Raw genomic sequence first — 72,089 nt, 5'->3', positions numbered from 1 at the left:
CACAAATTATGTTTCCATAGTCCCAACAACACACTTGGAGTATTTGATTTTTTTGCATACTTACGCTTATATTCTTTAATTCTAATTCAACTCCATAATTATACAACCAAATAGGAAATAATTAAATTGACAATGTATTGTATGGTTCTTGCTAAAAGTGTGTTCGATATAATTCCTATGCTAAAAAATAATCATCTTTCGAATCCCTTATCTTGCTTGAGACCCGTTAATATTGCATGCCCCCTTGTTCTACATGTTAAATAATCCGCATTTAACACCATAGAACTATACAATTTTACAGCACAGAAGGAAGACACGTGGCCCATTGCACCTGTGCTGGCTCTTTTCTAGAGCAAACCAAAGCTAATCCTCATAGCTGGAACATCTTCTGCTTCAAATATTTATTTCCTTATAAAATGCAATAGTTTTGCCTCAACCAACCATCTTTGCAAAGATGTCTTGCTCCAACAACCATCTATGTAACTAACATTTTCCTAACCTCTCTCCTCATTGACAATTTCAAATTGTCACTGTATCTGTTCACTGAATTTACAAAGAAGGGAAATTTCCTTCCTTTTTGAAAGACATTATTTTAAAGCCTGTTAATTTTTTATTATTCGGTCATGGGATGTAAGCGCTGCTGACATTTATTGCCCATCTCCAATCACACTCGAAAAGAGGGTAGTGCTATGATCCCTGTGGAGATTAACAAACCAAGGTAATTGGTTGGGTAAGTAACAGCTGTTGGTCAATTTAAGTAGCTTAAAAAAATAAGGGGAAAGTTGTTTTTTTTTTTAAAAGACCTCAAGTGATAAAGTGAGTACTACTGGTGTGTTTTTTTTTAAATTAGTGTAATTTAGATTGTAGTGGGTAGTGTTTGGAGTAGAACAAGGCCCCCAGTGTAATTCGTATTTTTTTTTTAAGGCAGTAACTAATTAATTTAAAGGTTAGTCATGGCAGGAGAGCTCGCACCCATGATCTGCTCCTCCTGCGCTATGTGGGAAATCAGGGACGTTTCCAGTGTCCCTGACGACCATGTGTGCAGGAATTGTATCCAGCTGCAGCTACTGGCTACCCGCATTATGGAGCAGGAGCTGCAGATGGATTCATTGTGGAGCATCCGCGATGCTGAGGACGTCGTGGATAGCACGTTTAGCATGGTGGTCACATCGCAGGTAATGGCTGCACAGGCAGAAAAGGGATGGGTGACCACCAGGCGGAGTAGCAGCCACAGGTAGGTAGTGCAGGAGTCCCCTGTGGCCATCCCCCTCTCAAACGGATATAGCGCTTTGGATACTGTTGTGGCGGGGGGGGAATGGCCTGCCAGGCGAAAGCAGCAACAGCCAAGTTCATTGCTCTGCTGCACAGCAGGGAAGGAAAAGGAGTGAAAGAGCTATAGTGATAGGGGATTCTATTGTAAGGGGTACAGATAGGCATTTCTGTGGACGCAAACGCGACTCCAGGATGGTATGTTGCCTCCCTGCTGCTAGGGTCAAGAATTTCTCAGAGCGGCTGCAGGAGATTCTGAAAGGGGAGGGTGAACAGTCAGAGGTCGTGGTACACATTGGTACCAACGACATAGGTAAAAAGAATTGAGGGAGCGAGGTAGCAGATTAAAAAACAGGACTTCAAAGGTTGTAATCTCTGGATTATTCCCAGTGCCACGTGTTAGTGAGTATAGGAATAGGAGGATACAGCAGATAAATGCGTGGCTGAAGAGATGGTGCAGGAGGGAGGGCTTTAGTTTCCTGGATCACTAGGTCTGTATCTGGCAAAGCTGGGACCTGTACACGTTGGACGGGTTGCATGCTGAACCGGAACAGGACCAACATCCTTGCTGGGAGGTTTGCGAGTGCTGTTGTGGGCGGTTTAAACTAATTTGGCAGAGTGGAGGCATAGGAGGGGGTGATGCTCAGCCAAATATAGAAGAGAAACTGAGTCAATCTGGAAGGCAGAGCAAATATAGACCTGTTAAGGCACAAGGGAAAAATGCAAGGCTGGATTGCATCTATTTTAATGCAAGGAGTCTTACTAGTAAGACAGTTGAATTGAGGGCGTTGATTAGCGAATGGTGCCTCCGGAGAATACTTGGCATCAGGTGGCAGGACCATATCTCCAACACAGAAGTCCTCGAGGCGGCCAACATCCCCAGCTTATACACACTACTGAGTCAGCGGCGCTTGAGATGGCTTGGCCATGTGAGCCGCATGGAAGATGGAAAGATCCCCAAAGACACATTGTACAGCGAGCTCGCCACTGGTATCAGACCCACCGGCCGTCCATGTCTCCGCTTTAAAGACGTCTGCAAACGCGACATGAAGTCCTATGACATTGATCACAAGTCGTGGGAGTCAGTTGCCAGCGTTCGCCAGAGTTGGCGGGCAGCCATAAAGGCAGGGCTAAAGTGTGGCGAGTCGAAGAGACTTAGCAGTTGGCAGGAAAAAAGACAGAGGCGCAAGGGGAGAGCCAACTGTGTAACAGCCCCGACAAACAAATTTTTCTGCAGCACCTGTGGAAGAGCCTGTCACTGTAGAATTGGCCTTTATAGCCACTCCAGGCGCTGCTCCACACACCACTGACCACCTCCAGGCGCTTACCCATTGTCTCTCGAGATAAGGAGGCCAAAGAAGATTAGCGAATGGGATTATGATATTGTTGCTATCACAGAGATATGGTTGAGGGAGGGGCAGGACTGGCAGCTCAATATTCCACAGTATAGAATCTTCAGGCGTGACAGGGGAGGGGATAAAAGAGGAGGTGGCATTGCACTGTTGATCAAGGAGTCAATTACTGCAGTAAGGAGGGATGATATCTTAGAAGGTTCCTCAAATGAGGCCATATGGGTAGAACTTAAAAACAAAAAGGGGGCAATCACTTGGCTGGGAGTGTACTACAGGCCTCCAAACAGTCAGGGAGAGATAGATATGTAGGCAAATCTCAGAGAGGTGTAAAAATAATAGGGTTATTAATAGTAGGGGATTTCAATTTACCCAATATCAACTGGGATAGTCTCAGTGTAAAAGGCTTAAAGGGGGCGGAATTCTTAAAATGCATACAGGAGAGCTTTTTGAGCCAGTATGTAGAAAGTCCCACAAGAGAAGGGGCAGTACTGGACCTAATCCTAGGGAATGAAGCTGGACAAGTGGTAGAAGTGTCAGTGGGGAAACAATTCGGGGATAGTGACCATAACTCTAAGATTTAAGGTTGTTATGGAAAAGGACAAAGACAGGCCGGAAACAAAGGTACTGAATTGGGGGAAGGTTGATTTCAATATGATAAAACAGGATCTGGCCAGAGTGGACTGGGAGCAGCTACTTGTAGGAAAGTCTACATCAGACCAGTGGGAGTCATTCAAAGAGGAAATAGTGAGGGTTCAAAGCCAACACGTACCCGTGAAGGGTCGGCCCAACAAGTCCAGAAAACCCTGGATGTCAAGGGATAAAGAGGATTGGATCAGGAAAAAAAGGAGGCTTATGGCAGATTCGGAGCACTGAAAACAGCGGAGGCACTAGAGGAGTATAGAAAGTGTAGGGAGGTACTAAAAAAAGTAATTAGGAGAGCCAAGAGGGGACGTGAAAAAACACTGGCTGGCAAGATAAAGGAAAATCCCAAGGGGTTTTATCAGTGTATTAAGGGCACGAGGATAACCAAGGAAAGAGTGAGGCCCATTAGGGACCAAGGTGGCAATCTGTAGGTGGAGCCACAGGACAGAGGTGAGGTTTTAAATGATTACTTTTCATCTGTGTTCACTATGGAGAAGGACGATGTAGGTGTAGAGATCAGGGAGGGGGATTATGATATACTTGAACATATTAGCATTGAAAGGGAGGAAGTATTACCTGTTTTAACGGGCTTAAAAGTGGATAAATCCCCAGGCCCAGATGAGATATATCCCAGGCTGTTATGTGAGGCAAGGGAGGAGATAGCAGGGGCTCTGACACAAATTTTCGAATCCTCATTGGCCACAGGAGAGGTACCAGAGAATTGGAGGACAGCGAATGTGGTACCATCATTCAAGAAGGGTAGCAGGGATAAACCAGGTAATTACAGGCCGGTGAGTCTAACATCAGTGGTTGGGAAAATATTGGAAAAAATTCAGAGGGACAGGATTAATCTCCACTTGGAGAGGCAGCGATTAATCAGGGATAGTCAGCATGGCTTTGTCAGGGGGAGATCGTGTCTAACTAACTTGATTGAAATTTTCAAGGCAGTGACTAGATGTGTAGATGAGGGTAAAGCAGTTGATGTAGTCTACATGGACTTCAGTAAGGTTTTTGATAAGATCCCGCATGGGAGATTGGTTAAGAAGGTAAAATCCCATGGGTCCAAGGCAATTTGGGAAAGTGGATCCAAAATTGGCTTAGTGGCAGGAGGCAGAGGGTGATGGTAGAGGGTTGTTTTTGCGAGTGGAAGCCTGTGACCAGTGGTATACCGCAAAGATCGGTGCTCGGACCCTTGCTGTTTGTAGTGTACATTAATGATTTAGAGGTGAATATAGGAGGTATGATCAGTAAGTTTGCAGATGACACGAAAATTGGTGGTGTCGTAAATAGTGAGGAGGAAAGCCTTAGATTACAGGACGATATAGATGGGCTGGTAAGATGGGCGGAGCTGTGGCAAATGGAATTTAATCCTGAGAAGTGTGAGGTGATGCATTTTGGGAGGACTAACAAGGGAATATACAATGGATGGTAGGACCCTAGGAAGTACAGAGGGTCAGAGAAATCTTGGTGTACATGTCCATAGATCACTGAAGGCAGCAGCACAGGTAGATAAGGTGGTTAGTAAGGCATATGGGATACTTGCCTTTATCAGCCGAGGCATAGAATATAAGAGCAGGGAGGTTATGATGGAGCTGTATAAAACGCTAGTTAGGCCACAGCTGGAGTACTGTGTACAGTTCTGGGCACCACACTACAGGAAGGATGTGATTGAACTTCAGAGGGTGCAGAGGAAATTCACCAGGATGTTGCCTGGGCTGGAACATTTCAGCTATGAAAAGAGACTGAAAAGGCTTAGGTTGTTTTACTTCGAGCAGAGAAGGCTGAGGAGGGACATGATTGAGGTATACAAAATGATGAGAGGCATTGATAGAGAAAAAGTTTCTTCCTATCTAACCTAAGTGGAGGTCAATAACCGGGGGGGCATAGATTTAAGGTAAGGGGCAGGAGGTTTAGAGGGGATTTGAGGAAAAATTTTTTCACCCAGAGGGTGGTTGGAATCTGGAACGCACTGCCTGAAAAGGTGGTAGAGGCAGGAACCCTCACAACATTTAAGAAGTATTTAGACGAGCACTTGAAACGCCATAGCATACAAGGCTATGGGCCAAGTGCTGGAAAATGGGATTAGAATAGTTAGATGCTTGATGGCCAGCACGGACACGATGGGCCGAAGGCCCTGTTTCTGTGCTGTATAACTCTGTGACTCAAAATAACTGAATTTACCGAATGGCCCCAAGTAAAAAAAAACAAATGGCCAAGATTTCACTTTTATAACTTTGACTTTATCAAACCAAAATCGAAATAAATTAAACATGAAATAACAGACAAATCACAGTTAATATATATAGTTTACATATTACATGTTAATTAACAGATGTAACAAAGACAGATCTCATGGATTTACTGGGCAGCCCACTCAGCAAATATGGTACCAAACAGTCACAAGGCTCTTCAAGACTCTCAACTTCTTTAGATAGATTTCCAGTTCCGATCTTCCAAGATGCAGTCACCGATTTTCATCCAACAGCAGTTCCCCAGCAATACTGAACTCCACAGGTATGGTCTCCACCAAAAACGGCACACAATCCCAAACCTCCTCAGCTCTGCTCATGACAGTCTTGACATGGATCCACCAGTATTTCTTTAAGTCACCAAAAGCAGCTGCCGCAATTCATAATTGTCAATGGCAAGCTCCCAGAATCATCTCCCAATCTTTGCAGCTTGTCTGAAAAAACACTCTGCCACAGTCCCTGCAGCCTGCTTGAACTCAGCAATCCTATAATCTGAGCTTGGATAGCACGAGTCACATGCCTCTGGTCAAATGAATCTGTGTCTTATCTGGTTCCAACCAGTTCTGTCTCCCCAGAACTTTGTTAAGTTAGGAACTGTCCCCCCAAAAAAAGCTTTGAAACCAGAGTCAGTGCATCAAATAGAATTCAACAAGTCATCTGTTCAGACAACAGTCTGCACACGCTCCTCCACTGGTCTCACAAACCACGACTCCATCACAGTAGTGAGCCGCACTTACCTGGGAGGCTGGAGAGGCATCAGACTTGCAAGGGAACACACCGGAGAGGGAGAGTATATATCCAGCCCGAGGTTTGGGGCCTACACTTACCTGGGAGACCGGAGAGGCAGGCTGCCGCTATGGTTGTGGCTGGAAGTCAGTGCGCGCTGGGTTTGAAGAAAGAGTGAAAAAAAACTAACAGCGACATCACAGGGTTTCTCTGTAAATAGCTGGAAAATTAGAAAAACGCAAAATTTTCTTTTTCTTAAATAACCCTTAAGTAGCTACTTTACAAGTGGTAAGATTTATTCGTATTACTAAAGTTTAAATTAGTAACGTAAGAGGCAGAAAGAGTAGAGGCATTAATTTAACATTACTTTAAAAATAAATAAATAATTTCATTAATTAAATAATAAATCGAATAGTTCATTAAAATACAATAAAGATGACAGGGCAGGTGATGTGTTGCAGCTGCAGTATGTGGGAGCAGGTGGACTGCAGTGCAATCCACGGCAACCACATCTGCATTAAGTGTCTCAAAGTCAGTGAGCTGAAGGCCGAGCTACAGACACTGTTATGCATCGAGGAGGGTGGGGGGGGGGGGTGGGGGGATGTTATCTGGACACTTTGGCAGTCACAGAAGGCAGTCACACCCTCAGGATAGTGTCTTCTGATTTGGTTAGTGGTCAGGGACAGGAAGGTGTGACTGCAAGTGAGACAGGAAAGAGGATCGAGAAGGAAGAAGAGGAGCCTCAGTTTTTGCAATTGTCCATCAGGTTTGAGGTTCTTTCAGCTTGTAAGGTGAGGGTGAGGGCTGAAGTGTGGATGAGCAAACTGACCATGGTACCATAGTTCAGAAAGCCATTCAAACGGAGGGGTTGGGGGTGGGGTGGTTAATAGGCATGTAGTGGTAGTAGGAGATAGTATAGTCAGGGAGATAGACACTGTTCTCTGTGGCCAAAAGAGAGAGTCCAGAAGACTGTGTTGCCTGCCCAATGCCAGGGTTCAGGACATCGGCTCTGGGCTGGAGAGGGACTTCAGTGGGAGGGGAATGATCCAGTTGTTGTGGTCCACGAGGGTACTAACGACACAGATAAGACGAGGAAAGAGATTCTGCATAGGGAGTACGAGCAGCTAGGGGCTAAATTAAAAAGAAGAACCTCAAAGGTAATAATCTCTGGATTATTACCTGAGCCACGAGCAAATTGGTGAAGGGTAAATAAGATGAGAGTTAAATACGTGGCTCAAAGATTGCTGTGAGAGAAATGAGTTTTGATTCATTGGGCACTGGCACCAGTACTGGGGAAAGTGGGAGCTGCACCATTGGGATGGTCTTAACCTGAACCATGCTGGGACCAGTATTCTGGCAGTCGTATAACTAGGACGGTAGAGAGGGTTTTAAACTAAATAGTGGGGGCGAGGGATCAAGTGAGGGAAGATGTGATAATTTAAAGAGAGAGGAGAAGGCAAATTGATAATCTGAATGTGGGAGCAAGGGGCAGAGTTACAAACCTAAGAGTGTGTCAGCAGGTAAGGCTAGAGATTGTGAAAATAATAAAAAGGCAGAATTAAATGAATGAATGAATGCAGCATTCGCAACAAGGTAGATGAATTGATAGCACAAATAGAAGCAAACAGGTAAGATCGAATTGCCACTACTGCGACAAGGCTGCAGGGTGGCCATGGCTGGGAACTGAATGCTCAAGGGTGTTCGACATTTAGGAAGGATAGGCAAAAAGGAAAAGAAGGTGGGGTAGTGCTGTTAATAAAGGATGAGATTAGTATGTTAGTGAAAGATGATCTTAGATTGAAGGATCAAGATGTAGAGTCAGTTTGAGTAGAGCTAATAAACAGCAAGGGGTAGCAAACATTGGTAGGAGTTGTTTCTAGGCCACCAGTCGTGGTCATGTACGTCACAGTATAAATCAGGAAATTAGAGGTGCATGTCACAAGGGCAATATAGTAATCATGGGGGACTCCAAGCTTGGCCAACTGGACAGGAAGGCCACTTGACTGTGTTCGGGGAGCCCGTCCACGGCGGCGATCAGGAGGAAGAGCGGCCACATGGTCCCGGCAGCGGCTCCCGCTCACTCGGCGACTCCGTGCTGTTTCCACACAAACTTTCCCCATAACTCCGGCTCGGCTCCCGGATCCCGATCCCGATCCCAGTAGTAATACACCATTGTAAAAGGGACAATGGTGGGAGCTGATGCAATGTTTTATTACCTGCACCCCCTCCCCCCGCCCCACTCCCATCTCACCCCCCTCGCACCCCCTTCCCCCTAACTCCCTCGCACCCCCTTTCCCCCACCCCTGCTCGCACCCCCTTCCCCCCAGCCCCCTCGCAACCCCTTCCCAGCTCCCCCCTTGCACCATCTTCCCCTCGCACCCCCTTCCCTTGCACCCCTTTCCCCTACCCCCTGCAGCCCCCCTCCCAGCTCCCCCTGCACCCCCTTCCCCCTACCTCCTCCCACCGGCATCCACCTACCCCTGTGTAGGGGCCCCAACAACCCCACTGCCTTGTGGGCGTCTCGGGAGAGACCAAGGCTAAGGGAGTAAACCGTAACAGAAAATCCAGAGGGGAACCCCAAAGGCGGTCATGTGTCACCTTTGGCATGTTTACGGCAGTTCCTGCAGCCATACTGTTGCCAAACGTCGTGCTCTGCACTCCTTTGGACCCCACCAGGAAGGCCGAGAGGGGGGTTCTGACACTTGGGCAACTCACAACTTCCATACATACACCCAGGCATGAGCCATGGAGAGGTCACTCCATAGTCGCCTCACAGCAACTAAATCAACACGGAAGGCAGCAGTTACGGGTTAAAACTCCAGCTCAATTGGCGTAGGGATTGGGCGCCACGGGTTGCTTTTGTCGGTGGGAGAGGTCATCGCATCTCACTGGACAGCTACTGCCCGCCTCAAACCGGGCAGCCCCCGGTCAGTAAGGTTCTGTCCCGCCACAGTCCACCTGCTTCAATGGGGGCTTGGAGCTCAGGGTCATAGCCCGACAAGTGGACTGTAACACCGCACCAAACAGCATGACCAAAAAAGGAAAGAAGGTACCAGCCCTTCGCTTTGCAAGCTGGAACGTCAGAACTATGTGTCCTGGCCTATCGGAAGACCTTACACAAATCAGCAATTCTCGGAAGACCGCTATCATCAACAACGAGCTCAGTAGACTCAATATGGACATTGCAGCACTTCAGGAGACACGCCTCCCTGCGAGCAGATCTCTAAGAGAGTAAGACTACACCTTCTTCTGGCAGGGTAGGGATCCTGAAGAACCAAGACAGCACGGAGTGGGCTTCGCCATCAGAAACTCTTTGCTCAGCATGATAGAGCCACCCTCAAATGGCTCGGAACGCAGATTGTCCATCCGACTGTTCACCGCCTCTGGTCTAGTACACCTACTCAGCATCTATGCTCCAACACTCTGCTCCCCACTTGAAGCTAAAGACCAGTTCTACGAGGAACTCCATAATATCATTAGTAGCATCCCCAACACCGAACACCTATTCCTGCTGGGGGACTTTAATGCCAGGATTGGGGCCAACCATGACTCATGACCCTCCTGCCTTGGTGTTTTGGCGTTGGAAGGATGAATGAGAATGGGCAGAGACTGCTTGAGTTGTGTACCTATCATAACCTCTGCATCACCAACTCATTCTTTCACACTAAACCCTGTCACCAGGTTTCTTGGAGGGACCCAAGATCACGTCATTGGCACCAACTGGACCTCATCGTCACAAGGCGAGCCTCTTTAAACAGCGTTCAAATCACACGCAGCTTCCACAGTGTGGACTGCGACACCGACCACTCCCTGGTGTATAGCAAGGTTAGCCTCAAACCAAAGAAGCTGCATCACTCCAAGCAGAAGGGCTGCCCGCGCATCAACACTAACAGAATTTCTCATCCACAGCTGTTACGTAAGTTTCTAAATTCAATTGAAAAAGCCCTCCAAAACACTCCTACAGGGGATGCAGGGACCAAGTGGGCCCACATCAGAGACGCCATCTATGACTCAGCAATGACCACCTATGGCAATCGTGTGAAGCGGAATGCAGACTGGTTTCAATCTCACTTTGAAGAGCTGGAACCTGTCATAGCCGCTAAGTGCATCGCACTGCTGAACTACAAGAAAGCCCCCCAGCAAGTTAACATCCATAGCACTTAAAGCTGCCAGAAGCGCAGCACAAAGAACAGCCAGGCCTTGCGCAAATGACTACTGGCAACACCTATGCAGTCATATTCAGCTGGCCTCTGACACAGGAAATATCAGAGGAATGTATGATGGCATTAAGAGAGCTTTTGGGCCAACCATCAAGAAGATTGTCCCCCTCAAATCTAAATCAGGGGACACAATCACTGACCAACGCAAGCAAATGGACCGCTGGGTGGAACACTACCTACAACTGTACTCCAGGGAGAATGTTGTCACTGAGACTGCCCTCAATGCAGCCCTGTCTCTGCCAGTCATGGATGAGCTGGACGTACAGCCAACAAAATCGGAACTCAGTGGTGCCATTGATTCTCTAGCCAGCGAAAAAGCCCCTGGGAAGGACGGCATTACCCCTGAAATCAAGAATACCAAGCCTGCTATACTTTCAGCACTGCATGAACTGCTTTGCCTGTGCTGGGACGAGGGTGCAGTACCACAGGACATGCGCGATGCCAATATCATCACCCTCTATAAGAACAAGGGTGACCGTGGTGACTGCAACAACTACCGTGGAATCTCCCTGCTCAGCATAGTGAGGAAAATCTTCGCTCGTGTCGCCATTAAACAGGCTCCAGAAGCTGGCTGAGCGTGTCTATCCTGAGGCACAGTGTGGCTTTCGAGCAGAGAGATCCACCATTGACATGCTGTTCTCCCTTCGCCAGCGACAGGAGAAATGTCGTGAACAACAGATGCCCCTCTACGTTGCTTTCATTGATCTCACCAAAGCCTTTGACCTCGTCAGCAGACGTGGTCTCTTCAGACTACTAGAAAAGATTGGATGCCCACCAAAGCTACTAAGTATCATCACCTCATTCCATGACAATATGAAAAGGCATAATTCAGCATAGCGGCGCCTCATCAGACCCCTTTCCAATCCTGCGTGGCGTGAAACAGGGCTGTGTTCTCGCACCTACACTGTTTGGGATCTTCTTCTGCCTGCTGCTCTCACATGCGTTCAAGTCTTCAGAAGAAGGAATTTTCCTCCACACATGATCAGGTGGCAGGTTGTTCAACCTTGCCCGTCTAAAAGCGAAGACCAAAGTACGGAAAGTCCTCATCAGGGAACTCCTCTTTGCTGATGATGCTGCAGTAACATCTCACACTGAAGAGTGTCTGCAGAGACTCATCCACAGGTTTGCGGCTGCCTGCAATGAATTTGGCCTAACTATCAGCCTCAAGAAAACGAACATCATGGGACAGGACGTCAGAAATTCCCCATCCATCAATATCGGCGACCATGCTCTGGAAGTGGTTCAAGAGTTCACCTACCCAGGCTCAACTATCACCAGTAACCTGTTTCTCGATGCAGAATTAAACAAGCGCATGGGAAAGGCTTCCTCTGCTCTGTCCCGACTGGCCAAGAGAGTGTGGGAAAATGGCACACTGACACAGAACACAAAAGTCCAAGTGTATCAAGCCTGTGTCCTCAGTACCTTGCTCTACGGCAGCGAGGCCTGGACAACGTACGTCAGCCAAGAGCGATGTCTCAATTCATTCCATCTTCGCTGCCTCCGGAGAATCCTTGGCATCAGGTGACAGGACCGTATCTCCAACACAGAAGTCCTCGAGGCAGCCAACATCCCCAGCATATACACACTACTGAGTCAGCGGTGCCTGAGATGGCTTGGCCATGTGAGCCACATGGAAGATGGCAGGATCCCCAAGGACACATTGTACAGCGAGCTCGACACTGGTACCAGACCCACCGGCCGTCCATGTCTCCGCTTTAAAGACTTCTGCAAACGCGACATGAAGTCCTGTGACATTGATCACAAGTCGTGGGAGTCAGTTGCCAACGATCGCCAGAGCTGGCAGGCAACCATAAAGGTGGGGCTAAAGCGTGGCGAGTCGAAGAGACTTGGCAGTTGGCAGGAAAAAAGACAGAAGCGCAAGGAGAGAGCCAACTGTGTAACAGCCCCGACAACCAATTTTATCTGCAGCACCTGTGGAAGAGTCTGTCACTCTGGAATTGGCCTTTATAGCCACTCCAGGCGCTGCTTCACAAACCACTGACCACCTCCAGGCGCTTACCCATTGTCTCCCGAGACAAGGAGGCCAAAGAGTGGGGGGACTTCAATCTACATATATAGACTGGGTAAACCTAATTAGCGTTAATGCTGGAGGGACAAATTCCTGGTATGTATACAAGATACTTTTCTAGAACAGTATGTTGAAGAACCAACTAGAAAATGGGCTATTTTAGATCTAGTATTGTGCAATGAGAAAGGGCTAATTAATAACCTTGTTGTAAAGGAGCTTCTAAGAAAAAGTGACCATACTATGACAGAATTTTACTTTAGGTTTGAAAGTGATGTATTTCAATCTGAAACTAGGGTATTTGTGTCTGTCTTCACAGAGGAAGATAGAAAGGGCTGGAATTTATATTCCTGCCGCCGTAATTGGTGGCGGACGAAAACAATGGTGGTTCGCCTGCGCGGACCGCGTGTCATCCAGCCGGCGCGCTGTTCAACGCGGCAGCTCATTTAAATGGCTGGGGCGGACCGCTCGCCCCGATGACATGGAGGTGGCGGGCTGTCTGTCGCCGGCAATGACGTCAGCAGCCTTTGAGCAGGCACTGACGCCATTTTAAAGGGCTTTATTTCATTCAACTTAAATATTTAAAAGAGGTTACAAAAAATGTTTTAAACATTTAATTTGCCCCTCTCCCACACCCCCCCCAATAATCATGCAATTAATTTCTTGCCCTCTCCCCACCCCCCAAAACACATCCCTGATCCACCTGATCTTCCCCTCCCCCAAAGTACATAAACTTTAAATTCTAACCCTTCCCACCATCCCCTAAACCCAATGATATTAGTTTGACCCCGCTTCCCCTCACCTCCCGCACTGACAAACTTACCTGCCTCCCCCTCACCACCAATATCCCGCCTCGGTTCCCCGGATGGGGATCAAAAGGCGCGGGAGTATCAGCCACCAGCACCAATATCGCAGCAGGACGGAAGGCGGGGGTGCAGGTCTGATTAATTCATTAATTTTAGTGGATTTAAATATGTTAATGGTTATCCCGTCGCCAAGTGGCGGGGGGGCGTGTCTGCCACGAGGTCTCACCGCCGCCGGCAATATCGGGCTGGGCCTTCCGGGAGGCATTTTCTGGCCCCCGCCCCCTGCCACGCCCCCAACGTCAGGGGGGTCTGTAAACTTCAGCCCAAAAAAACTCCCAGAAATACTAAAGAACCAAGGGACTAGTGAGAATGAGGAACTGAGAGAAATTTGAATGAGTAAGAAGAAAGTAGTACTGGAGAAATTAATGGGACTGAAAGTTGATAAATCCCCTGGACCTGATGATCTACATCCCAGAGTGTTGAAAGAGGTGGCTGCAGAGATAGTGGATGCGTTGGTGATCATTTTCCAAAATTCTATAGATTCTAGAATGGTTCCTGAAGATCGGAAGGGAGAAAATGTTACCCCACTATTTAAGAAAGGAGGGAGAGAGAAAACGGGGCACTACAGACCTGTCAGTCTGACATCAGTAGTAGGGAAAATGTTAGAATCTATTATAAAGGATATTATAACTGGGCTTTTAGAAAATAATGGTAGGATTGGGCAGAGTCAACATGGATTTATGAAAGGGAAATCATGTTTGACAAACCTGTTAGAGTTTTTTCAGGATGTAACTAGCAGAATAGATAAGTGGGAAACCAGTGGAAGTGGTATATTTGGATTTTCAGAAGGCTTTCGATAAGGTCCCAAACAGGAGGCTCGTAAGCAAAATTAGAGCAAATGGGATTGGGGGAAATATACTGGCATGGATTGAGGATTGGTTGACGGACAGAAAACAGAAAGTAGGAATTAAAGGGTCATTCTCAGGTTGACAGGCTGTGACTAGTTGGGTGCTGCAAGGATCAGTGCTTGGGCCCCAGTTATTCACAATCTATAGCAATAATTTGGATGTGGGGAACAAATGTAATATTTCCAAGTTTGCTGATGACACAAAACTTGGTGAATGCGAATTGTGAGGAGGATGCAAAGAGGCTTCAGGAGGACTTAGACAGGCTAAATGAGCGGGGAAGAACATGGCAGATGGAATATAATGTGGCAAAATGTAAAGTTATCGACTTTGGTAGGAAAAACAGAAATGCAGAGTATTTCTTAAATGGTAGAGATTGGGAAGTGTTGATGTCCAAAGGGACTTGGGTGTCCTTGTTCATCAGTCACTGAAAGCTAACACGCAGGTGCAGCAAGCAACTGCGAAGGTAAATGGTACGTTGGCCTTTATTGCAAGAGGATTTGAGTACAGGAGTAAAGAAATATTGCTGAAATCGTATAGAGCCTTGGTGCGACTGCAGTTTTGGTCTCCTTACCTAAGGTAGGATATTCTTGCCATAGAGTGAGTGCAACGAAAGTGCGCCAGACTAATTCCTGGGATGGCAGGAATGTCTTATGAGCAGAGATTGAGGAGATTGGGTTTATATTCTCTAGAGTTTAGAAGAATGAGAGGTGATCTCATTGAAACATACAAAATTCGTACAGGACTCGACAAGGTTGATACAGGAAGGATGTTTCCCCTGGCTGGGGAGGGTCTAGAACCAGGTGACACAGTCTCAGACAGGCCAATTAGGACTGAGATGAGGAAGAATTTCATCACCCTCAGAGGGTGGTGAATCTGTGGAATTCTCTATCCCAGAGGGCTGTAGAGGCTCAGTCATTTAGTATATTCAAGACAGAGATCGATAGATTTTTAGATATTCAAGATATCAAGGGATATATGGATAATGCAGGAAAATAGCTTTGGGGTAGAAGATCAGCCATGACCTAGTTGAATGGCAGAGCAGACTCAAGGAGCTGAATGGCCAACTCCTGTTCCTTTTTCCTATGTTCCCATGTCCCCGTTGGCCAAAAGGTCAAGAACCAGAGGACACCGATTTAAGGTGATTGGTAGAAGAAACAACAGCGATGCGAGGAAAAACTTTTTTTTATGCAGCGCTTGATTAGGATCTGGAATTCTCTGCCTAAGAGTGTGGTGGAGGTAGATTCAATCAAGGCCTTCAAAAGAGAATTGGCTCATTATCTGAAGCGAAAAAATTTGTAGGGCTGCGGGTAAAGGCAGGGGAGTGTGACTAGGTGAGTTGTTCTTGTAGAGAGTCGGCAGGGACACAACAGGCCATTCTATGATTCCATCTCCCTTTGTGCTTGGTATGGCTCCAACCAGTAGAGTGCTTTCCCCTGATTCCCACTGACTTCAGATTTACTAGATGCCACGCACACATGCTACCTTGATCTTAAGGACAACCACTCTCACCTCACCTCTGGAGTTCAAATCTTTTGTCCACATTTGGACAAACATACCATTTGCCTTCCCAATTGCTTGCTGCACCTGCATGTTAGCTTTCAGTGAAACATGAACAAGGACACCCAGGCTGTAATCAGGTCTGGAGCCAAGTAGTCCTGGTGGAACCCAAACTGAGCATCGGTGAGCAGGTTATTTGTGAGTAAGTGTCACTTGATAGCACGGTCGACGACACCTTCTATCACTTTGCTGATAATTGAGAGAAGGCTGATGGGGTGGAAGTTGGCCGGATTAGATTAATCTGGCATTTTGAGGAAAGGACATACTCAGCAATTTTCAACATTTTCAGTTAGATGCCAGGGTTGTAGCTGATCTGGAACAAACTGGCTAGAAATGTGGCTAGTTCTGGAGCACTCGAGCCAGAATGTTGCCTTGGCTCATAGCCTTTGCACTCAGCCATTTCTTGATATTATATGGACTGAATAGAATTGGCTGAAGACTAGATCATCTATCTGGCACTTGTGGCTGAAGAGAGTTGCAAGCACTTGAGCCTTACCATTTTTTACTCGTGTGCTACATGTCACCATCATTGAGAAGGGAGATATTCATGAAGCCTCCTCCTCCCGCTAATTGTTTAATTGTCCACCAGCATTAATGACTGGATGTGGCAGAACTGCCAAGCAATCTGTTGGTTGTGGGACTGCTTAGCTTCTGCTCTTTAGCATGCATGTAGTTCTGTGTTACAGCTTCTCCAGGTTGGCACCACATTACAGACGTGGCTGCAGGCATGCTCTACTAGACTCCTATTCGAACCAGGATTGGTTCTCTGTCTCGATAGTAATGGTCAAGTGAGGGATATGCTAGGCCAAGAGGATACAGGTTGATTTTGGAATACAATTCTGCTGCTGCTGATTGCCCACAGTGCATCATGGATGCCCAGTTTTAAGCTGCTATATTGGTTCTGAATCTTTCCCATTTAGCATAGTGGTGTTGCGACATGATGGAGGGAGTCTTTTTTTTAATTCTTTCATGGGATGTAAGCGTCACTGACAAGGCCAACATTTATTGCCCATCCCTCGATGCCCTCGAGAAGATGGTGGTGAGCCGCCTTCTTCAACCGCTGCAGTCCATCTGGTATACCCATAGTTCTGTTACAGAGGGAGTTCCAGGTTTGTGACACACTGACAGTGAAGAAATGGTGATATAGTTCTAAGTCAGGATGTTGTGTGGCTTGGAGGGGAACTTGCAGGTGGTGGTGTTCTCGTGTCTGTTGCTATTGTTATTCTAGGTGGTACAGGTGGCGGGTCTGGAAGGGGCTGTTGAAGGAGGCTTGATGGGTCGGTGCAGTGCATCTTTTATGTGGTACACACTGCTGCCACTGTGCATCGGTGGTGGAGGGAGTGAATGTTGAAGGTGGTGGAAAGGGTGCCAATCAAGAGGGCTGCTTTGTCCTGGATGGTGTCGAGCTTCTTTAGTGTTATTGGAGCTGCATTCATCCAGGCAAGTGGAGAGTATTCCATCACGCTCCTGATTTGTGCCTTCTCCATAGTGGACATTAAGGAATATGCCAGGTCATGAGGTTACAAATTGTGGTTGAATACAATTCTGCTGCTGATGACACACAGCGCCTCATGAATGCCCAGTTTTGACCTGTTAGATTCAGAACAGATCTATCTCATTTAGCACAGTGATAGTGCTACACAACACGATGGAGGGTATACGGAGTGTGAAGACAGAACTCCATCTTCACAAGGACTGTGCGGATGTCACTCCTACTTGTACTGTCCAGGTAGATTGATAATGACAAGTTTTTTCCCTCTTGTTGGTTCCCTCACCACCTACCGCAGACCCAGTCTAGCAGCTATGTTCTTTAGGAATTGGCCAGCTTGGTCAGACATTAAAGTCCCCCACCCAGAGTACATTCTGTGCCCTTGCTTCTTCCAAGTGGTGTTCAACATGAAGGAGTTCTGATTCATCGGCTGAGGGAGGGCAGTAGGTGGTAATCGGTAGGAGGTTTCCTTGCCTATGTTTGACCTGATGCCATGAGCCTTCATGGGGTCCGGAGTCTCTGTTGAAGTCTCCCACTGTCACATCCTTGCTTGATTAGTCTGTTTGACAGCTCTCCAAATTTTGGCATAAGTCACTAGATGTTATTGAGGAGCACTTTACAGGGTCAACTGAGCTGGGTGTGCCTTTGTCATGGACGGTGCCAGTTCATCTGGTTTTATTCTTACTATACTTTTCTGTACTGGTTTAATACAATTGAATGTCTTGCTAGGTCATTTCAGAGGGCAGTTAAAAGTCAACTGCATTGCTCTGGGTCTGGAGGCACATAAAAGCCAGACCACTTAAGGTCAGCACATATCCTTCCCAAAAGGGCAATAGTGAACCAGATGAGCTTGTGCAATACTCCAGTAGTTTCATGGTCACCTTTACTGATAATGAGTAAATATTTTTATTCCCGGTTTATTTAATTAACTGCATTTAAATTCCCAAGTTGTCTTGTGATGTAAACTCGCATCTTCAGATCATTAGCCCAGACTTCTAGATTACTATACTACCATATACATAGCAAAATAGCTCCTCTATTATTTAACTCCAACAAAATAAATCCTGTCTTTGACCCCTCAAGGGCATTCACTCTTCCTAGCTCTGTAGTATTTTCTTAATCAAATCTGCTACCCGGCCACTATTTTTTCCTTCCCTGTCTTTCCTGAATACCTTGTAGCCAGGAATATTAAGCATCCAATCCTCTGTTATTACCATGACATAATAGTTCCATGTGGTTAATTGCACCTGCAGCTCACCAACCTTATCAACCACACTTTGGGCATTTACACACATGTACTTCAAATCCAATTTCATTGAGCTGTAAAGCACATTGGATATCCTGAAGTTATGCACTTTTTTCCTTTCTGTTATTGTGGAATAAGGGACTAAAATGATTCCTTATTCATTTTTAGGCTTAAACTGCAAAGGCCAGTATTTTTTAAATTTAAAAAAAGATTGGCCATATAAGAGTATCAATTCAGTTCCTAGTTTCAACCAACATTCAAACTCTATGAACCCTAAACATTGTTGTCTTTGGTTTCATAGCTTACAAAGTATCTTTTGCCAGGTCAGCTATGCATGGGTATTAACTAACAAAGGGGAGGTCACAAGGTACAATATCCTGTTCTTATGACAAGCGAGTAAGTCCAACACACTAGATTTAGCTTGTGTCAGGAGATTAAGAGAAAAAGGTGTTACTGTTTTATTGAAATTAGAGTTAGTAACTAATCATTGTTATCATTAAAAGTAACAGAATTACATTTCTTGGTCTTGTAGCATCTCCCATATAAACAGATTAAAAGTTCCAACATTATGTATTTAATCAACCTATGGGAGTCAATCATTTTGGGCGAGAAATTGGTTAACAACTGTGGGCATGAAACACATGGTGCAACTGCAAAGCATAACTAAAGAGATTGGCCTGAGGATATTCCTAAAATAGTCCTCAGGTCTCACAGAGTCATAGATTCATACAGCATAGAAACAGGCCCTTCGGCCCACCACGTTCATGCCGCTCATAATGCCTATCTATACTAATCCCACCTGCCTGCATTAATTCCATATTCCTCTATGCCTTGCTCATTCAAGTACCTGTCCAAATGCCTCTTAAATGTTGCTACTGTTCCTGCCTCCACCACCTCCTCTGGCAGCTCATTCCAGATAGCCACTATTCTTTGTGTGAAAAATTTACCCCTTTGATCCCTTTTAAACCTCCTCCCTCTCACCTTAAATCTATGCCCTCTAGTTTTAGTCACCCCCACCATGGGAAACAGACTCTGGCTATCTACCCTATCTTTGCCTCTCATAATTTTATATACCTCTATCATGTCCCCTCTCAGCCTCCTTCGCTCCAGGGAAAACAGACCCAGCCTATCTCATCTCTCTTTATAACTCAAGCCCTGCAAACCAGGCAAAATCCTTGTGAATCTTTTCTGCACCCTCTCTAGCTTAATCACATCTTTCCTGTAGTGCGGCGACCAGAACTGCACACACTACTCCAAATGCAGCCTAACCAACGTTATGTACAACTGTAACATGACGTCCCAACTCTTGTACTCAATGCCTCGGCCGATGAAGGCAAGCATGCCATACGCCTTCTTCACCACCCTGTCTACCTGTGTTGCCACTTTCAGGGAACTATGTACTTGCACCCCAACAACACTCCCCAGGGCCCTGCCATTCACTGTATATGTCCTGCCCTGGTTTAACTTCCCAAAATGCATCACTTCGTACTTGTCTGCATTAAATTCCATTTGCCACTCCCTTGCCCACTTTCCCAGTTGATCTAGATCCTGTTGTAACCTTAGACAACCTTCTTCACTGTCCACTATACCACCAATTTTGGTGTCATCTGCAAACTTACTGATCATGCCCCCTACATTCACATCCAACTCATTAATATATATGACAAACAACAGAGGGCCCAGCAACGATCCCTGCGGCACACCACTGATCACTGGCCTCCAATCTGGAAAAAAAATCATGAAATTGATAAACTGCAGCTGCTAATCAGGTATCCTAATACAGTTCATCAGTTTGTCCAGAGTGATATCAGCCAGCACAGGCACCAGCAATGTATCTCAAGTAAGCCCTCTGGTGACAGAGATTGGGAGCTGGGGAGGGAAGGATTGAGGAGGAGAACAGGAGGAAGTTGAGCATGGGCCAGCAGCTATCACAGTATTGGCATGAAACCAGGAGGAACGCTCCTGTTCTTCCTAGCGCCACATTCAGATCAGTGAAAATAAGTTTACTCATCTTGTCTTCAGCGGCCTCCAGCAGTCTCTTCAAGAGCTGCAGTTTAGGCTGATGCAGAGCAAGTGAAATCTCTGCCTAATTTTTGAACAGTTTCAGAGCAGACTCTTTAACCATATATTAGGTCACTGATTAGCACATTCAAGGAGTCTAATGCCTGTTTAAGACAGCATCCAGGGTTGCCAGATATTGGTCGAGCCAATATGGTGTTGGACATATTGAAGGTACCCTTGGAAGCAGGACATAAATAGCACTGCAAAATTAGTCTTTTTGACCCATTAATGGGATCCAACTCTTCCATTCTGTGTCTTATAAAAGAATGGGGTTTCATACTTAAAAAGTGAAAGGACGAGCAGAAAGTTGAAGCCTGTGAAATTACACTGCTGAGATACCATCCACTAAAATGCAAAGCAACCCATAACTAGCTATCATAACCAGAAATGACATCAGTGTACAAAGTAACTTTTTAAGTGCACAGTTACAAAATACATGATATTTAGCAAAAGAAAGATGTCCATGCAATAATGCCTCAAGCCTTCAGAACTGTGCTCTGTAATCTACTATTATTCACAACTGTCAGCCATCGAACAACATTTTAACATTATACAGCTGTTAAAAGTTATCTTTTATGTTCAGCAACAAATCTGATCTGAATTTAATAGGCTGGACCTTGCCGGAAAAATAGCATGTTAACAATGCACACTTTTAAAAATGTGCACATCTGTCAGCAAGTTCAGGGATAAAGAGATATGCTGTGAGGTGTGAACCTCCAGAACTTGGTCAATTTATAAAGCTCTGTGGTTTGCTTTGCATAAATGGCATCTCGCCCTTAGCCACACCATTGTTTTTAAGAACCTACTGGATTTGCTCATTAATTGCCCTCTAAACTTGCTGCAGAAAGTTAACATTAGTTTCGTTGCAATGTTGTGATAATTATTAACGTAATGCCAATCAAATTTTCTGCCCCAAATGCAAAATATTTAAAGTGTTCACTTTCATTCCTGCATGTAGTAAATTGTTAAGAGATTTTAAAAGCGTCAATTTTTTTAAAAATTCTTACTTTTCCTTTATTTTCTTCTCCCTCTCCTTTCTACCTGGTCCAGATAGCTTGCATCCCAGGTTGCTAAAAGTGGGAGTGGAGATTGCGGAAGGGCTTGCCATAATCTTCCAATCTTCCCTGATGGCCTCCTAGCAGGCTGGAGGCGGGCCCTCCTGATCGGACACCCTGTGCCACAGGAGGACACCCAGCCCCCCCATTCACTGGAGCACCTCCACCTCCCCCCACCACCCACCACCTCAACTGATCCGTCCCTGCCTCACTGGGACCCAGCCGATTGCCCCCAGCAGGGCCCCACACATTAACCTTATTTCCAGGGCTTCCCCCATTGCTGCACCTCTCGCTTGGTGCACTCCCGGTGGCGCTGCTAGGACTGAAGAGCTGCCGGCCCGCTGATTGGTCAGAAGCTCTTGGAGGAGGAACTTCCTGCCTCAGTGGTGGGGGGGGCGGGGTGGAGGTCCCATCCAAGTTCAAGTAAGAGCCGAGGCCACGTAAAATTACGGTGTGACTTCCAGGCCTGGCGGAGGCGGGCTTGCCCCTGACTTTTTGGCCGGTGGCAGGTCCTTTTCCCCAAAGTAAAATTCTGGCCAATGACTCTCTCAATCTTTCTTAACTGCTTTTTATTTTTCTTTCTGTACCTAATTTGACTCTAATTCACCATCCTTCTCCATTGTGCCCCTGTTTCTTTCTCAATCCTTAATTCTCATTTGTCAAGGAAACCATCTGGTTAGTCCCACCATTAACTAAGGTCCCAGGTGCCCCTTTGCCCTCACCACACTGTTATGAGCTCATACTTTCAGCAAGTTACAGCGCAAAAGTGCACAAGCTGGAGCATGCAGGAAAATGTCTAACTAATGGAGTACGCTGCAAGACGCAAGCTGAAAGATCTGGCTCATTATTATTTCTACTGTGATCCCGTAAAAATGGACATCAGTGAGTCATATTCTTCGCTCGACTTTGATATATCTGAACTAATTGATAAAGAAATTTCCCTTGTATATTTCCAACGTCACATCAGCTTACAATCCCCATACAACTGCTTTCTTTCTACTCAAATCCACCAAAATTTCAATCAATCTGCTCAAATTCAGCAAAATTTAATAAAATAACTAATGTTGTTCAAAATTAATTTAATATGTGTGCTATTCCAATTACAGTTGATTGATTTTTTTTAAAGAATGTTTTATATTCAGATATAACAATGGAAGACATTTGAATTTTTATTTGTTCTTTCATGGGATGTGGGCATCACTGGCAAGGCCAGCATTTGTTGCCGATCCCCAATTGCACTAGAACAGAGTGGCTTGCTAGGCCATTTCAGAGGGCAGTTAAGAGTCAGCGGGCTTCCAGCCTTACATTTTGTTTAAGTATTTAAAGGAATAGGAATTTTAGATTTAATTTAAAAACTTAAAGAAATGTTTCTATCACCTCTCCCAACACCTCCCCCCCAATATTCATTCAGTTTATACCTTGTCCTCTCACTCCCTAAAATAATTACCTTGTGTACCTGACCTTCCCCTCCCTCAGAGTTCATAAACTTTCAACTTCAACACCTTCCCACCATCCTCTCCACCAATCCGAATATTTTGACCCTGCTCACACCGACCCCCCGCAGTGAAATACTTACCTGCTTCTCTCTCTCTACCAGTGTCCTGCATCGGATTTCCGATCCTCTCACCATTTAAAAAATACTCTGGCTTTGTTTTTTCTACCAAAGTGGATCACTTCACATTTATTCACATTATATTCCATCTCCCATGTTCTTGCCCATTCACTTCGCCTGTCCAGGTTCCCTTGAAGTCTCCTTGCATCCTCCTCACAATCTGCATTCCCACCTAGTTTTGTGTCATCAGCTAACTTGGAAATATTACATTCAATCCCCACATCCAAATCATTTATATAGATTGTGAACAGCTGTGGCCAAGCACTGATCCTTGCGGTACCCCACCAGTAACAGCCTGCCATCCTGAGAATGACCCATTTATTCTTACTATCTCTTTTCTGTCTGTTAACCAATTCTCAATCCATACCAATATATTACTGCCATGTGCTCAAATTTTGTTTACTAACCTCCTGTGTGAGACCTTATCAAAAGCCTTCTGAAAATCCAAATACACTAAATAAGCCATGAAAGTAGGATAGTTGGTATAAATTTAAATTCAAAATGCAAATTCAGAAACATTTATTTATTCAAATATTGACAGATATTAGGAATAATCTATTAGGTGGGTGATGGAGACTAAAACAGCAACTCTAAATGCCTGATGAACAAGACCTAAACTACATTTCTCCAAAGTATGTTCTGGTGCAAAATGTAAACAGATCAAAAAATGTTAGTTCAGTTCACTGCTTTATTTTCTTATACACAGCCTTTGAAACTGTTATGCCGATTAAAACCCCAAGTTTAATAATGACTGGTAAATTCTAGTTTTTACAAATATTCTAATGAGTATAAAATCATGAGGTTTGGTTGCAGACAATTTTACTCATTTCCTGTTCTAAAGGAGATAAATTTTTATGGTCCCAGATTATTGAAAGAAATATCTACCAGTTGCATCACAACAAAACAGTAACATTGCAAGATCCGCAGGGTTTATCTAGGAAATCTAGCCACCTACTTTAATTAGTTGAAGTACTGCTATGCAAATTATACACAGATGGAATCGAATCAACGGGCGGTAATTTTATCAATTTCCCCAAAATAATATAATTCCAAAAAGAATTTCAGAATATTGAGACGTACACTTGTAGCATGCATTAATGCTCAATCATGCCACACCAGAGTGGTAAATCGCAGGCACATTCCATTATTACACATTTGCGGCATCTGAGATTGACTTTCTGGGTTACAGAGTGACAACAACCAGAGTAAAGCCTACACATGACAATGTCAAAGCCCTTCATGCGCTTCCAAAATCATCTAATGTGAAAGAGTTGGCATCGTTCCTAGGTGCTACCAAATTTTTTCGGGGATAGGCGGGAATGTGGAGTTGAGGTTACAATCAGATCAGCCATAATCTTATTGAATGGTCCGGCTCAAGGGGCCAAGTGGCCTACTCCTGCTCCTAATTCGTATTACAGCAAGCTTCAATTTCACCCACTCATACCAACATAGGGAACATAAGAACATAAGAAACAGGAGCAAGAGTAGGCCATTCAGCCCCTCAAGCCTGCCCCGCCATTCAATAAGATCATGGCTGATCTGTCCCAGGCCTCAACTCCTCTTTCAGGCCTGCTCTGCATAACCCTCGACTCCCAAAGATTTCAAAAATCTATCTACCTCTCCCTTGAATACATTTAGTGACCTAGCCTCCACAACACTCTGAGGTACAGAATTCCAGAGATTCACCACCCTCTGAGAGAAGAAATTCCTTTGCCTCTCAGTTTTAAATGTGTGACCCCTTATTCTGTAACTATTAGAACATTAGAACATTAGAACATTACAGCGCAGTACAGGCCCTTCGGCCCTCGATGTTGCGCCGACCTGTGAAACCATCTGACCTACACTATTCCATTTTCATCCATATGTCTATCCAATGACCACTTAAATGCCCTTAAAGTTGGCGAATCTACTACTGCTGCAGGCAGGGCGTTCCACGCCCTTACTACTCTCTGAGTAAAGAAACTACCTCTCACATCTGTCCTATATCTATCACCCCTCAACTTGAAGCTATGTCCCCTCGTGTTTGCCATCACCATCCGAGGAAAAAGACGTTCACTATCCACCCTATCTAACCCTCTGATTATCTTATATGTCTCTATTAAGTCACCTCTCCTCCTCCTTCTCTCTAACGAAAACAACCTCAAGTCCCTCAGCCTTTCCTCGTAAGACCTTCCCTCCATACCAGGCAACATCCTAGTAAATCTCCTCTGCACCCTTTCCATAGCTTCCACATCCTTCCTATAATGCGGTGACCAGAACTGCACGCAATACTCCAGGTGCGGTCTCACCAGAGTTTTGTACAGCTGCAGCATGACCTCGTGGCTCCGAAACTCGATCCCCCTACGAATAAAAGCTAACACACCATATGCCTTCTTAACAGCCCTATTAACCTGGGTAGCAACCTTCAGGGATTTATGCACCTGGACACCAAGATCTCTCTGTTCATCGACACTACCAAGATTCTTCCCATTAGCCCAGTACTCTGCATTCCTGTTACTCCTTCCAAAGTGAATCACCTCACACTTTTCCGCATTAAACTCCATTTGCCATCTCTCAGCCCAGCTCTGCAGCCTATCTATGTCCCTCTGTACCCTACAACATCCTTCGGCACTATCCACAACTCCACCGACCTTAGTGTCATCTGCAAATTTACTAACCCACCCTTCTACACCCTCTTCCAGGTCATTTATAAAAATGACAAACAGCAGTGGCCCCAAAACAGATCCTTGTGGTACACCACTAGTAACTAAACTCCAGGATGAACATTTGCCATCAACCACCACCCTCTGTCTTCTTTCAGCTAGCCAATTTCTGATCCAAAGCTCTAAATCACCTTCAACCCCATACTTCCGTATTTTCTGCAATAGCCTACCGTGGGGAACCTTATCAAACGCCTTACTGAAATCCATATACACCACATCCACTGCTTTACCCTCATCCACCTGTTTGGTCACCTTCTCGAAAAACTCAATAAGGTTTGTGAGGCACGACCTACCCGTCACAAAACCGTGCTGACTATCTCTAATGAACTTATTCTTTTCAAGATGATTATAAATCCTGTCTCTTATAACCTTTTCCAACATTTTACCCACAACCGAAGTAAGGCTCACAGGTCTATAATTACCAGGGCTGTCTCTACTCCCCTTCTTGAACAAGGGGACAACATTTGCTATCCTCCAGTCTTCCGGCACTATTCCTGTCGACAATGACGACATAAAGATCAAGGACAAAGGCTCTGCAATCTCCTCCCTAGCTTCCCAGAGAATCCTAGGATAAATCCCATCTGGCCCAGGGGACTTATCTATTTTCACACTTTCCAAAATTGCTAACACCTCCTCCTTGTGAACCTCAAACCCATCTAGCCTAGTAGCCTGAATCTCAGTATTCTCAACAACATTTTCTTTCTCTACTGTAAATACTGACGCAAAATATTCATTTAACACTTCCCCTATCTCCTCAGATTCCACACACAACTTCCCACTACTATCCTTGATTGGCCCTAATCTAACTCTAGTCATTCTTTTATTCCTGATATACCTATCGAAAGCCTTAGGGTTTTCCCTGATCCTATCCACCAATGACTTCTCGTGTCCTCTCCTTGCTCTTCTTAGCTCTCCCTTTAGATCCTTCCTGGCTAGCTTGTAGCTCTCAAGCGCCCTAACTGAGCCTTCACGTCTCATCCTAACATAAGCCGCCTTCTTCCTCTTGACAAGCGCTTCAACTTCTTTAGTAAACCACGGCTCCCTCGCTCGACAACTTCCTCCCTGCCTCACAGGTACATACTTATCAAGGACACACACTATGTCCCCTCGTTTGAGATTCCCCCACCAGTGGAAACATATTCTCAACATATCCCCTGTCAGGCCCCCTTAGAATCTTATATGTTTCAATAAGATCACCTCTCATTCTTTTAAACTCCAATGAGTAAAGGCCTACTCTTTGTAGCCATTCTTGATCAGACAACCCCTTCATCCCAGGAATCAGCCTAGTGAACCTTTTCTGAACTGCCTCCAATGCTAGTATATCCTCCCTTAAACACGGGAACCAAAACTGTATGCAGTACTCCAGGTGTGGCCTCACCAACAACCTGTACAGTTGTAACAAGACTTCCCTATTTTTAAGCTCTAACCCCCTGGTAATAAAGGGCAAAATTCCATTTGTCTTCCTAATTACTTGCTGCACCTGCATGCTAACTTTTTGTGTTTCATGTACAAGAACATCCAGATCCTTTTGTACTGCAGTATTTTGTAATCTTTCTCCATTTAAATAATAATCTGCCTTTTTATTCTTCCTACCAAAGTGCATAACCTCACACTTTCCCACATTGAACTCCATCTGCCAAGTTTTTGCCCACTCACTTGACCTATTTATATCACTTTGCAGATTCTTTGTGTCCTCATCACAACATGCCTTTCCACCTATTTTTGTATCATCCGCAAATCTGGATACACTACACTCCATCCCTTCCTCCAAGTCATTAATATAGATAGTAAATAGTTGAAGGCCCTAGGACCGATCCTTGTGGCACCCCACTAGTTATGGCTTTCCAACCTGACAAAGACCCATCAATCCCAACTCTCTGCCTTCTGTGTGTTAGCCAATCCTCAATCCATGCCAACACATTACCCCCAACACCTTGAGCTCTTATTTTGTGCAATAGCCTTTTATGTGGCACTTTTATCGAAAGTTTTCTGAAAATCCAAATACATTATATCTACCGGTTCCCCTTTATCCACTCTGCTTATTATATCCTCAAAGAACTTTAACAAATTTGTCAAGCATGATTTCCCCTTCATAAAGGGCACAGTAGCGCAGTGGTTAGCACCGCAGCCTCACAGCTCCAGGGACCCGGGTTCAATTCTGGGTACTGCCTGTGCGGAGTTTGCAAGTTCTCCCTGTGACCGTGTGGGTTTTCACCGGGTGCTCCGGTTTCCTCCCACTGCCAAAGACTTGCAGGTGATAGGTAAATTGGCCATTGCAAATTGCCCCTAGTGTAGGTAGGTGGTAGGGAATATGGGATTACTGTAGGGTTAGTATAAATGGGTGGTTCTTGGTTGGCACAGACTCGGTGGGCCGAAGGGCCAGTTTCAGTGCTGTATCTCTAAATAAAAAACCATGTTGACTCTGTCTGATTGCATTATGTTTTTCTAAATGTTCTGCTTTTTCTTCCTTAATAATGGACTCTAGCATTTTCCCAATGGCAGATGTTAAGCTAACTGGTCTATAGTTTCCTGCTTTCTGTCTCCCTCCTTTCTTGAATAAGGGCGTCACGTTAGCAGTTTTCCAATCCGCTGGTACCCTACCAGAATCCAGTGAGTTTTGGTATATTATGACCAATGCCTCCATTATCTCTGCAGCCACTTCTTTTAAAACCCTTGGGTGCAGGCCATCAGGTCCTGGAGACTTGTCTGTCTTTAGTCCTATCAGTTTGTCAAGTACCTTTTCACTCATGATAGAGATTATTACAAGTTCCTCCCTCCCATTTACACCTTGCTCATCTATTATTGTTGGGATGTTTATAGTGTCCTCCACCATGAAGACCGATGCAAAATATTTCTTTAAATTATCTGCCATTTCCCTGTTCCCTGTTATTAATTCCCCAGTCTCATCCTCTAAGGGTTCCACACTTACTTTAGTTAGTCTCTTCCTTTTTATATACCCCTAAAAGCTCTTACTGTTTGTTTTTATATTTCTTGCCAAATTACTCTCATAATCAATTTTCTCCTTCTTTATTAGTTTTTTTAGTCATCCGCTGCCAGTTCCTAAAAAATTCCCAATCCTCTGGCCTACCACTAGCTTTCGCCGCTTTGTACGCCTTTGTTTTTGATTTGATACTCTCCTTAACATCCTTTGTGATCCATGGGTGGTTCATCATTTTCATTGAGTCCTTCCTTCTGACCGGAATGAACAGTTTGCTGAGTGTTATGAAATATCTGCTTAAAAGTCTGCCACTGCTCATCTACTGACTTTCCCTTTAGTCTATTTTCCAACCCGCTTTAGACAACTCTTTCTTCATACCTCTGTAATTGCCCTTGTTTAAGTTGAAGATACTGGTTTGAGACCCGAGTTGCTCACCCTCAAACTGAATTTGAAATTCTACCATATTATGATCGCTTCCCCCTAGAGAATTCTTAACTCCTTAATCTCTTATTAATCCTACCTCATTACACATTACCAAATCTAAAATAGCCTGTTCCCGGGTAGGTTCTGCAACGTATTGTTTTAAGAAACAATCTCTGATGCACTCTACGAATTCGTCTTCCATGTTACCCTTGCCAACTTGATTTGTCCAGTCTATGTACAGATTAAAATCACCCATGGTAATTGTAGTGCCCTTCTTACACGCCTCCACTATTTCCTGATTAACACTTTGTCCTACAGAGAGGCAACTCCTCGGGGGCCTACAGACCACTCCCACCTGTGGTTTCTTTCCCTTGCTATTCCATATTTCCACCCAAACTGATTCTACATCACGATCTATTACACCTATATTATTACTCACAACTGCACTGATCCCTTCCTTTAATAATAAAGCTACCCCACCTCCTTTTCCTTTCTGCCTATTCTTTCGGAACATCGAGTATCCTTGAACATTGAGTTTCCAGTACTGGTCATCCTGCAACCACTTTTCTGTGACAGCTATCAAATCATATTCATTTATATCTATTTGTGCCGTTAGCTCATCCATCTTCTTACAAATGCATTCAGATAAAAAGCCTTAAGCTTTGACTTTTTACCATTTTTACCTACTCTGGTTCTAATTTCTGCTGTACTCTGATTGGGAGACATTGGGGTTAATTTTAACTGAGTGAGAGAAGGGAACAAAGTCGGGTGGCCCACCCGAAGGATGTCATTGGCTCGAGGCTCAGTCGATTTTAACTACCGGTGCTTATCATAATACAAGTGGCAGATGAACCAGCTAATCTCCTCAGCAACAGAACGTCCAACCACCTTTACTGTCAGTCCACCAATCTTATTGTACACCCAAGAGCTGCACTTGGGCAGATCTTCTGTTGTTGATTTGATCGACCGGCTTGCCCTCCAATTATACTTCCACCAGGAGTTCCAAAGCAGCATATTTAAAGGGTACATGCAACTCTTAAAGGGAAACTGCATTCACTGAATTTCAACACTTATTGTGCTACCTGTTGAGATGGCTGGAAGGAGGAGAAAGTTTGCCCCCAGATTTTCAGACAACTTCTCTGGAGGTAACAACAACTTGAATTTATATAAAGTCTTAAACATCCCAAGCTGCTTCGCAGGAGCATTATCAAAAAAAATTTGGCACCAAGCCACATAAGTCGATAATGAGGACAGGTGACCAAAAGCTTGGTTAAAGATTTTAAATAGTATCTTAAAAGGAGGATGGAGAGATAGAGAAACAGATAGGTTCAGGAAGGGAATTGCAGAACGTAGGTCCTAGGTTACTGAAAGCATGGTCACCAAAGGTGGAGCAATTAAAATCAGCAATGCAGTCAAGGCCAGGACGGATGCGTAATTCCCATAAAATAGGAAGAAGATCCCCACCAGCCTCTCGAAGAAACAACAGCAAAATACTACAGATGCTGAAAATCTGAAATAAAAACAAGAAGTGCTGAAAATGTTCAGCAGGTCAGGCAGCATTTGTGGAGAGAGAAACAGTGTTAATGTTTCAGATCGATGACCCTTCATCAGAACTGGGAAATGTGAGAAATGTAATAGGTTTTAAGTAGGTCAAATAGGTGGGAAAAGAACAAAGGGAAAGGTCTGTGATCAGGCTGAAGAAGGAAGCCATTAAATGACAAAAGAGTTGGTGGGGCGGAGCCAAAGGTAATAATGGGAAATAAAAACAGAAAATTCTGGAAATACTCAGCAGGTCAGGCAGCATCTATGGAGCAAGACGCAGTTAACTTTCAGGTCTGTGACCTTTCATCAGAATGGCATCTGCAGTATTTTGTTTTTATTTTAGTGAGTAATAATGGAGCATGTAAAGAGACAAAAGATGTGTCCAGAGGAGGTGTAATGGCAGAATAATGAACAGTTGCTGTTCGAAAGCAAAAGAAAAGAAAACAGGATTGAGACTGAAACATGCAAAGGAAACAAAATAGGAGGCAGAGATTAATATCATTATTCTGCCATCTTATATATGGATTCTCTTAAGATAAAACTTATAGAAAATTTCACAAAAACAAGATAACACTCAACTGTAATGTCATGGGCAATCAGCTGACCAGAAATCCTTGAAACTTGTAAATTAAATTTCTCCATTCAATTTACAGTAAGTTTGCTACTTTAAGATTATATCTAATATAATTATGTTCTTTGAACAGCTTACATTTAAATGATAAAAATACTCCATTTTTAATTTACATTTGACGAGACGAGTCCATAACAACAACAATTTGCATTTACAATAACAGGCCTGATTTTAACTGTGCAATCTCCACCAATCTCAGCAGCCAGCATCAAAAAAGGTGCGGTACACGCGATATTTTGCACTCATTTACATGGAGGGGACAGAACGCCCGCTCCCCATGACGTAGAGGGGGTGGCCGCTCCTTCCCAGCAATGGCACCTGGCACCACCACACAGGTGCTAGCGCCATTTTTAAATGGCTTCAATCCCTTCCAGTGACATTTAAATTTTTCAAGGTCCCAGTCTCTGGGAAATAAAAATAAAATTTTAAAGCAACTTTGAATCTTGTCTCCCACACCCAATGAGTAATCGATATATAAATTGCTCTCTCCCCCCAGAAAAACCCTTTATTCATATCCCGAACTTTCCCCCTGAACTTTATTCCCTTTGACCCTCAACCCCTTCCCATGATCCCCGCAACCAACCACATTAATTTTTGCTTCTCCCCCACCCCACCCTGAAAAATTCACTCCTCCCCCCTTCCCCACCAGTGTCACAACTCGGATCTCCAAATGGAGATCCAAAGGCACGGGAGCCAGAAGATCGGCATGGGACAGCTGTCGGGGCAAGCTAAGTGCTTATGCGGGGGTGGGGGGGCTGCCCCAAGGCCTCGCCACCACCGGTAAAATGTGGCGGGGTCTTTCCGACATCAAGGGCCGTGGCAGTCTCTCCCAGAAGTATTTTCCATCCCTGCCACGACCCCTGACATCGGGGGGCTGGTAAAATCCAGCCCGATGTGTTACATGCGGGTTAAAATTAGGTTTGTTAACACTTTTTTTGTAGAAAACGTCATCATGCTTTTCACAAAGCACAATCAAATAACTGGATGGCAAGCCAACTAGATACTAGGAAGCAGAGTTAACGTTTCAGGTCAGTGACCCTTCATCAGGGTTCTGATGAAGGGTCACTGACCTGAAACGTTAACTCCGCTTCTCTCTCCACAGATGCTGCCAGACCTGCTGAGTATTTCCAACATTTCTTGTTTGTTTCAGATTTCTAGCATCTGCTGTATTTTACTTTTATATTAGATACTAGGAAGGATGACTAAAAGCTTTATCAGAGAAGTGGATTTAATGAGGGTCTTAAAGGAGGGGGTTAGGTAAGAAATTCCAGTATGAGGACTCCTGCTGCATGCGATTGCATATATGTTGGCATGTAATGTAGATTACACCACAGAAAATATATGTGTATGTAACAAAAATATATAACATTTTACTGAACTTCAGGGCACACAAAAATAAAGGAAAATGCTATGGATGCTGGAAATTTGAAATAAAAACAGAAAGTGCTGGAGTTCTGATGAAAGGTCACAGACCTGAAATGTTAACTCTGTTTCTCTCTCCACAGATGTTGCCAGACCTGAGCATTTCTAGCACTTTCTGTTTTTATTTCATGGCAGACAAGATTAAGTACCCTCTATGGAAAAAACATACCTGAAGCTTAAGAATTGATACAAAGCACAAAATAAGCAAGGAACAACAAAGTTGGAATAAGAATGTTGTATTCTAGATATACAAAACAGAACAGCCAAGAACTGCCGGAAATAAAAGTTGGATAAAACGAAAAACAGTACAAGGTACTCTGGAAAATGAACACAATAAGGCACAAAAGTCTGGAAAGAAAAAAGTCACAGTAGAGAAAGGAAACAAACTTAAACAAGTAGATCCTGAAACATATCAGCAGGAGAGCTGATAAAGGTCTCTTAAAGAGCAGGATAGTTGCCACTTGAACCAAAATAATACAAATATAAGGGTCAGACTAAGAATGTATTCTATAGAGTGAGAAGGGAGAGAAAGCCTGACTTCTCAAGAATGGATTTCTTAAAGATACGTCCCAGATCTCTGTCCTCCATGGGATGCTGCAAATTTTATGAGGTGGTTCAGAAAATTAGAAAGAATATCACATTAAAAGTAAAATATAGTGAGTCTTGAAACATAATGCAATAAAGTGTACATTTTAGGGTATGTATTAAGATTAGATTGTCACAGTAATAATACAAACATCATCATAGACATTCTGCTTCATGAAGGAGTTTTCAGTGCTGTCAGTCATAATAGAGCATGAAATGTAATTCTCTGAAAAAAAATCCAGAACCATATCAATCTGAGTGAGCAATGAAATTGAAATTTTATCTTGTGATGGAACCGATGTCTTTTGGCTACTGTACCTGCATAGGTATACACAGAGAGAACTGGGGAAAATATATTTTCACTACAACCTGAATAGTTCCAATGGATTTATTATATTTGTTAACAGGAAAAGATTTTTTTTCGAGATCACTTTACAACTGTCAACTAGAAATAACTGATTGGGTTCATTTCATGTTTCACTTACCCAAATGTACAGGATTAGGAACATCAGGAACAGGAGTAGACCATTCAGACCCTTAAGCCTGCATTGCCAGTCAATTAGATCATAGTTGTTCTGCACCTCAAGTCCATTTACCCCCTCTTTACTCCATATCCCTTGATACTCATAGCTAACATAAATCTATCAATTTCAGATTTGCAAGGTCTAATTGCCCCACTAAATGCAACCTTTTGGAAGAAAGATTTTCAAGGGCTAAAATGCATCTGCCCGGCTTTTTGGGCACATGGATTGGGATTCGCAACCTGTCCATGCTGGTTACGATGGCGTGGCAGCACGCAAACTTGGTGCTCCCACCTCATTTACCTGATAGTAGCGTGTAACTGAGTAGGTTCTTGGCTGTGGTGCCCTATTCATGCTGCCAGCTGCCTCTGTGCTCAGCAGGGGCTGAGATTAAGTGGTGCAGCCTGCTCTTCATGAGTAATATAAAAGCAAAATACTGCAGATGCTAGAAATCTGAAATAAAAACAAGAAATGCTGGAAATACTCAGCAGGTCTGACAGCATCTGTGGAGAGAGAAACAGAGTTAACGTTTCAGATCAGTGACCTTTCATCAGAACTGGCAAAGGTTAGAAATGTAATAAGCTTTAAGCAAATAAAGCGGGGGTGGGGCAAGAGATAACAAAAGGGATGGTGTTGATAGACAAGGTCCAGAGAATAACTGACCAGAAGGTCATGGAGCAAGGGCAAATGGTATGGTAATGGTGTGCTGAAAGACAAAGCGTTAGTGCAGAGAGGGTGTTAATTGACAGAAATATGAACAGCCCTGACCCAAAGCACAAACATGAAAAAGTGGTTAAAAAAATGAATGAAACAAACCAAAATAAAAAAACAAATAAAAAATAAAAAATAACCAAAAGTAAAAAGGGGGAGCCCGTTATGCTCTGAAATGATTGAACTCAATGTTCAGTCCAGCAGGCTGTAGCGTGCCTAATCAGTAAATGAGATGCTGTTCCTCCAGCTTGCATTGATGTTCACTGGAACACCGCAGCAAGCCCAGGACAGATATGTGAGCATGAGAGCAGGGGGTGTGTTGAAATGGTAAGCAACCGGAAGCTCGGGGTCATGTTTTCGGACTGAATGGAGATGTTCCGCAAAGCGGTCACCCAATCTGTGTTTGGTCTCCCCATTGTAAAGGAGACCACATTGTGAGCAGCGAATACAGAATATTACATTGAAAGAAGTACAAGTAAATCGCTGCTTCACCTGAAAGGAGTGTCTGGGGCCTTGAATAGTGAGGAGAGAGGAGGTAAAAGGGCAGGTATTATACTTCCTGTGATTACATGGGAAGGTGCCTCTTGTGAGGACTCCATTCCATTCTTCTAGTTTCTATGGAGAGAGAAGCAGAGTTAACTTTCAGGTCTGTGACTGCTGCCAGATTGCCAGCATTCCCACTCTTCAATAGTGAGATAGGTATTTATTCGGCAGCTGTCAGGAAACAGTTGCTGGGGCCCTTTAAATAGGGCCCCAGCACCTGCTACACAGCTGAGCCAACGTCCATCATGGCGCCGGATGCTCCCCCCTCCTGCCACGTAATATGGGGAGGCAGCGTGTTGCCGTGATGCTAATGAGCCACCACGCTTAATATAACGGGGGCTCAGTGATGGGCAATCCTCGCAAGCAGACCGCCATCTTCAAAGCTCGCCACCGTGTTCAGGCGCGCTCGTAAAATTCAGCCCAGTGTGCTGTGCCTCATTCCGCTTCTCAATTCCCAGCTTACACTCATCCTACTCTCTGGCATGATAAGCAAGCTGCTGATGGTATGACCATGGATCTCTGTTTCCCCCCCACCCAGCCGCCCTCACACCAACCTTCCCCTTCTGATTTCCTGCTTTCAGAGACCCAAGAACTGCTGCTGTTCAGCCACAGAATGCCAAGAAGGAAGAGAGAGCGCAACAGCACAGCACTAATGAAAATGCCACGTCATTTGATCTCACCCTCGCAGCCATCAGCTCAAATACTGGCACTGTACATACCTTGGAGGCAAGTACACTGTTGGAATCAGCACATGGTGAGTTATCTGTGCATGAATGGGCTGCAGCCACGCCAGGGGAAAAGATGGTTCCTTTGCCTCCTCACCGGAGGGCAAGGTGACAGACGAGTTCTGTTGCAGAGGACTCAGAAGAGGATGGTGCAGCATACAAGAGCGTGCACTGAGATGCTGAGTGCATTAGCTGGCTCGCCACTGCCTCCTGTCACTGTCAAAGGAGCACAGAGAAATCCGGCTCCAAGTTGGCAGAAGGCATTGTGCAGAGTTTGCCTGCTCCACAGCTTCTGCTCCATCCCCCTTTGGTACTGTAGACCTAGAGGCATTGCAACTGTAGCCCCATACGCGTTGCAGCTTTTATGTGGATAGGTCACCCTCTGCCATCCCTTTGAGAATGCAGCAACACTCCGAGAAAATCCAGGAATTCGCCATAACACCTCCAAAAATGCTCCAGAGTACTTCCAAACACTTTACAAAAATAAATGTTCTTAAAATTTCTCTCACCTACAATTTGGGTGCCTGGCTGTTTAGAGATCATGAATCCAGGGCCTATTTTGCAGATTAACACTTCTTGTTTACTGAGTGATTGACAAATTGGCAACCTGGATTTGGGTGGTCCAAATTTGGTATCCTTGCATCGCCCAGTGGGGCTTCGTGAATCAGGATAGCAATCATTCACAGTCTTCCAATGCATGCTGGGGATGCACCTCTATCCTGATGGAGGGCCAAGACGGTGGAACAAGAAGCAGCCAGCGGCAGTGTTCCCCAGCAAAGCAACATTAGGGCTCCCTAGTGCCACTGGTAATGAATGATGTGTCCTGAATTTCTGCTTATCCTCTGGATGCAAAAAGTGAACCACAGAATCATAGAACGGTTACAGCACAAAAGGCAGGCCATTCGGCCCATCAAGCCCATTCAGCTCTCTGGAAGAGCAATTTAACTACACCTACTCTGTTGCTCTTTCCCAGTTGCTTTACAGATCTTTTCCCCTTCAGGTACTTATCAAATTTCCTTTTGAAAGCCATAATTGAATCCCGAGCTCTACTCCACCCCTCTCCCTGACAGAAGTCTGAGATTAAGCCAGTCTGTTTGCAAACTTGGTGTCACATTTGACCCTGAGATGAGCTTCCTACCTCATTTTGTGACATCACTAAGACTGCCTAATTCCACTTCTGTAACATCTTCTGACTTTTGCCCCTGCCTTAGCTCATCTGCTGCTGAAACCCTCAATCATGATTTCATTACCTCTAGGTTTGACTATTCCAACGCACTCCTGGCTGTTCTCCCACATTCTACTCTCCATAAACTTGAGGCCATCTGCTGCCCGTGTCTTAACTCCCAACAAGCCCCATCCCTCTGTCACCCCTGTGCTCACTGACCAACAATGGCTCACGGTCAAGCAACATCTTGATTTTTAAATTCACATGCTTGTTTTCAAATCCCTCCATGGCCTCGCCCGTCCTATCTCCTCGAGCCCCACAACCTTCCAAGATATGTGCACTCCTCTAATTCTGACCTCTTGTGCAACCCTGATTTTAATCACTTGAACATCGGTGACCGAGCCTTCAGTTGCCTAGGCCCCAAGCTCTGGAATTCCCTCCTTAAACCTCTCTGCCTCTCCAGCTCGCTTTCCTTCCTTAAACCTACCGCTTTGGTCAAGCTTTTGGTGATCTCACCAAATATCTCCTTCTGTAGCTTGGCGTCATCCTTTGTTTTATAATGCTCCTGTGAAGCACCTTGCGACATTTTATTACGCTAAAGGCGCAATATAAATACTTGTTGTTGTTGTTGTCTCCACCATTGCTCAGGCAGTGCATTCCAGATCGCAACCACTCGCTGCGTTAAAAATGATTTTCCCCATGTTGCCTTTCATGTTGCGTTCTCAACGCTTCCTCCAATGGGAGTTTCAGACCCCCACCATCCTCTGGGTGAAAAACCTTTTCCTCATCTCCCCTCTAATCCTTCTAACAATCACTTTAGGCTGAATTTAACACCGCCCCAGCAGGTCGGATGGTGGCATGGGGGCAGCGTAAAATTGAGCGGGAGACTCCGGAGGCCTACCCGCCCCGCTCCCGCTTCCGGTGAACTTTACAGCGGTCGAGCGGTAGGGGGAAATGGCCCGCCCGCCCGAGGACAATCAAGGCCCTTAAGTGGTCACTTAACGGCCACTTAAGGGCCCTCGCCTGCCTCCAGGGGTATTTTACCCGTGGCAAGCGGGTGTGCTGGGGACGTGAAAGGCCGCCCAGCGATAGCTGCTGGCCTTTCCGCACCCCAGTGGAGGGGGGGCCATTGAAACTTACAAAATGCTTCAGAGTGAGACTGAACCAGTGTTTCATAAGGTTCACCCTATCATCCTTGCTTTTGTACTCTATGCCTCAATTTATAAAGCAGAGGATCATGTATGCCTTTTTAACTACTTTCTCAACCTCCGCTGCCACCTTCAATGACTTGTGCACATATACCCTCCCAGTTCTCTCTGTTCCTGCACCCACTTCCTCATTCTTCCAATCAAAATGTATCACTTCGCACTTCTTTGCGTTAAATTTTATCTACTATGGGCTGGATTTTGTTTTCCCGTGCATAAAAAATGGCAGCCGGCACACATGCGCCATGTGCCACCGCACCACCACAATCTTGAGCCCGGCAGTTTATTAGATTATGCAGGGCGGCTGCCCCACGTCCCCCCATCCCCCCAAGTCACGTGGCAGGAGCGGCCTCGGCAATGCTGTGAATGGCGTCAACTGTCACTGTGCAGATGATGGCGCCATTTTTAAAGGGCTGCCAGTCCTGCGTCGAGAATGCAGAGTTTCCCCCATTCCCCCCCCCCACTACACTAAAATTGCAGAGTTGACCCTTTCCCCCAACAACTGCACAAAGTGCAGAGTTTACCCACCCCCCCCACCCCCACACCCAACGACACTAAAAATTCTGAGTTCACACCCCACCCACACCCATCACCAACTACACTTCAAATGCAGAGATCCCCGTTCCCCACCTTGGTGGTGCCAGCTCTCCCTTGACGGGAAAGTGAAGGCACGTGTGTTCCGCCCGTCGCACTGAAGATCTGGAACTGACGCTAAGATCGCGGATAATCCAATTTAAGTGTATGCAAACTGGTAATTTCAATTTTAAAGCATGGTCCTGCAGAGCGGCCCCCACCACGCAGCTTCCCCGCCGCCGGGAAGATCGGGCCCAGCAATTCTAGCATCGGGCTCTGTGGCAGGCCGCTGCCGCTCCGATCTTCTGCACCCCATCCCCCCGCACCCCTGACAATGAAGGCCAATATATTCTTCCTTAGATGTGGAGCCCAAAAGTGAACGCAGTGTTCCAGATGGGGTCTGACCTATACAAGTGCAGCATAACTTCCCACTCTTTGTGTTCCACCCTTTTGAGATAGTGGCCAACATTACATTAATTTTTTTTTTAAATCTGTATACCAGCTTTAAATGATTTGTGTACTTGAACTCCAGAAACCGCTCATGAGAAACTAGGTACCATAGAGGAGCATTTGAAAATAACTCCAATTTAGCTTTCCTAGATAGCCTCATATGCCCACATTAGAATCATAGAATGGTTGCAGCATAGAAGGAGGCCATTAGGCCCTTCATTTCCATGCCACATTCTGTAATAGCAACTCAGCTAGTCCCACTCTCCTGCCCTTTCCCCATCGCCCGACAAATTTTTTCTCTTCAGATAATTATGCAATACCCTTTTGAAAACCATGATTGAATCTGCCTCCAGCACACTTTCAGATAGTCCATTTCAGATCCTAATCACTCACTGCATAAAAATGTTTTCCCTTATGTTGCTTTTGGTTCTCTTGCTATTCACCTTAAATTGGTGTTGTCTGGTTCTCAACTTTCCTGCTACAGTTTCTCCTTAGCTACTCTGTCCAAATCCCTCATGATTTTGAACACCTCTATCAAATCCCCTCTCAACTTTCCCTTTTCTAATTGACTCTGCCTTCTGTAGTTTTGTGCACTCACTTAATTTACATCGCTTTGCAATGTCCTGCTCCTACCTGCTTGACTTGCTGTCCTTCCTAATTTAGTGTCATCAGAAAGCTTGGATATAAAACTCTCCATTCTTTCATCCAAGTCATTAATAAATATGATGAAACGTTGAGGCCCCAGAATAGATCCCTGGGGAGGAATACCACTGGCCACATCCTATTAACCTGAGTTATATACCATTTATCCCTACTTCCTGTCTCCTACCTCCCAACCCAAATCAAAAGGCAACATATACATGTTCATCACTAATCATCTTTTACGTAAAACCTTATCAAACGTCTTCTAGAAATCCACACAAATAACATCTGTAGACCCTGTCAATCTGAAGTGTTAACTGTCGCTGCCAGATATGCTGAGTATTTCCTGTTTTTATTTCAGAATTTCCAGCATCTACAGTATTTTGCTTTTGTATCTGTAGACCCTCCCTTGTCTTCTTTACTAGCGACTTCCTCAAAAAAATTCACTAACAATTAGTCAGAATGAGTTACCTTTAAAAAAGCAAATGTGGCTCTCTCTGATCAGCTCATATTTGGTCAAGTGCTTAGTACTAAATTCTAAATTCTAAAGTGGGTGCAGGGAACAGTAAGACCTGAGGGTATATGTGCACAAATTGTTGAAGATGGCAGGGCAGGTTGAGAAAGTGGTTAAAAAGGCATATGGGATCCTGGGCTTTATATAAATTGAGGCATAGAGTACAAAAGCAAGAAAGTTATGATAAGACACTAGTTCGGTCTCAACTGGAGTAATGTGTCCATTTCTGGGTACCGTACTTTAGGAAGGATGTGAAAGATCGAGAGCAGGTGCAGAAAAGATTTGCAAGAATGCATCCAGGGTCAAGGGAGTTCAGTTATGACGATCCTTTGGAGCAGCTGGGGCTATTCTCCTTAGAGAAGGTTGAGAAGAGATTTAATAGAGTTCAAAATCATGAGGGGTCGAGACAGAGTAGATAGGCAGAAACTGTTCCCTTTCATGGAGGCATCACCAATCAGAGGACACGGATTTACAGTGACTGGCAAAAAAAACAAAGACATGAGTAAATGTCTTTTTACACAGAGAGTGGCTAGAATCTGGAATGCACTGCCTGAGAGGGTGCTGGAAGCACTTGAAGATTTAAAAAAATGTACGGCTATGGAAACAAAGCAAGGGAGTGAGACTAGCAGAAATGAATTTTAGAGTAAAGGATAATGAGGGAGAGGAATTTCTCAAATGTGTTCAGAAGAATCTCCTTGGTCAGCATGATCTACACTACACGAAAAATCCTAAATTCTCCCCTTCCCCACCTCGGTGGTGCCCACTTTCATGACGGGAAAGTGAAGGCGTGTGAGTGCCGGCTGTCGCAAGGAGGATTGCAGACTGCCAGTAAGATCGCAGAGAATGGCATGTTAATTTATTCATCTCCTTTATTTCAATATTTAAAGTTGCATCCCACCGCCGAGCAGCAGGGATGGAGTGGAGTCGGGGTGGGGGGTGGGGGGGGTGTCGCCACAGAGCCTCGCCGCCACCGAGAAGATGGGGCCCTGCAATCCCGGTGTCAGGCTCCATGGCAGGCTGCTGCCTCTTCTGGCCAGCACACCCCCAACGCAGCCCGACGTCAGGAGCTCAACAAAATTCAGCCCATTGTTTCTTTCTTAATCCCTTAACTTTGTGTTTGGGCGACTCCTATACTGCCATTTACACCTCTTCCAGACACATCTTTTGTTTACTTACTTGTCCAATATGACTCTCCTTAGCTTTGTACCATGAAACCTTTTGTCATTTAATCTGTCCTGTCCTCCATCCTATCACAGACCTTCCCTTTTGTTCTTCTCTCCATCTCCCCACCTCCTTTTACTTGCTCAAAACCTATTACATTTCTAACTTTTGCCAATACATATAAAAAGTCACACGGACCTGAAACATTAATTGTTTTTCTCTCCACTGATGCTGCCAACCTGCTGGGTATTTCCAGCATTTTCTGTTTTGTAATATTACTTTATACTTTTTGCCTTTAGTATGGCCTTCAGTCAGAACACTTACTTGACTGCTGGGTTACACTGCCAATTCTGTATTGATGTACATCAAAAACTTCTTTGCATCAATGCAAAAATGGTAGTATAACTGATTTGTCACAACCAAATAAATTGCTGGCTGTATCAAGTCTTCAATATTGATAAATTGACCCTACATGACCGTGCCCATTCCATACTAAAATTTAAATGCTAAACCTGCCCAAGGTTTTGAACACAATTCCAGAAGCAAACAGGATTTGAAATTAAAATTAATGAAGCAGAATTAATTTAAGTTTGCTGCAAGCTGCACTTTGCTAGCCTTGATTTGACAACTCATAGTCTGGGAGAAGTACTGCCATGTGACCCAACTGAACTCAGCAAATTCCAATCCAACTGAATCAATCAAACCTAAACCGTGCCAATTTATTAAAAGTGCTGTTCCAATTTCCACTGATTCAACATGAAAACCTGAATATCAATGGCTTTATAAAATCTTTTAAATTATAGAGTTACTTATTGTGTTTCAAGACTACCCTTACTAATTATATTCATCGAACTGTCATTCTCAATATTTACAAATCAATGTCAATAAAGATCACATTGTTGCATAAACACCATATGCTTGAAATGCAAGCTTCTCAGGGGGCATATTTTTTTTTTAAAAGCCAAAGTATTACCATCGTTCCACAAAATGTATAAGGCTCCAAAATTTTATTATGGGGAGATATACATTTTACCACAACGTTTTACAATATGCTGTTCTAATTACTCTTTAATATATTGTATGTGAGCAACTCTTTGGTCTACAAAAAGAAATCAAGGGCCAGCAAACATTCTCAATGACATTATTGAAAATCGGTGAGCCAGCGCATCAATGCTTAATTTGTGAATATGTGTTATCAAAAACAGAACGTAAGGAGGAAAAGTTGCTGAGTGCCATCTGTTATTTCTGTAAGTGACCTATCCACCCACAAGACTATTCACACTCCATTTTCTGTTGTCTGAAAGCAGTCACTTTGACACAAATTACAGCAATTGCATGTTTGTTATTGCGTAAATGACGGACCAGAACAGTTTAAAAATCTTTTTGAATCAATTTTATTTTCATATTTTGGTAAAGAACTGTCATAAAGCTTAAAGATATACATTCAAGAAAAGAAAATAGATCATGAAATTCAATCCATCAATTTCAAGGGTACATAAATCACATACAAAGCTTCCATCACGTCCATGAATGACTAGTTATGATATCCCATTTCCTCATTCTCCTCTACAAGCCTAAGGTTTTGTGACGTATAATTTTTGGATATAAGGTAAGTTAGCTATGCACAGAAGGCCCTCTTCAAAAATTCAAGAAGCCATCTGTACAGAAAATTACATTTAATTGTGCCAACAGGCAAAATCCTATAGGCACTGTAGATCTTGTCTCAATGATGAGTCTTTCTCAAGTACAATAAAGGTAATTTTCACCTTCACTGCCTGAATGGTAATGTGATGGCATGTATTAGCTACCTATTGTAAAACGTACCCAAATTTCTTCCTATTGATTTCAGTGGGATGAAAATCGGCCAAGTTCTACAATAGATGGGCAATTTGCTCTGGCCAAATTACCACCCAGGCAATAATGATGAAAATGACCCTAGTGTATTTATTAAATTAAAACTAAAGGTTTCCATCAGCTACTATAACTTCAAAATTTATTATACTATTTCTCCTCCAAATCTATGAACATACATACGAATATACGAATTAGGAGCACTCGGCCCGTTGAGCTTGCTCCGCCATTCAACAAGATCATGCCTGATCTCATTGTAACCTCAATTCCACATTCCCGCCTACTCCCAATAACCTTTCACCCTCTTGCTTACCAAGAATCTACCTACCTCTGCCTTAAAAATATTCAATGACTCTGCTTCCACTGCCTTGTGAGGAAAAGAGCTCCAAAGACTCACGACGCTCTGAAAGAAAAAAATTCTCCTCATCTCTGTCGTAAATGTGCAACCCCTTATTTTTAAACAGTCACCCCTAGTTCTAGATTTTCCCACAACAGAAAACATCCTTTCCACATCCACCGTGTCAAGACCCCTCAGGACCCCTCAAGTCGCCTCTTACTCTTCTAAACACCAGCGGATACAAGCCTAGCCTGTCTAACCTTTCCCCATAGGACAACCTACCCATTCCAGGTATTAGTCTAGTAAACCTCCTCTGAACTGCTTCCAACACATTAACATCCTTCCTTAAATAAGGAGGCCAATACTGTACACAGTACTCCAGATGTGGTCTCACCAATGCCCTGTATAACTGAAGCATAACCTCCCTACTTTTGTATTCAATTCCCCTCGCAATAACATTCTATTAGCTTTCCAAATTACTTACTGTACCTGCATACTAACCTTTTGCGATTCATGCATCCACCCAGATCCCTCTGCATCTCAGAGCTCTGCAATCTCTCACCATTTATATAATATGCTTCTTTTTTTATTCTTCCTGCCAAAATGGACAATTTCACATTTTCCCACATTATACTCCATTTGTCAGGTCTTTGCCCACTCATTTAATCTATCTATATCCCTTTGTAGCCTCCTTAAGGCCTCTTCACAACTTCCATTCCTACCTACCTTTGTGTCATCACCAAATTTAGTAACCATACCTGCGGTCCCTTCATCCAAGTCATCTATATAAATTGTAAAAAGTTGAGGGATCTGCACTGATCCCTGTGGCACACCACTCATTACATCTTGCCAACCAGAAAAAGACCCATTTATGCCTACTCTCTATTTCCTGTTAGCTAGCCAATCTGCTATCCATGCCAATATGTTATCCCCTACACCATGAATTTTATGTGGCACCTTATCAAATGCCTTCTGTAAATCTAAGTACAGTATCTCCACCAGTTCCCTTTTATCCACAGCACATTACTTCTTCAAAGAACTCCAATAAATTGGTTAAACATGATTTCCCTTTCACAAAAGGGAAACTGTTAACTCTGCCTGATAACCTTGAATTTTTCTATGTGTCATGCTATAACATCTTTAATAATAGCTTCTAACATATTCACTAAGACAAATGTTAAGCTAACTGGCCTGCAGCTTCCAACCTCATAGTCCCGCAACACCAGACAGCCCGCTTCTACCTCCTTCCTAAAATCCACGAACAGGACTGTCCCGGCAGACCCATCGTTTCAGCCTGCTCCTGCCCCACTGAACTTATTTCTTCCTATCTTGACTCTATCTTTTCTCCCCTGGTCCAGTCTCTTCCCACCGACATCTGTGACTCTTCTGACGCCCAACGTCATTTTGACAATTTCCAGTTTCCTGGCCCTAACCGCATCCTCTTCACTATGGACATTCAATCTCTCTACACCTCCATCTCCCACCAGGACAGTTTGAGGGCTCTCCACTTCTTCCTTGAACAGAGGCCCAACCAGTCCCCATCCACCACCACCCTCCTCCGCCTGGCTGAATTTGTTCTCACATTGAACAACTTCTCCTTCAACTCCACTCACTTCCTTCAAGTAAAAGGTGTTGCTATGGGTACCTGCATGGGTCCTAGTTATGCCTGTCTTTTTGTGGGATAGATAAGGAGGCCCAAAAGAAAAAGAAAGAAAAGAAACACCTCCATCTCCCACCAGGACAGTTTGAGGGCTCTCCACTTCTTCCTTGAACAGAGGCCCAACCAGTCCCCATCCACCACCACCCTCCTCCGCCTGGCTGAATTTGTTCTCACATTGAACAACTTCTCCTTCAACTCCACTCACTTCCTTCAAGTAAAAGGTGTTGCTATGGGTACCTGCATGGGTCCTAGTTATGCCTGTCTTTTTGTGGGATATGTCAAACATTCCTTGTTCCAGTCCTACTGAAGCCCCCTCCCCCAACTCTTTTTCCAGTACATTGATGACTGTAACCATGCCGTTTCCTACTCCCGCCCTGAACTGGAAAACTTTATCAACTTTGTTTCCAATTTCCACCCTTCTCTCACCTGTACATGGTCCATCTCCGACACGCTCCTTCCCTTCCTCGTCTACTCTGTCTCCATCTCTGGGGATAGGCTGTCTACTAATATTCATTATAAGCCCACCGACTCCCACAGCTACCTCGACTACACTTCTTCACACCCTGCCTCCTGCAACGGCTCCATTCCATTCCCCAAGTTTCTCCATCTCCGATGCTTCTGCTGTGATGATGCAACCTTCCACAACAGCGCTTCTGATATGTCTTCCTTTTTCCTCAACCTAGGATTCCCCCCCCACTGTGGTTGACAGGGCCCTCAACCATGTCCGTCCCATTTCCCGCACCTCTGCCCTCACCCCTTCCCCTCCCTCCCAGAACTACGGCGGGGTTCCCCTTGTCCTCACTTTCCACCCCACCAGCCTCCACATCCAGAGGATTATCCTCCGCCATTTCCGCCACCTCCAGCATGATGCCACCACCAAATGCATCTGCTCCTCCCCTCCATTGTCAGCATTCCGAAGGGATCATTCCCTCCGCGACACCCTGGTCCACTCCTCCACTACCTCGACACCTCGTCCCCTTCCCATGGCATCTTCCCATGCAATCACAGGAGGTGTAATATCTGTCCTTTTACCTCCTCTCTCCTCACTATCCAAGACCCCAAACACTCCTTTCACGTGAAGCAGCGATTTAATTGCACTTCTTTCAATTTATTACACTGTATTCGCTGCTCACAATGCGGTCTCCTCTACATTGGAGAGACCAAACGCAGATTGGGTGACCACTTTGCAGAACACCTTCGCTCAGTCCGAAAACATGACCCCGAGCTTCCTGTCACTTGCCATTTCAACACACCCCTCTGCTCTCATGCCCACATCTCTGTCCTGGGCTTGCTGCAGTGTTCCAGTGAGCATCAACGCAAGCTCGAGGAACAGCATCTCATTTACCGATTAGGTACACTACAGCCTACCGGACTGAACATTGAGTTCAATAATTTCAGAGCATGACTGCACCCGCCCCCCCCCCCACCCCACCCCACCCCACCCCCACTTTTTTAGTTTTAGTTTTTTTTAAATTTTATCTGAGTTTGTTTCATCATTCATTTTTTTTTCAAATGCCTGCCCACTGTTTTTTTTCATCTTTGTTCTTTTGGCCAGGGCTGTTCATTATCCTGTCATTTAATACCCTCTCTGCACTAATGCTTCGTCTTTCAGCACACCATTAACACGCCCTTTGCCTTTGCTCCATGACCTTCTGGTCAGTTATTCTCTGTGACCTTCTGTCCTATTAACACCTTCCCATTTGTTCTCTTTTGCTCCACCCCCACTTTACTTGCTTAAAACCTATTACTTTTCTAACCTTTGCCAGTTCTGATGGGTCACTGACCTGAAACGTTAACTGTGCTTCTCTCTCCACAGGTGCTGACAGACCTGCTGAGTATTTCCATCACTTTGGTTTTATTTCAGATTTCCAGTATCTGCAGTATTTTGCTTTTACTGTCGTTTCCTGCTTTCTGTCACCCTACATTTTTGAATAAAGGAGATATATTCGCTATTTTCCAATCTCATGGAACCTTCTCTGAATCTATTGAATTTTGAAAAATTAAAATGAACGCATTAACTATCTCACTAGCCACTTCTTTTAAGATCCCAGGATGAAGTCCATCAGAACCCAGGGACCTGTTAGCCCATAGCACCAACAATTTGCTCAGCACCACTTACCTGGTGATTGTAATTTTCTTAAGTTCCTCCATCCCTTCCATTTCCTGATTTACAGCTATTTCTGGGATGTTACTAGTAACCTCTATGGTGAAGACAGATGCAAAATACCTGTTCAATTCATCTGCCATCTCCTTATTTTCCATTCTTAATTTCCCAGATGCACTTTCTATAGGACCAATGCTCACTTTGTTAACTCTTTTTAAAATATCTATAGAAACTCTTACTGTCTGTTTTTATATTTCTCGACAGCTTTCTCTCATACTCCTTATCAATCTTTTAGTCATTCTTTGCTGTTTTTTTATATTCTGTCCAGTCTTCTGACCAGCCACCCATTTTTGTGCAATTATATGCTTTTTCTTTAAGTTTTTTAATTAAACACAGATGGTTGATCCTCCCCTTGGAATTTTTCTTCCTCGTTGGTATGTATCTATTCTGTGTATTCTGAAATATCCCCTTAAATGTCTGCCACTGCATCTCTATTGACCTATCCCTTAATCTAATTTGCAAGATCAGTTTTGCTCTCTCTGCTTTCATGCCCTCATAATTGCCCTTACATAAGTTTAAAATACTAGTCTTAGACCCATTTTTCTCTCCCTCAAACTGAATGTAAGGTTCAATCATATCCTGATCGCTGCTGCCTAGGGGGCACCTTCACTATGAGGTCATTAATTAATCCTATCTTGTTGCACAATACCAGGTCTAGTATAGCCTGCTTTCTGGTTGGCTCCAGAACATGCTGTTCTCAGAAACTATCCTGAAACCATTCCATGAACACCTCATCTAGGCTACCTTTGCCCATTTGATTTTTGCAGTCTATATGTAGATTAAAATCCCCCATGATCATTGCCGTACCTTTCTGACAAGCACCTTTTATTTCTTCCTACCGTATGGTTACTGTTAGGGGACCTGTACACCACTCCCATAAGTGACTTCTTGCCTTATCATTTCTCATCTCAACCCAAACCACTTCTACATCCTGGTTAATTAATACCATCATTAATTAACAGAGCCATCCCTCCACCCATTCCCGCTTCCTGTCCTTCCTAAATGTCATGTACCCTTCAATATTCAGGTCCCAATCCATGTCACCCTATAGCCATGTCTCTGTAATGGCTATCAGATCCTACTTATTTATTTCTATTTGTGCTATCAGTTTATCTGTTTTGTTTCAAATGTTATTGCATTCAGATACAGAGCCTTTAGTGTTGTACATTTATTATTTTTGTAACCTCTAGCCTTATCTGCTGATTTACTCTTAGATTTGTACTCACTGTCCCTTCCTGTCACAGTCTGTTTACCTTTTTTAATATTAATACCTTTCTCTCTTGCCTTGTCTCTACTCTTTGATTTACCACATTTTCCCAAATTTGATCCCTTGCCCCCACTATTTAGTTTAAAACTCTCTCTACTTCCCTAGTTTTCACTAGAACACGGGTCCCAGCACGGTTCAGGTGTAGACCTTCCCAACAGTACAGCCCCCACTTTCCCCAATACTGGTGACAATGCCGCACAAACCAGAACCCACTTCTACCACACCAATTAGGCAATTGTGTAATTAGAGATGGGCAACAAATGCTGGCCTGGCCAGCGACGCCCACATCCCAGGAAAGAATATTTTTAAAAAAGTCTTTGAGCCACGCATTAATTTCTCTAATCTTATTTGCCCTACTCCAATTTGCACATGGCTCAGGCTTGTTAATATGGTGCCTGGCTCCTCATACTGACTATGCAGAACCTCTTTCCTTGTCCTGTCTATGTCGTTGGTAACTACATGGACCATGATGACTGGATCCTCCCCCTCCCACTGCAAGTTCCTCTCCAGCCCTAAGCAGATGTCCCGAACCCCAGCACCGGGCAGGCAACACAGCCTTCTGGACTCTCGCTCTTTGCTGTAGAGAACAATGTCAATCCCCCTCACTATACTGTTCCCTACTACCACTACTTTCCTTTTTGCTCCCCCCGCTTGAACAGCTTCCTGTACCATTGTGCCATGGTCAGTCTGCTCTTCCACACTACAGCCCTCACTCTTGTGCATACAAGCTACAAGAACCTTGAACTTGTTGCTCAATTGGGTGGTGCAATGGTTAGCACCACAGCCTCACAGCTCCAGCGACCCAGGTTCTGTTCTGGGTACTACCTGTGCAGAGTTTGCAAGTTCTCCCGGTGACCGTGTGGGTTTCCGCTGGGTGCTCTGGTTTCCTCCCACAGCCAAAGACTTGCAGGTTGACAAGTAAATTGGCCATTGTAAATTGCCCCTAGTGTAGTTAGGTGGTCGGAGAATTGTGGGGATGTGGTAGGGAATATGGGATTCATGTAGGATTTAGTATAAATGGGTGGTTGATGGTCGGCACAGACTCAGTGGGCCGAAGGGCCTGTTTCAGTGCTGTATCTCTCTATTATCTATGATAATTGCAAGGGCTGAGGCTCCTCCACTCCCACCTTTGTGATTCCCTTAGCTGCCTGACTCACAGTCACATCCTCCTGTTCCTGACCACTGAACCAAACATTTATTATTCTTTGATTAAAGTTCTTAAACAATTTATATTTATTTATCACCAATTTAAATTTAATTTCTATTCTCTGGCTTAACTTGAGTTAAGATCCTGGGTTTATCTCTAACATTTAATATTTTGTACACCTCAATTAAATATCCTTAAATGCCTTCAGTCTAGACTGCATAGTTCAAAGTGCTATAATATGCACCAAGACTGCCTACTTCCAGCTCTGTAACATCACCCATCTCAGCCCATGCCTTTGTTACATCTGGACTTGACTATTCCAGTGCTCTCCTTGATGGCCTCCCATCTTCCACACTCCATTATTTGAACTTATCCAAATTTCCCTGCCAGTCTCTTAACTTGCACTAAGTTCCATTCACCCAGCATCCCTGTGCTCCCTGGCCTACATTGGCTCCCAGTTCTCGCCTTTTCAAATCCCTCAAGAGTCTTTCCCCTCCCTATCTCTGTAACCTCCTCTACCTTTACAACATTCAGAGCCCTCCACATTCCTCCAATTCTGCCCTCTTGCACAACCCCTATTTTAATCGCTTCACTACTGGTGGCCATGCCTGCAGCTGCCTGGCCCTCCAGCTCTGGAATTTCCTCCCTAACTCTCTTCACCTCTCTAACTCTCTCTTCAACAACAACTTTTATTTATATAGCGCCCTTAACGTAATAAAATATCCCAAAGTGCTTAATTTAACCTTGGAGGGAGTAATTCACCTTTAAAACACTCCTTAAAACCTAATTTCTTGACAAAGATTTTGGTCATGTTTCCTAATATCTCCTTCTGTTGCTTGGTGTCAAATCTGAGGGACAACAGTTAGCTATTTAGTCCCTCAAGCCTGTTCCACCATTCAATGAGAAAATGGCTGATCTAGGACTGAACTCCATACACCTGCCTTTTCCCCATATCCCTTAATACCTTTTGTTAACAAAAATCTATGTATCTCCGATTTAAAATTAACAACTGACCTAGCATCAATTGCCATTTATAGAAGAGTTCCAAACTTCTACCGTTTGTGTGTAAAAGTGTTTCCTAACTTCAGTCCTGAAAGACCTGGCTTTAATTTTTAGATTATGTCACCTAGCCCCAGACTCCCAACCAGTGAAAACACGTTTTCTCTTTCTATCCTATCAGTTCCCTTTGATATCTTAAAAACTTTGATCAAATCACCCCTTAATCTTCTAAATTCCAGGGAATACAACCCGAGCTATAAGAACATAAGAAATATATATATTTTTTTATCAATTCATGCGATGTGGGCTTCACTGGCCAGGCCAGCATTTATTGCCCATCCCTAATTGCCCTTGAGAAGGTGGTGGTGAGCTGCCTTCTTGAACCGCCACAGTCCATTTGGGGTAGGTATACCCACAGTGCTGTTAGGAAGGGAGTTCCAGGATTTTGACCCAGCGACAGTGAAGGAACGGCGATATAGTTCCAAGTCAGGATGATGTGTGACTTAGAGGGGAACTTGCAGGTGGCTGTCTTCCCATGTATTTGCTGCCCTTGTCCTTCTAGTTGGTAGAGGTCGCGGGTTTGGAAGGTGCTGTCTAAGGAGCCTTGGTGCATTGCTGCAGTGCATCTTGCAGATGGTACACACTGCTGCCACTGTGCGTCGGTGGTGGAGGGAGTGAATGGTTGTAGATGGGGTGCCAATCAAGTGGGCTGCTTTGTCCTGGATGATGTCGAGCTTCGTGAGTGTTGTTGGAGCTGCACCCATCCAGGAAAGTGGAGAGTATTCCATCACACTCCTGACTTGTGCCTTGGAGATGTTGGACAGACTTTGGAGAGTCAGGAGGCGAGTTACTCGCCTCAGGATTCCTAGCCTCTGGCCTGCTCTTGTAGCCACGGTATTTATATGGCTACTCCAGTTCAGTTTCTGGTCAATGGTAGCCCCTAGGATGTTGATAGTGGGGGATTCAGCGATGGTAATGCCATTGAATGTCAAGGGGAGCGAACATCCCTACTTCTGACCTTATGATTGAAGGTCATTGATGAAGCAGCTGAAGATGGTTGGGCCCAGAGCACGACCCTCAGGAACTCCTGCAGTGATGTCCTGGAGCTCAGATGATTGACCTCCAACAACCACAACCAACTTCCTTTGCGCTAGGTATGACTCCAGCCAGCGGAGGGTTTTCCCCCTGATTCCCATTGACCTCAGTTTTGCTAGGGCTCCTTGATGCCATACTCGGTCAAATCCTGCCTTGATGTCAAGGGCGGTCACTCTCACCTCACCTCTTGAGTTCAGCTCTTTTGTCCATGTTTGAACCAAGGCTGTAATGAGGTCAGGAGCGGAGTGGCCCTGACGAAACCCAAATTGAGTGTCACTGAGCAGGTTATTGCTAAGCAAGTGCCGCTTGATGGCACTGTTGATGACACCTTCCATCACTTTACTGATGATTGAGAGTAGGCTGATGGGGCAGTAATTGGCCGGGTTCGACTTTCCTGCTTTTTGTGTACAGGACATACCTGGGCAATTTTCCACATTGCCGGGTAGATGCCAGTGTTGTAGCAGTACTGGAACAGCTTGGCTAGGGGAGCGGCAAGTTCTGGAGCACAGATCTTCAGTACTATTGCTGGAATATTGTCAGGGCCCATAGCCTTTGCAGTATCCAGTGCCTTCAGTCGTTTCTTGATATCCCGCAGAGTGTATCGAATTGGCTGAAGTCTGGCATCTGTGATGCTGGGGACTTCAGGAGGAGGCCGAGATGGATCATCAACTCGGTACTTCTGGCTGAAGATTGCTGCAAATGCTTCAGCCTTATCTTTCGCACTGATGTGCTGAGCTCCCCCATCATTGAGGATGGGGATATCTGTGGCACCACCTCCTCCAGTTAGTTGTTTAATTGTCCACCACCAGTCATGGCTGGATGTGGCAGGACTGCAGAGCTTAGATCTGATCTGTTGGTTATGGGATCGCTTAGCTCTGTCTTTGGCATGCTGCTTCTGCAGTTTGGCACGCAGATAGTCCTGTGTTGTAGCTTGACCAGGTTGAGACTTCATTTTGAGGTATGCCTGGTGCTGCTCCTGGCATGTCCTCCTGCACTCGTCGTTGAACCAGCGTTGGTCTCCTGGCTTGAAGGTAATGGTAGAGTGGGGGATATGTCGGGCCATGAGGTTACAGATTATGTTTGAGTACAATTCTGCTGCTGCTGATGGCCCACAGCGCCTCATGGATGCCCAGTTTTGCATTGCTAGATCTGTTCGAAATCTATCCCATTTAGCACAGTGATAGTGCCACACAACACGATGGACAGTATCCTCAATGTGAAAGCGGGACTTCGTCTCCACAAGGACTGTGCGGTGGTCACTCCTACCAATACAGTCATGGTCAGAAGCATCTGCGGCAGGCAGATTGGTGAGGACAAGGTCAAGTATGTTTTTCCCTCGTGTTGGTTCCCCCACCACCTGCCGCAGACCCAGTCTAGCAGCTATGTCCTTTAGGACTCAGCCAGCTTGGTCAGCAGTGGTGCTACTGAGCCACTCTTGGTGATGGACATTGAAGTCCCCTACCCAGAGTACATTTTGTGCCCTTGCCACCCTCAGTGCTTCCTCCAAGTGGTGTTCAACATGGAGGAGAACTGAGTCATCAGCTGAGGGAGGGCGGTAGGTGGTAATCAGTAGGAGGTTACCTTGCCCATGTTTGACCTGATGCCATGAGACTTCATGGGGTCCAGAGTCAATATTGAGGACTCCCAGGGCAACTCCCTCCCAACTGTATACCACTGTGCCACCATCTCTGGACATACCCAGGGATAGTGATTGCAGTGTCTGGGGCATTGTCTGTAAGGTACGATTCCGTGAGTATGGCTATGTCAGGCATTTGCTTGACTAGTCTGTGGGACAGCTCTCCCAACTTTGGCACAAGCCCCCAGATGTTAGTAAGGAGGTCTTTACAGGGTCGACAGGGCTGGGTTTGCCGTTGTCGTTTCCGGTGCCTAGGCCGATGCCGGGTGGTCCGTCCGGTTTCATTCCTTTTTATTGACTTCGTAGCGGTTAGGTACAACTGAGTGGCTTGCTAGGCCACTTCAGAGGGCATGTAAGAGTTTACCACATTGCTGTGGGTCTGGAGTCACATGTAGGCCAGACCAGGTAAGGACAGCACATTTCCTTCCCTAAAGGACATTAGTGAACCAGATGGGTTTTTACAACAATCGACAAGAGTTTCATGGCCATCATTAGACTAGCTTTTAATTCCAGATTTATTAATTAAATTCAAATTCCACCTTCTGCTGTGGTGGGATTCGAACCCAGGTCCCCAGAGAAATACCCTGGGTCTCTGGGTTACTAATCCAGTGATAATACCACTATGCCACGACCTACCCTGGGGCTGGATATAGGGCTAGATTTTACCTTAGGCAGACAGGAATTCGCCACCAACATAAAAGTCGGTGGTGAACCCGCTTCCGCCTAGCCCGGGTATCCATCCCGCATTTTACAGGTCACCGAGCTTTAACTATCCCGAGGCGGGACTTCCACCAGCTTGAGGGAGTAGGTCCTGCCTCATTGAGCTGCTGGCCAATCAGCGGGCCAGCAGCTCTTAGTCCCAGCAGCGCCTCTGGGAGCAGTGGCCACAGCTAGGACTGCAGCCCAGCCAACCAGATGGAGCCAGGAGTCCAGGTAAGTTGGGCATGCCTCACCAGGCAGATCGGTCCTTCCCTGGTGAGGCTGGAGTGGTCGTTTGGGGGTAAAGGGGGGGCACCTTGGGTCCTGGGGGTGGGTTGGGAGGCGGGGGTGGCCCTCAATTGGGCACCATGTGCCCAACTGCCAAGGAACCCCCCCCCAGCACGCGGAAAGGCCAGCAGCTATCACTGGGCGGCCTTTCACTTCCCCAGCACGCCCGCTTGCCACAGGTAAAATACCCGTGGAGGCAGGCGAGAGCCCTTAAGTGGCCATTATATGGTATTTTACCCATGGCAGGCAGGCATGCTGGGGACATGAAAGGCCGCCCAGCGATAGCTGCCGGCCTTTCCGCGTGCCGGGGGGCAGTGGGGGAGGGTCCATGGCAGTCGGGCACAGGGTGCCCGATTGAGGGCCACCACCACCTCCCAATCCACCCCCAGGACCCAAGACACCCACCTTCCCCCACACCACCATCCGACCCACTGGGGCAACGTAAAATTCAGCCCATCATCTCTTCTTGTAATTTAGCCCTTGGAGTCCAGGTACCATTCTAATAGATTTAAACTGCACTTCATACAAGGTAAATACATCTTTCCAAAGGTGTGATGGCCAGGACTGCTCACAGCATTCTAGATGTGATCTAACCAGGGCTTTGAACAGCTGTGGTATAATTTCTAATCCCTTGTATTGTAGTCATCTAGATATAAAGGCCAGCATTCCACCTGTATTTTTGATTATTTTCTGTTCCCTTCCATGACAATGGACTTGCAAAAGACTTGCAGGTGATAGGTAAAATTGGCTGTTATAAATTGCCCCTAGTGTAGGTAGGTGGTAGGGCATATGGGATTACTGTAGGGTTAGTATAAATGGGTGGTTGTTGGTCGGCACAGACTCGGTGGGCCGACGGGCCTGTTTCAGTGCTGTATCTCTAAAAAAAAATAAAAATAAAAAATAAATAAATTATTGATCTATGTACTTAACTCCAAGGGCTGAAATATATACTCCCACTGCCGAAATCGGCAGTGGGCAAAAACAAAAGGGGTCCGCCTGTGCAGGTCGCACGCCGCAGGGCCACTGTGATATTAAGTGCTGCAGCTCATTTAAATAGCTGGGGTGGACCCCACCCCCCCACCAATGATGTGGAGGGGGCAGACTGTCAGTCCCCAGCAATGGCATCAGCTGCCTGTGCATATGTGTTGATGCCATTTTTAAAGGGCTTAGAGTTCTGCCATTCAATTTAAATATTTAAAGATAAATTTATTTAATTTTTTAAAATCATTATATGTTGCCCCTCTCCCACCCCCCCCACCCCTCCCATAATGGTAGAATTAGTTACTTGTCCTCTCCCCCCAAAACATTTACCCTGTCCACCTGACCTTCCCTCAAAGTGCATAAACTTTACACTATAAACCTTTCCACCATCCCCTACACCAATGATATGACTTTGACACTGCTCCCCACCACCCCACCGCACTGAGAAACTTACCTCCCTCCACCCCCTCCCTCCCCCCCCTCACCCACCGCAACTAGTGTTCTGTCTCGTTTCCCCGGACAGGCATCCAAAGGCACAAAAGTGCTGGCCAGCAGCACGAAGATCGCACCGCGACAGATGACAGGATCGTAAATATAATTAATTCATTAATTTAAATATGTTAATGGCGGTCCTGTCGCTGAGCGGCTGGGGGCGGCCACGAGGCCTTGCCACCAGCGGCACTATTGGGCCTGCCGCTCCCACCGTCGGGATGCATGGCGGCCCTCTCCCAGAGGCATTTTCTGGACCTCCCCCAACCATGACCCCCGACATCGGGGTTGCGGGGGGGATCTGTAAAATCCAGCCCCAAGTCTTTTTGGACCTCCACTGTTTCTTGCTTTCCACCTGTTACAAAGTAATCTGTTCTGTCCTTTTCAGATCCAAAGTGGATGACCATATTTGCCTAAACTGAAATCTATTTGCTCAAGCTTTCCCCATTTGCTTCATTTATTAATACTGCTGTGTAATTTTATGCTTCCATCTAAACTGCTTACAATGCCACCTATCTTTATGTTATCGGCAAACTTGGATAGTGGCTTTCTATCTCATCATTAAAGCTGTTAAAAGATACAGTGAATGTTTGAGGCCCCAACACAGATCCTTCCAGGACACCACTCGTCACATTCTGACAATTAGAGTACCTGCTCATTATCGCTAATCTCCTGCCGCTCCACCAATTTTGGAACTACGTCCATAATATGCCTTCAATTCCATGTTCTTCAGCTTTAGCTAACAATCTCTTATGAAATACTTTATCAAATGCTTTCTGGAAATCCATATAAATAACATCCACAGACAATTCCTGTCCACTACTTTTGTCACTTCTTCAAAAAATTCAATCAGGTTCATCAGCATGACCTACCCTTTATAAATTCCTGCTCGCTCTCTCTGATCAGCCGAAAATTTTCAAGTTGTTCAATCACTCCACCCTTAATTTAGACTCGAGGGGGGATAAATTGGATAGCCTCCAAAATTAGGTTTGGAGATTGCAATGCTGGATTACCTCGCACCCGATCAAAGTGATGCAGGTAGCACGCAAACTTCATGCTGCCTTCTCATTTCCATGATTGTGACGAGCAGCCCAGCACTTCTGAGTGGCCTCATGCTTCAGCAGGGTGCCCAGGTTCATGCTAGCCTGCACGAGTTAAAGCCAGATTGCATTCTGGCTGCAGCAGGTGCTGAAGCTGCTTGGACAAGTTTTCAAGAGATTCAGGAAGGAACAAAATTGGCACAACGGGCCAGAGAGCCTGCCCCCAGGTTTTCAGATGCCGCGCTGGAGTCTTTGGTGCAAGAGGTTGACTGAAGAGGTTCTCTTCCCATGGGGAGCTAGATGGCCCTCCAGACAAGTGCTCAGAGGGCAGTGGCAGCAGCTGGCTGTAACAGTCAGTGCCAGTGGTCTGGTAAAAGAGGTTGGTTTTAAGGAGCATCTTAAAGGAGGTGAGAGCGAGGTAGAGAGGCAGAGAGGTTTAGGGAGGCAATTCCAGAGCTTAGAGAGCTGAATTTGGATGTAGTGCTGCAAAATGTTTAATGACATTGCATGAGTGGTCAAGGTCAGTGAATGTATCCTCATATGCCAAATCCTTCCAAATGCCACATACTGCCAGCCATTCTGCTATGACAGGCACTTCATCCAAAAACATTGCACCACACTCAATAACACACATCCCTCTCTTTTGCAGGACAAAGTGGCCCATAATAGGCGACAGCAGCAGCTAACCATTGGGGGGCATGCAGGCAAGGTTGCATGTGTTGACCCCCATAGAGGAGAGGGTGCTGGGAATTATTGGAGCAGCCGTTACTGAGGCCCTGTCCAGCGGCATCGCTGAAGCTATCGCGGATAATGGTATGGTTCTGCCTAATGCACCTTCTCAAAGCCCACCTCACCCTCATCCGATAATCTGTTACAATGTACAAGCTGCAGATGGTGTAACCATTCACCTCTTGCTTTACTACCCTTCCCTCACCCCAAACCTCTCTTTGTGCATTTATACTTTCAGGTACCCAAGAACTGCCACCTAGCCAACCAGTGATGCCTGAAGTTGAAGGCCTGGAGGGACTGAGGAGGAAGAAAGACCATCACTCGATCTGACACTTGCAGCCAACAGCTCAGATACTCGTGCTGGGTGTACCTTAGAGAGTGTTATAGGTGTGGGATCTGTGGTGAGTTACCGTACATGAGTGGTGAGTTACCTACATGATAAGGCCTGCCGATGCACCAAGCATCTCGGTGTGTATTTCCATCAACATTTTTCTATACGGCACGTCATCATTGCAGTCCTCATCCGAGTACTTTGCAGCAGAACTTGTGTACAACTTCATCCTCTGGGGAACTGGCACTGTGATATTCTTTCCTGCTGTCCTGACTGCAGCCCATTCATGTACAGTAATGTCCTGGACAACGTATGCCAGCCAAGAGCGACGTCTCAATTCATTCCATCTTCGCTGCCTTCGGAGAATACTTGGCATCAGGTGGCAGGACTATATCTCCAACACAGAAGTCCTTGAAGCGGCCAACATCCCCAGCTTATACACACTACTGAGTCAGCGGCGCTTGAGATGGCTTGGCCATGTGAGCCGCATGGAAGATGGCAGGATCCCCAAAGACACATTGTACAGCGAGCTCGCCACTGGTATCAGACCCACCGGCCGTCCATGTCTCCGTTATAAAGACGTCTGCAAACGCGACATGAAATCGTGTGACATTGATCACAAGTCGTGGGAGTCAGTTGCCAGCATTCGCCAGAGCTGGCGGGCAGCCATAAAGACAGGGCTAAATTGTGGCGAGTCGAAGAGACTTAGTAGTTGGCAGGAAAAAAGACAGAGGCGCAAGGGGAGAGCCAACTGTGCAACAGCCCCAACAAACAAATTTCTCTGCAGCACCTGTGGAAGAGCCTGTCACTCCAGAATTGGCCTTTATAGCCACTCCAGGCGCTGCTTCACAAACCACTGACCACCTCCAGGCGCGTATCCATTGTCTCTCGAGATAAGGAGGCCCAAAAGAAAAAAGAAAAAAAAAGAAAGAACTACTACTCATGTACCATAACTCACCACGTCGATCGAGCACTCCGATGGTTTGCTTTACAAATATATAAATAAGAAGCCTGGCGCCTATTTTAGACTCCCTCTGCTAAATTAAGTAGAACTGATTATTTGCTGGGCCTGCTCTGTTTGGGATTCTTAAGCAATCACTGGACAATGCCATCAAAAGTTTTTTTTTTAATTTTAAAACATTTTTGTGGAACAGGAAGAGCAGGAGTGCCCCCCTGACCTCTTTTTTTTCTTTGGCCTCCTTATCTCGAGAGACAATGGGTAAGCGCCTGGAGGTGGTCAGTGGTGTGTGGAGCAGCGCCTGGAGTGGCTATAAAGGCCATTTCTAGAGTGACAGGCTCTTCCACAGGTGCTGCAAAAAAATTTGTTTGTCAGGGCTGTTACACAGTTGGCTCTTCCCTTTCGCTTCTGTCTTTTTTCCTGCCAACTGCTAAGTCTCTTCGACTCGCCACACTTTAGCCCCGCCTTTATGGCTGTCCGCCAGCTCTGGCGAACGCTGGCAACTGACTCCCACGACTTGTGATCAATGTCACAGGATTTCATGTCGCGTTTGCAGACGTCTTTAAAGCGGAGACATGGACGGCCGGTGGGTCTGATACCAGTGGCGAGCTCGCTGTACAATGTGACTTTGGGGATCCTGCCATCTTCCATGCAGCTCACATGGCCAAGCCATCTCAAGCGCCGCTGACTCAGTATTGTGTATAAGCTGGGGATGTTGGCCGCCTCGAGGACTTCTGTGTTGGAGATACGGTCCTGCCACCTGATGCCAAGTATTTTCCGGAGGCAGCGAAGATGGAATGAATTGAGACGTCGCTCTCGGCTGACATACGTTGTGCCCCCCTGACCTCACAATATGCCAATCATTCCTGCCAGCCCTATTGTTACTTCATCTTCGAGGACCTACTTTCGGCCACTGCCAATCTTCATTTTATAAATGGACAAGCTTCCCGTGGAAACCTAATATGCATCAGCAGCTCAACCAATACTGATGAGGCCCGAGGCCCAATTTTGGTTTGAACACATGCTATGGCAACATTCTTGAAACCAGGTGGCAACAAATTTCTACTTCACTATTTCTCTATTAATCACATAAACACAAATTTTGATGTACGTATATGGGCAGTAAGTTTGTCAAAGAATGCCGTACATGGATCCATATTTCTAAAAATTACAGTCAACTGGTAAATGTTTATGCCACAATGAATTTCATTATTCAGCAAATCAATCTCAACTAAACCAGAAAATACTTAACCTATTTTACACTGATGGATGCAAATCTGTATTGCTGTCTCTAAGCAAAAATCTCTTCGAGCATCTATACTGGGATTCTCTTCTTCGAGAATGAATAGCAGCCAAGTTCTATCATCCGTGGGCAATCTGGTCTGCTGGACTACTGTCCAGATGGCAAAGTTGAAAATCACCCCCACTGTTTTATAACTATAGAGGTATTAATGCCATATAAGAGATAGCATCAGGGCCACTGATCTACAGTAACTGAATAGGACAAATTGTTAAACGGCATTCTGGGATTGTTATTGGTGCTTTGGATTACATTCCACAACTAGGTGCATTATTCATATTTTTATTTTAAATTTGCATTTAGTTCTTGAAATTGCCCATCTCAATCTCTATTTTCTCTTTGTGTTTCTGATTGGCTCTCTGTATCTCGCAGGTGTCAGTATTTAGAATATTTACATTTTTGAATAACAAAATGTAGGTGATAATCAAGATAAATAGACACTGTTTGCTTTCAAAATTCAATTATTTGTTTTTTTTTCTAAAAACTCAAATTAGGATGAGAGAAAATAGGGACTCATATTAACTTGAAGGTGAGAATGGAGTGTGAGGGAGGACGTTAGCAGATGATGAGCCCACACCATTGTGCAACAGGGAAGCCTAGATGATTTTAACAGCCAGACTTATTTAAATAATGCTCCAGGAATTCACGTCATCACCATGCGTCAGAAAACGTGCCACCCATCCACATGACTCAATTCCTGTTCCTAGTTAAAGGCCCAATGCAGTTCTGGAACAGAAACAGAGGGTTGGAATTACTTTGAAAGAAGAACAGAATCAGATCAGTGAAATGGCTACAAAGAGAGGGTGGTCCCCCCGATTTAGTGAAGCTTTCTTGGGTGCACTATTCCACAGACGCAATATGAAATAAACAGCTGCCACAACAAAGAAGGCATGGGTGGAGGTATAGAATCATAGAGTGGTTACAGCACAGATGGAGGCCATTAGGCCCTTCATGTCAGTGCAGCTCTCTGCAAGAGCAACTCGGCTACTCCCACCCTTTCCATGTAGCCCTGCAAAATTTTTCTCCAGATAATTATCCAATTTTCTTTTGAAAGCGATGATTGAATCTGCCTCCCCCACACTCTCAGGCAGTGCATTCCAAATCCTAACCGCTCACTGCGTAAAAATGTTTTTCCTTATGTCGCTTTTGCTTCTTTTGCTATTCACCTTAAAATAGTGTCCTCTGGTTCTCGACCTTTCTGCCAAAGGAAACAGTTTCTCTCAATCTACTTTGTCCAAAACCCTCAAGGTTTGTACACAGAAATTGCATAAAGGTTTTTAATATAGATACTACTTATATAAAGCTATACATAAATAAGATGTTGCAAGACTAATGACAGCTTACATTAATTGCTAAACTACAAAATATAATTTATGTTTTAGCCCATTGAAAGTTATTCCTTGGTGGTAAAGAGCATTACTCTGATCAAACTTTGGTCATGCAAATAAACAACTGAAGCCAAAATTAAATTGCTTAAGAGATTGGATGGGACCCACAGTCACAAGCATGGATAGCCAAATAATGATGCAAGGAATTTCTTCAGTGTTTTTCTTGAAAGGCCGTCATATTTTCAGTGGAAGATCAGTGGAAACCTAGAATAAACTCAAACAGGGTTTCTATTGATTTTTTTTGTATTCATTCACGGGATGTGGGCATCGCTAGCAAGGCCAGTATTATTGCCCATCCCTAACTGCTCTTAAGAAGGTGCTGGTGAGGATTTTGACCCAGTTACAGTAAAGGAACAGCGCTATAGTTCCAAGCCAGGATGGTGTGTAACCTGGAGGTGGCCTTGCAAGTGGTGGTGTTCTCATGCATCTGCTGTCCTTGTTCTTCTAGGTGGTACAGGTCGCGGGTTTGGAAGGTGCTGCCAAAGAAGTGCTGGTGTGATGCTGCAGTCCATCTAATATATGGTGCACACTGCTGCCACTTGCGTCGGTGGTAGAAGGAGTGAACATTTAAGGTGGTGGATGGACTGCCAATCAAGTGGGCTGCTTTCTCCTGTATGGTGTCAAGCTCCTTGAGTGCTATTGGAGCTGCACTCATCCAGGCAAGTGTTCCATCACACTTCTTGTAGATGGTGAACAGACCTTTGGGAGTCAGGAGATGAGTTACTCGTCACAGAATTCCCCGCCTCTGATCTGCTCTTGTAGCCATAGTATTTATATGGCTGGTCCAGTTAAGTTTCTGGTCAATGATAATCTCCAGGATGTTGATGGTGGGGCATTCAGCGATGATAACACCTTTGAATATCAAGGGGAGAAGGTTAGATTCCCTTTTGTTGGAGATGTTCATTGCCTGGCACTTGTGTGGCACAAATGTTACTTGCCACTTACCAGCCCAAGCCTGAATGTTGTCCAGGTCTTGCTGCATGCATGCACACACTGCTTCATTATCTGAGGAGTTACGAATGGTACTAAACACTGTGCAATCATTAGCTACTTCTGACCTTATGATGGAGGGAAGGTCATTGATGAAGCAGCTGGAGATGGTTGAGCCTCAGACACTACCCTGAGGAACTCCTGCAGCGACATCCTGGGCTGAGATGATGACTTCCAACAGTCACAACCATCTTCCTTTGTACTAGGTATGACTCCAGCCAGTGGAGAGTTTTTCCCCTCGATTCCCATTCACTTCAGTTTTACTAGGGCTCCTTGATGCCACACGATCAAATTGCTGCCTTAATGTTAAGGGCAGTCACTCTCACCTCCCCTCTGGAATTCAGCTTTTTGTCCATGTTTCGACAAAGGCTGCAATGACATCTGGAGCAGAGTGATTCTGGCAGACCCAAAATGATCATCAGTGAGCAGGTAATTGCTAAGTAAGGGCACTTGATAGCACTGTCAAAGACACCTTCCATCACTTTGCTGATGATTGAATGTAGACTGATGGGGCAGTAATTGGCCAGATTGGATTTGTCCTAGCTCTTGTGGACAGAACATACCTGAGCAATTTTCTGCATTGTCATGCAGAGGCCAGTGTTGCAGCTGTACTTGAACAGCTTGGCTAGGGGTGTGGCTAGTTCTGGAGCGCAGGTCTTCAGCAAGACAGCTAGGATGTTATCGGGGCCCATAGCCTTTGCTGCGTCCAGTGTGCACAGCTGTTTCTTGATATCAGGTGGAGTAAATCGAATTGGTTGAAGCTGATGCTGGGAACCTCAGGAGGAAGCAGGTCTTTCACTAAAATTACATTAGGAGATCAAGGAAATATTTGAGGAAATTCCTGGTAATATGGTCTTTTAGAGACTAAAGATCCCATTTCAATCCCCATCACATGACAAGAGTAGGGTGTGCAGGGGGTTAAAATATTTGCAGCTTCCCGAACCATTTCAACAATGACGTTTTGGACAGTGTGCTGTCCTTGCTCCAGACAAGCAAGAGTCTCATTGCCGTGCAACAGTCAGGGTCTGGTGATATCCTTCAGACCCAACCTTATCTTAATCACAGGAAGTTTGACTTGTGCATAATGCGAGAGGCTCCAGGCACAGAAGAGGCCCCAGCTAAGTAAAAACATTTAAATGTTTTGAAGTAGGAGTGGGTCTCACAAAGAATCCTTGGAATTCCCCTGTCCTGGGCTTACTTCCCTCCGCTAACCGCAAATGAGTCCATCCCCCACCACCCCAATATAGCACCTGATTGCCAGTCTGTACCCACGCCTGCCCTGCTCCAACTCCAACCCAACAGGTTCTTATTCCCACCAGGTTCAGTAATGTCCTAAATTTCTGACAAGGTGGTTACTCTACAAAAGCAACCTGCTGTTTCGATTTTCTTCTAGTCCTAGTGTTTAGATATTCTATTCAAAATGTACTAACTGCAACAGCATTCAAAATGTATAGATTACCAGAATCTAGATTTACAAGAATTGGCCACATTTTTTTGAGACTTTAACCCAGCCAACTAACAAGTTTGTATCAAAATATAACTTCAAAATCTGCATAAATCATTCTTGCAAAGTTTAAGTGAAAAACCACTACTTTTTAAAATTAATTTTTGTGGTGCGTACAAGGTTGGCATTTATTATCCATCCCTAGTTACCCAAGAAAGTGGTGGTGGGTCTTCTTCTTGAACTGCTGCAGTCTGTGTGTATTTTTTGTTGTGGTTTGATACAACCACTGAGTGTCTTGCTAGGCCACTTCAGAAGGTAGTTCAAAGTAAACCACATTGGTGTGGGACTGGAGTCATAGACAGGCCAGACTGGGTAACAAAGCCAGGTTTTCTTCCCAGAAAATGACACTAATGAACCAGCTGTTTTAAAAAAAAAACTTAAACTGAATTTAAATATTCTAAAATGCAATGATAAGATTGACTCACTTTCTTTGGATTATTAGTTGAGGCCGATAGATTACTAAATCACTACACTACCAAATCCATGATAAATAAATAATCAGAACATTCACAAAACAGTATGAACTAGTTTTATTGCACACTAGGTTTTAAGGCAACCAGCAGATTTAGAAAATTTTAAAGATCTCATTATTAACCATGCATGAACCAATAGAAATAAATAATTTCTGATAAACTGCAATTTTAATGTTGCACAGCAGCAAAGTTACTACTAATGTAAGGCATTTTAATTAAAAGCTGTCAGATTTTATATTCATTTTAGGAACATAAGAATGTACAGGACAGGAAAGACCAATGTGGTCCATCTGGACAGCCCCAGAGTCCAAAAGAAGAATATTCAGTTTACTACCTATCTATTGGCTATCCCTCGCAGGCAAGGAAGATTGTCTTCATGAGTCCGAAGATGGCTGAAGAGGCCGATTCAAGATCTACAGACATTATGGCACGTACGGCATTTGTTGTTGTGTGGGATGTCTGGTCGTGTAGTTCAGGTCATGGCTTGCTCTTTCCGCCGCTCTTGTTTTTCCTCTTTTTGTCGTCATTGAGTCTCAAAATGTTGGGATCCTTCCCACAGACTCTGCCTCCATCTGGGTCGGTCCAGGGCGATGGTCTCCCAGGAATTGATGTCAATGTTGCATTTCTTCATGTTGGCTTTCAGCACATCCTTGAAGCGCTCCTTTTGTCCTCCTCTGGTGCGTCTGCCCTGACTGAGCTGGGAGCCTGGTATCTGACATCCAAACTATATGGCCAACCCAACGATGCTGATGGCGGATAAGCATACCCTAGATGCTTGTGGTGCCTGCTTGTGAGAAGACACTGATGTTGGTGTGCCTGTCCTCCCACTTTCCTATAATCCTCAATTGAATTACTCACTGTCCAATCCCTCTTAAAATTACTGATATTACAAACGTTGATCATGTCCCTGGTCAGTTCATTCCAAACATTCCCAACCCTGTGTATTAAAGTGTTTCAGATGATATAATCAAACACCTTCACTCTTCCAAGCTTCAACTCGTGTATATTTGCTATCACTGTCACAGGCCATGGTAAACAGCTTTTCATTATTCAATTTGTGAATACCCTCAAGGATACCAAATACCTCAGAAAGAACCAGCTCTTAGTCTTCTTTAGTGTAAACAAACTCAGCTTCCGTACTGTCTTGTAGCTCAGCCGTCTGATGCCAGGTTTCTTTATTTTACTTAAACTATATTTTTTTAAAAATAGATGCGAGTGTAAGAACAGTTGGGTAAAATTTGGATCTCATTGCACTTGTTTTATACCCAAGGATGCCTGAAAAACAACTGCTCCAAAATTGTGTCAGGCTATTTTTCAGATGTCTCTGGAGGTTGCTTGAAACAGGTGTTAGGTTCCTTACATATGTAAATCAGGGGCCTAATGCCTGTTTTAATCCCCTCACAGAAATTAGGCTGTGATGAGTGGCATAAACTTCAGGTTTGCCCCGCTCAGATTATTTGGTGGCCACTGTGACCTAAGCATCTGATGCCAAGCTTGTGATCACCCCCTTGCTGTTGCATAATCCAATCCCTTCCCTCCTCAATTTACCTATGGGCCACTGTCAGTATGGCAAACTGCCCAATATTCTTCTATGTAAAATATGCGAGCTGCCCATGGAAGCATAACAGATACTGGCAAATTATGATAATTTTACGATGCAAACAGTTCATGCTAGACATAGAAACTCAGCATTTTCTTATTCTTTTAATATAGTGGGCTGAATTTTTAAAGCTCAAAAACGGCGCGGCACACTCGCAAGACATGCGCCGCTGAGCCGCCGCGATATTTAGCACGGCGGCTCATTTACATGGAGGGGGCGGAACGCCTGCCTCCAATGACGTAGAGGGGCCTCAGCTTTTTACAATTTATATCAATGACTTAAATGAAGGGAACAATGGCATGGTAACTAAATTTACAGATGACACAAAGATAGGTAGGAAACTATGTTGTGAAGAGGACATAAGGAAGTTGCAGACCAATATAGATAGGTTGAGTGAGTGGAAAAAAATCTGGCAGATGGAGTATAATATGGGAAAATGTAAAGTTGTTCACTTTGGGGGGGGAAGAATAAAAAATCAGAGTATTCCTTAAACGGAGAACGACTGCAGAATTCCCAAGTGCAGAGGGATCTAGGTGTTCTAGTGCAGGTGTCACAAAAAGTTAGAGTGCAGGCACAGCAGGTAATAAAGAAGGCAAATGCAATGCTATCCTTTATTACGAGAGGAATTGAAAATAAAACTAAGGATGTTATGCTTCAGTTATACAGGGCATTGGTGAGACCACATCTCGAACGCTGGGCTGAATTTTACCAGCCCCTCAACACCACAAGTCACGGCACGGGGGCCGGTACATTCTGCAGCGAGAGGCCCACCTCGACCCTCAACGTTGAGAAGGGCCCGTCACATATTGTCGGCGGCAGGGGTCCTCCATGCGCCCCCACACACCGCTGCCGCTTGGCGGCGGGCCCTTCCTATACTTATGCAAATTATATCAAATGAGTTGCATATAAACTTACCTGCAGGCGGCCGTCCCACGCTAATTTTGCGGCCGCCATTCATCCTACGCGCGCCTTCGGAACTCTGCACCGAGTTCTGAGGCGAAAACCTGGTGGGGAGGGATAAAATATTCAAGAGGGGAGGGGTGGAGGAGCGGGGAAATCAATTTGTATTGGATGTGGGGATAGGGGTTATAGGCCAAATGTTAGAAGTTTGGCGGGTAACGTTCAGGTCGGGAAAAAGGTATGTTTTGGTTATTTTGGGGAATTGAAATGACCATTGGAGAGGTTGGTGAAGGGCCTCCACATCATTATTACCTGTTTAATAAAAATGCCAGTTACTCTGTCTTTAAAAATTAAAACTTCATCTAAAGACGTAAAGCCCTGTAAAAATCGCGATGGCGCCCGACGCCATTGCCGAGGATGCGGCGGCCGCCCCCTCTACATCACCTTGGGTGGCCGCTCCGTCCCCTCTATATAAATGAAAACCCGCATGTAATATCGCAGCAGCTCCTCAGCAGCACTTCATGTCGGAAGGCCACCAAGTTGAAAGCGCGCAGCGTGGCGCACAGTTTAAATTCAGCCCACTGTGTGCAGTTTTGGTCTCCTTATTTAAGGAAGGATGTAAATGCGTCAGAGGCGGCTCAGAGGAGATTTACTAGATTGATATCTGGAATGAGCGGGTTGTCTTATGAGGAAAGATTGGACAGACTGGGCTTGTTTTCACTGGAGTTTAGAAGAGTGAGGGGAGACTTGATTGAAGTTTATAAAATCCTGAACAGTCTAGACAAGGTGGCTGTGGAGAGGGATGTTGCCTCTTGGGCGTGAGTTCAGAACTGAGGACACAGTTTTAAAATTAAGGGTCGCCCTTTTAGGACAGATGAGGAGAATTTTTTTCTTTTAGAGGGTTGTGCGACTTTGCAACTTTCTACCTCAGAAGCTGGTGGAGGCGGGGTCATTGAACATTTTTAAGGCAGAGGTAGATAGATTCTTGTTAGGCAAGGAAATCAAGGGTTATCAGGGGTAGATACATAAACAGCATGATCTTATTGAACGGCGGAGCAGGCTCAAGGGCCAAATGGCCTTATTCTAATCCTAATTCGTACGTTAGTATGTAATACATTCTTATGTTCATGTATTTTTAAAGGGCTTCAGACCCTTCAATTTAATTTTAATGTTTGAAGTGACAGGTGGGTAAAAATGAAAGTTAAAACTTTATCAGTTTAAATCCCCTCTTCTACCCCACCCAACAATGAGCAATCAATACCTAAATAGCCCTTTCCAGCCAAAAAAAATTAAAAATTTGATTCCAACCTTCGCCCACCAAACTTTCTCCACTTTACCCTTCAACCCCTTCCCAGCATCCCCTCCACCAATCGCATACGTTTTTGCCATTCCCTCCCCATCCGACCTGAAAGTTTCACTCCTCCCCACCCCCACCCCCCCCAACAGTGTTACACCTCGGATCTCTGAAGGCACGAGACTTCGGCTGTTGCGACGAGATTAGTAATTATTCTTTAATTATCATTTATTTAAATATGTTAATTAGGTTTTTCTCACTGAGTGGTGGGAGGGTCACCCCAAGACCCTGCCGCTGCCAGTAAAATGGGGCAGGGCCTTCCCGGCGTTGAGGCTCGTGGCGAGCCTCACCCAGAAGGATTTTCCAGGCCCCGTCACCAGGACCCCCGATGTCGGGGGGCTAGTAAAATTCAGCCCACTATTGCATGTATTTCTAGCTATGGGTTGTTTTCATTGCACAAGCAATATTTTCATGCAGCATTTCTTTGGATGGATAATCACAGGCTTGGACTCAGGAATTTCCAACTAAGTATAGATATGGCACATGACAAAATGACACAAGTGCAACATTCCAGCCAATATACCTAACAAAATAAATACTAAAGCTTAGAATATTTTAATGACGCTTTTATTTCTGGTTTATCCTCATTGTATATACAAACAAGAGATAAAGTCATTTCCTTTTATCCTCAGTAACTAGAGAGATGCTATCAATTTCTTCTATGCAACAGAAGTGCTCCATCATGGGATAGAAATGCATTATCATACGCTAGTATGCAGTTTGACTGTGCTTAATGGGCCAGAATTTACTGTAGCCAACGAATGAACGGCACCCGTCGTTCGCCAGACTTGACCTTGCCCAATTAATTTACATGCGCTTTTGCATGGTAGGTTGCTTTAAGTGAGAGATCAAAGCAGTGTGGTGCCCTCTACAGGGCTTTTGAGACCTATGTGAACAGGGCAAGCAACTGTGTGTATCCTTAACCAATCAGATTGAAGAGTGGCAATTCTGTTCATTTAACAGTGAGTTAGAATAGTGAACTCAATGTCAAATCAGGTACAGAAAAATGAAAGAGAGAGAAAAAGAGAAAAAGGGGATATAAAAAAAAATCTCCCAACAACAATTCAAAGCTCCACACTCAAAAGTTAATTCTCAGCACCAGAGAGATTGTTTGGCAGTAATTAAGACTTATCACATTGTTAAAACAGGTACTTAGACTGAAATTGACAAGCCCCAACTTTCTGTGGCGAGTTTTTCCCTCATCTGTAGTTACTGTTCAATTTGCACATGAATAATGTTGCACGCCATTGCCTCAACATTATTTTGGCAGTAAATTATGGTGCAATGTTTCAATGATAGACAACCTAAAGTTGAATATGCAGATTTTTCATCTTTCCTAGAAGCACTTTCCTTTCTCTATGAAATATCCTGCGCCATACCAGTATCTAATTAGAAGTCTAAAGGTGTGCTACACTGGTGCAGTCAACTCATTTCCATGTTTCCTTCCATCCTTGAAGAAAGAGCCTCAAATCTAGTTATCCTGATATAGGCTAATGAGATCCAGATCTTCCAAACATATAGCTTTTAAAAGGGTAAAATTTTATTGGATGGAAGGGAGATGGGATAAGATTCCCCTAATTTTAAGTCATTTCCTGTATTGTTAGGTTCTCCAGTACCAATCCAAGCAAAGTTGGAGGCAACTTGTTCACTTATTTGATCTGACGGTGCTCTAAAACAAGCACCAATGACAGAGGTACAGCCTCATCTCTTTAAAACAACTCCTCCCCCTCCACTCTCTCCCAGATTGCTCAGAGGTCAGTAGGTTGCTGTATGTGAACATCCCAACAGCTTTAGTTTTAAATTCTGTTTAAAAATTAGATAATCGCCCTTTATCATTTATCTGTTTTAAGAATCACTGCAGGATTTTCTCAGGGTAGTGTCCTCGGCCCAACCAGCTTCAGCTGCTTCATCAATGAGCTTCCCTCCATTGTAAGGTCAGGAGTGGGGATGTTCGCTGATGATTGCACAATGTTCAATACCATTCGCAACTCCTCAGATACTGAAGCAGTCAGTGTCCATATGCAACAAGATCTGGACAACATTCAGGCTTGGGCTGATAAGTGGCAAGTGACATTCACTTCAGGCAATGATCATCTCCAACCAGAGAGAAGCTAACCATTTCACCTCACATTCAACCTCAAGACCATCACTGAAACTCTGTCCTTCATCATCCTGGGAGTCACTACTGAGCAGGAAAATAACTGGACCAGCTACAAAAATACTGGGGTTACAAGAGCAGGTCAGAGGCTGGGAATTCTATGGCTAGTAACTCCCCTCCTGACTCCCCAAAGCCTCTGTCAACCATCTGCAAGGCACAAGTCAGCAGCGTGATGGAATACTCTCCACTTGCCTGGATAAGTGCAGCTCCAGCAACATTCAAGAAGCTCGACACCATCCGGGACAAAGCAGCCCACTTGATTGGCAACCTATCCATCAGCTTAAACATTCACTCCCTTCATCACCCATGCACAGTGGCAACAGTGTATACCGTATACAAGTTGCACTGCAACAATTCACCACGCCTCTTTCGAGCACCTTCCAAACCTGCAACCTCTACCAGCTAGAAGGACAAGGGCAGCAGTTTCATGGGAACACCACCACCTGCAAGTTCCCTTCCAAGCCACATACCATCCTGGAACTTAGAACTCTATTGCCATTCTTTCACTGTTGCTGGGTCAAAACTCTGGAACGCCTTTCCTAACAACACTATGGGTACACCTACACCAAATTGACTGCAGTGGTTCAAGAAGGTGGCTCACCACCACTTTCCCAAGGGCAGTTAGGGATGGGCAACAAATGCTGGCCTTGCCAGCGATGCTCACAACACATGAAAGTATTTTTAAAAATTCTCCTCCATGGTAGATTTAGCCCCAAGTCCCACAACTGGGCAGTGATAGATTGCTGAAAGGATGATAATCTCCAATGCAGAACCAGCCAGTCTGTTTTATCCAGAATCATCATATTACACAACATTCCAATTTCACACATAAATTAGAGAAGTAATTACTGAATTATTTTCACATTTTGTAACTGAAACTAATAAGACACATGCTAATCAACAAAGTATAAGAAAATTAGTGAAAACTAGGCTTAACTTTTAAAATTGTTTTTCTTCTGTAAGTTTCTTTCACATTTTCTTTGTTCTTCTCTTCATCCCCACCCCCAACCAGTACATATCTTCAGCTGAGAGAACTGAAAGAAATACATTTTCTCAGCCTTCAACAATCCTCCCCAAAAT

The sequence above is a fragment of the Heterodontus francisci genome, chromosome 10 (assembly GCF_036365525.1).
Source record: "Heterodontus francisci isolate sHetFra1 chromosome 10, sHetFra1.hap1, whole genome shotgun sequence".
Taxonomy (NCBI): domain Eukaryota; kingdom Metazoa; phylum Chordata; class Chondrichthyes; order Heterodontiformes; family Heterodontidae; genus Heterodontus; species Heterodontus francisci.
Note: the sequence above shows the minus strand (reverse complement) of the source record.